Genomic DNA, 65,586 nt, shown 5'->3' with positions numbered 1-65,586 from the left:
ATTGTGACTTCATAGAATAACATCAAAAACACCATTCATATGTATGACAAATGCATAAATCCGTCAAATCTTCCTCCAACCATCCTACTGCTAATGGTTGATGGCAATGCTGCTTTTGGACTGGCCTCTAACCTGAAACCCGCCGGGCTTGGTTGTACCTACCGGGGGCATAACCCCCACCGGTATAGTCCTCAGGGTCACAGAGGCACACAAGCCTCACCACCACGACAAGGTAGCAACAACAGGGGAGGTTCCCCTGCTAACGTGGCCCAGGAAAGAGAAGTCTGGAACTCTCTGCAACCCGACTTCGGATGAGCGGATGAAGATGAATGGATGGATGAATTTGCAAAACATTAAAGGGATTGTGTCATTGTGACATTAAAAATAAATGAATTAATGTCACATGTGAAACCTTTAAGGAGTAGGAAACACACAACATAATTGTAGCGACAGAGCTGTGTGATGGAGTCTACCTGGAGGTGACAGAGCTGTGTGATGGAGTCTACCTGGAGGAGACAGAGCTGTGTGATGGAGTCTACCTGGAGGAGACAGAGCTGTGTGAGACAGAGCTGTGTGATGGAGTCTACCTGGAGGTGACAGAGCTGTGTGATGGAGTCTACCTGGAGGTGGGAGAGCTGTGTGATGGAGTCTACCTGGAGGTGACAGAGCTGTGTGATGGAGTCTACCTGGAGGAGACAGAGCTGTGTGATGGAGTCTACCTGGAGGTGACAGAGCTGTGTGATGGAGTCTACCTGGAGGAGACAGAGCTGTGTGATGGAGTCTACCTGGAGGTGACAGAGCTGTGTGATGGAGTCTACCTGGAGGAGACAGAGCTGTGTGATGGAGTCTACCTGGAGGTGACAGAGCTGTGTGATGGAGTCTACCTGGAGGAGACAGAGCTGTGTGATGGAGTCTACCTGGAGGAGACAGAGCTGTGTGATGGAGTCTACCTGGAGGTGACAGAGCTGTGTGATGGAGTCTACCTGGAGGAGACAGAGCTGTGTGATGGAGTCTACCTGGAGGTGGGAGATGTGTGATTGAGTCTACCTGGAGGAGACAGCTGTGTGATGGAGTCTACCTGGAGGTGGGAGATGTGTGATGGAGTCTACCTGGAGGAGACAGAGCTGTGTGATGGAGTCTACCTGGAGGAGACAGAGCTGTGTGATGGAGTCTACCTGGAGGTGGGAGATGTGTGATGGAGTCTACCTGGAGGAGACAGAGCTGTGTGATGGAGTCTACCTGGAGGTGACAGAGCTGTGTGATGGAGTCTACCTGGAGGTGACAGAGCTGTGTGATGGAGTCTACCTGGAGGAGACAGAGCTGTGTGATGGAGTCTACCTGGAGGAGACAGAGCTGTGTGATGGAGTCTACCTGGAGGAGACAGAGCTGTGTGATGGAGTCTACCTGGAGGTGGGAGATGTGTGATGGAGTCTACCTGGAGGAGACAGCTGTGTGATGGAGTCTACCTGGAGGTGGGAGATGTGTGATGGAGTCTACCTGGAGGAGACAGAGCTGTGTGATGGAGTCTACCTGGAGGAGACAGAGCTGTGTGATGGAGTCTACCTGGAGGTGGGAGATGTGTGATGGAGTCTACCTGGAGGAGACAGAGCTGTGTGATGGAGTCTACCTGGAGGAGACAGAGCTGTGTGATGGAGTCTACCTGGAGGTGGGAGATGTGTGATGGAGTCTACCTGGAGGAGACAGAGCTGTGTGATGGAGTCTACCTGGAGGAGACAGAGCTGTGTGATGGAGTCTACCTGGAGGAGACAGAGCTGTGTGATGGAGTCTACCTGGAGGTGGGAGAGCTGTGTGATGGAGAGCTGTGTGATGGGGTCTACCTGGAGGAGACAGAGCTGTGTGATGGAGTCTACCTGGAGGAGACAGAGCTGTGTGATGGAGTCTACCTGGAGGTGACAGAGCTGTGTGATGGAGTCTACCTGGAGGTGACAGAGCTGTGTGATGGAGTCTACCTGGAGGAGACAGAGCTGTGTGATGGAGTCTACCTGGAGGTGACAGAGCTGTGTGATGGAGTCTACCTGGAGGTGGGAGATGTGTGATGGAGTCTACCTGGAGGAGACAGCTGTGTGATGGAGTCTACCTGGATGTGGGAGATGTGTGATGGAGTCTACCTGGAGGTGGGAGATGGCCTGCAACAGCTTCAGGCGTGTCTGCAGAGTACAGGAACAAGAAGACTGGGATGGACTGAGACACTGCTGGTGGGGGTTATGCCCCCGGTAGGTACAACCAAGCCCGGCAGGTTTCAGGTTATAAGCCAGTCCAAAAGCAGCATTGCCATCAACCATTAGCAGTAGGATGGTTGGAGGAAGATTTGACGGATTTATGCATTTGTCATACATATGAATGGTGTTTTTTTTATTCTATGAAGTCACAATATTTCGATGAAATGGTTCATGAAAGTCTGATCAGTGTGTTTGATATCATTAACAAACAACAATGTAAATATTATACATTTTGGGGAAAAGTAATTTTCGTGATATGCAAATGTGGGCATAATCAATATATATTAAGCTAATTTGCATATTCAAATTAAGTTTCAGTGAAACTTGTAATACAAAAATGTTTAGTTTTCATGTTAAGATTCATTGTGGAAAGTTTCATTGTGATAGGACAAAAGAAAAAAAAATGCCCATTAGGGTGTTTTCTCGAGGTATTAGCACACATCTTGAATTGATGAGAATTAAACATATTTCCGCATCTAGGATTTCTTAGGACTTTTAGTATGTTATTCTAGACACCTCATAGAAATGATATCTGTTGAAAAATTAGTCTGTCTGGAAATGCTGTTTTGCCTGGACTATAAGGTTAGTGCCACACTCACTCATAGAAAGGAAATAATCCACGTCATCAGTGCCCATACCCCAAGCGGGGTTGGCAAAAGGGCCTTTCTGTGTGTAGTTTGCATGTTCTCTCCGTGTCCCCTAGGGTAGGTAGTGGTACCCTCACAAAAAACATGCAGAAATCCTGGTCTCTAAACTGCCTCCCCCTGGCCAGCCTGATGGAGGAGAAAGGAACTGGTTGGAATAACGTGTTCCTTCCACGCGCTACGTCCAACTGGGGAAACTCCCCCCTGTCAGGTGTTATGGAGCGACTTGGACCCTCATGCATGAAGGAAGCATGAGTTCAAGTCTGTTGCTCTCCCCAGGTTGGCGGAGGGTGTGTAGAGCCCAGGATCACATTAGATAATTGACACAGGGGTGAAAAATGGGTTACAAAATCGTGGGATAATTTATTTATTTTTTAAGAAAGGGCAATAATGTATAACTAAGGGCTGGGAGATATTAGCCTGAACACCAGACGAATCTGCCACAGGAAAGAAATCCCTGGGCAGGTATTGGTCTGGTATTCCTCGGTTTGAATTAGAATTCGCTCACCCCAGAGTTGTGGGTGACCAATCGGAGCCCACTATTCAAAGTGAGACTTTGTTGCGTTGACGTTGGGATCTGTTTGTCCCTTTAAAATAAATCTTCCAGACTAATTTCTAATAGGGCGATATGGGCAAAACCAATACTTTTGCTACATTTTGAAGTACATTTTGATACAATACGTTTGTACTTTTAGTAAATACATTTTGAATTCCAGACTTTTACTTGTAACAGAGTATTTCTAAATTGCAGTATTGATGATTTTAGCCTACTTAAGCAAAGAATATGTGAGTACTTTTTCCACTACTGCTACTGCAGACAACAAATACAGACATATTTTGTAAACAAGCGGTTCAAAAGGCCAACACCATTATGGAATACCTTGACCACACCATTACACTGTCATTTCCATCTGGGTGTTTATTATAGAACCAGAAATTCCTCCATCCCCAGCACCATTAATTTGCTGAACACGTATAAGGCCACAAGCAAACATATTTCTTTTGATTGTTATCTGATGATGTTCCGATGACTTTATCTCATGTTTGTTATGGCTGTCATCTTAAGTGTTTTCTGTGCATGTTTACATTTAATGAACATAAACAAATATATATCTACAAAGGGAATTGAAAAGATCAAAAGCACACAATCTCATATAGCACACAAATGCACACTCACACTCTCACACAACTGGCCTCAGAACAATACAATACAATACAATGATGTAAATAAAGAAACATAGCTAAAATGTCCGTCCATCCTGGAAGGGGGTGTCCTCTTTGGTGATCCTTGCTGAGGTTTCTTTTCTTTTCCGATCAAAGAAAGTTTTATCTTGTGTGTTTATAATTACTCAATTCAGGGCTACAAACACTAAACCTTCAATTGACTTAAAACACACAGGGGCACCATAAGTAGAGTTAAGAGAGAAACTGACTACCATGCATTGGGGCCCACAACACACTTATGTAACATTTTTTCTTTTACATAGGTGAAAGTAAGTAAGCCCTACACAACCTACTTTGCATAAGAGAAGAACACAAATAAAATATGATAGCATTGGTGAATCCCGGAAAAAAGTGGCCAATAATCAAATTAATCATGGATAATAACAGAAATAAGCGGAAATGTGTTCTTTCATTGTTCCTGTATGAGGCCCAACATGCGCAAGATATTCTCAAGGCTGAGTAATAGTGAGTATTGGCTATACACTGCTGAAAACATCACATGCAGGAGCTCAAGTGTACAAGCATGTACTGTAAGTTGAACTCGCAAAGCCTTATTGCAGACACAAAAGCATACATAATGGACCCATGAACAACATACACGCTCATATATAAAAGTCAGAGCTGACGCCATAATTGACCATAATATCATAAACTATCTCTGAGCAATGGATGCAGAATAATAACATTTTGAAGAGGGAGAGTGGGAGAATGAGGGGGGGGGGGGAACAGACATAGAGAAGGAGAGGTATTGACAGTGTACTGCAATGGTCTGACACACTGAGAGGCACAGGCAGGCCAGGCCATACACAGAACTGTCTCCTCCCATCTCTGACTGCGCCTATATCAACTCTCCATGGAGCTACACCTCACAACCAGAGGCACGTGGAGTAGGATAACACATCACCAAGGCTCTGAGAATACACACACACACACACACACTCTCAGTCTCACATAACACATACACATACTGTTCATAGGATACTATTCTGTACAAGAATACGGCTACCTCTCATACTGGACTGTACTGGTGAACCGCATTAACCCTCCTCTCTCCCCTGGTTGTGGGGTTAGCAGTGTTGGATGTATATTCATTCACTTTATGGACTAACAACTGCTGTACAATGTTGTTCTGCATGCATCTGGAGGATTCCAACCATGGTAAGAAATCCCAAGAAGCTATAACTTTGCTGGCCTTACATAACTACATAATATAACTGCATAGCTCTTGGGTGATTGCATGTGTACAGTAGTACAGTACAGTATACCAGGCTTTTAAGGAACATACTGTAGATATATGTCTCACTACATAAGACACTGATACACGAGTCATCTTATAGGTTTTCCAGGAAAAGCATTTTACTTTAGTTTAGTTATAGAGTTAAAAGAGTTATTTTGCTGCCTTAGAAAGTTCTCGCCTAAAGGAGACAGCAAAGTTGTTAACATGACATAATTATAACGTTTGAATCGGTAAGTGTAAAACTAGACTATTGAGTGAGTGTAATATTGACAAAGAAATATTCCACGTAAATAATAGAATATTTTACCCTGTTAGAGGAGCCAAGTGCTTAATTAAGTCTACTGAGACCAAATTACTAATATTTATAGTGAACGGGATATACTGTAGATATGACCTTTCATCTTTCTTCTCCAAATGTCACACTCAGAAGATACGATAGCCTAAATCAAGTATCATACTGTAAAGTAGACAACACTGGCATATCATTCTCTGACTGAAGCCACAACTACAACAGTGACATGCTGCACCTAGCCTGACACTTATTAGGTAACCATGACAGCCAGACAGAAGCTATTTTGTCAGCAGTGGGCCATTCTCACACACAGTACCTTTTCTCTGATAGGTAAAGATATATGGTTACCACATTTGACCCATATACTTCCATGCACATAAGCTATAGTACAAAGAGTTGTTGAGGTTAGGATGTCATCCAAACAAATGCAAATGTAACCCTTTTTTTAATAGGCCAAAAGTGTCAGCTGACACTTTGTAGATTATGTTCCACGAGTCACCCTTTGGATCTCAGCCAGCCAAATATAATAATCATAATAACCGATCAGGACATTTAACCCGTTTTTATCAATGGGGTGATATTAGGAAGAAAAGACAAACTCACATACGGTTTAATGAATGTAGGCTATCTGATTCACTGGCAATAGCAGCACACATATTTCTTTAGCTTAAAAGATTGGACCACTGAAGCAGCAGAATCAGAGTAGCAATGTCAATGTCACTCTACTTATATATTATATTTTTGTGTCCTGCCCTGTGAAGCACTTTGAGCTGCATTTATGTATGAAAGATGCTATACAAATAAAGTTTATTATTATTATTATTATTATTACTGAGTCGAGACAGTCGTGGAGGTGTAGCGTGCAGTGCAGTCCTCATCCTATCAGAGGACCCGGCCAGTACCAATCATGTACTACTGCATTCTCGGGCACATGGGCGCTCACATGGTCTGCGGATGCTGATCTAGAGACTAGGGCTACTGCGGCTGCTTCTGAAAACACCATTCATTCACAGCATCATCCATCCACTGGGAGGACGGTAAACAGAGCAAGGCAGAGCCTTTGATCGTGATAGATGATAAACGCTGTTTTTGCTGTTTTCCAGTCGTGCACCATTTTATGATAAATAAAATAAATGAAAGAGGAAAAACTGCGCATCTCGATTGGAATCCACAGATGATCTTTCCAAAATCCGCAAACGCACGAAGGACCTATCAGAGGTATTTTTTCCTCAAACGATAGGCTAGGCTACAACAAAACATGTCTGTGACACGTTAAACATCAAAAAATAGGGAGGAAGAAAAAGAAGAAAAAAAAATATCTATATATAGGCTATCGTATATCTATCCATCATGAAGGTAAGACCAATTTATATTAGCAACACCTGCAGAAGAATATATATTTTGTGCTCTTTGCATGTATGCCTTGCCTTCCAAATTCATAGAAATAGCTGTAGGCCTATTTCTAGTTGTTATATTCAGCCTAATTTCGTATCTATTTTTAATGCGTGCGGGGGGGGGGGACTTGGGTGTTGGGTCCACATTTATTTCCGGTGGGCCTACTGTAGTGTCGTTGTAGCTGCGTTGTTATATTATTAGAGTATTTTTCATAAGAGGGCGTATTTTGAATCTGTCGCCTCCCGCCTGTCTCCTTTTTGAATCGATTTGACCGTCTTCTTGCGTAAAGAAACTGCAGATCAACCGATCTGCAAGCTCACAACGCATCGCAGATGCGACGCGTTGTGAGCTTATAGATCTGGGGCTTCTTGGCGTTGACGCAAACACTGCAAGTGCCCCCTCCCCTCCTATCGCGTTCTGTCGCGAGAGTTGCTCAGATGCAGTGTTGCCATGTCCGCTTATTATAAGAGAAGTTGCTTCATGTCAAGGAGGATGTTTTTTGCCCCATACCAGGTAAATGATTACAAAACAAGGCGTTGAAATAATTCCACTCCCTACCAACAGCCGTTAGGAAATGTGAATCCCTCGACTCCTTCTCAAAAAGTGCAGTTATGGGCGGCTCAGCGGCTGCAATTCGAAACTGCCCCCTGTAAAAAAAAAGTACTGTATAGGCTACACAGTCTCGTTTTTTTCTAATTGTGCATATTATAATTATTGTCTCTTGCACAGAAATGTAGGCTATATTTGTATGTCTTGAAATGTTTTAATGAATTGAAAATGTTAGTGAAAAAAGTTAGTGCTTTTCCTGGTTTTATCCATGGTTTTTTTTTTACTTTCCTTGAACTGTAACCATTCTGCAAACTGTCAATAATCAATAATTATTATTTTAATATTATAACTTTTTCACAATATGGTTTATTTTTTTGTATTTGTATTTTATTTTTGTGCTGATTGCGAACGCAGTGAGCCACTTAGTATGACAGCAAGGGCTGAATGTCTGTGTGTCACGCTGTTACACCACCCGCCCGCCACCAGAGGGCGCAGCTAGACAGCAAGGGCTGACGCAGCTAGACAGCAAGGGCTGAATGTCTGTGTGTCCCGCTGTTACACCACCCGCCGCTGCTTAACAACGACACTGTCTGTAACTTGCTCGCTGTTACACCACCCGCCGCTGCTTAACAACGACACTGTCTGTAACTTGCTCGCTGTTACACCACCCGCCGCTGCTTAACAACGACACTGTCTGTAACTTGCTGAACGACACTGTCTGTAACTTGCTCGCTGTTACACCACCCGCCGCTGCTTAACAACGACACTGTCTGTAACTTGCTGTACTGCTGTACTAGGCCCATAAAAATAATACTGTCACAACGACACTGTCTGTAACTAGGCTATGTGTACTAACGTTAGCTAAGCAGTCAAATTCGTAATTTATTCTAATTGTTATTGCAATTTACGATCTGCTTTCGCTTCCCGCGTTCTCGCGTCTTACTTGTGAATATTGGATTTAAATTGTAGCGGCTTCATTGGAGCTTGTTTCCACCTAGTTGTTTGTTTCTCTCGCAAAACCTGGCAACGCTGTCTGAGACTCAGATGTGTAGACACTGAGAGCTCCCTGGACCCTGCCCCGAATGGCGACCGCACACATCTCCTGGGCAGACGGAGCGAGGCGCACTGTGAAAAAACCGCATTCTTTGGTTCGATGAAACCGTTTTGATGCGTAGGGCGAGAAGCGTGAGTTGTCCCTTTTGATTCGACAAGGTATTCATTGTGCCATGGCTGTATTATTTTTAATGTAATGTTTGGACTGGGTTTGGAAGAAGCGGTAGGCTTTCTGCTCGGCACGGCAGAACGACCACGTAGTCACCGCGCTGGTGCGTTTAGCACAACGGCTCCTTTGTTCCTGATCTCACGGGGTTTCCTTTATGCTCCTTCTCTGGATGTCCTTCTGATAATCTCTCTCTATATATGTACTAATATATACGCAGACGCTAGTTTATTGCTAGTTACATACATATTACATATTAATGTGTCCATATTTATATGGCTGGATGTTAAAGCTATTGGGGGTTGTAGACGGGTTGTGTGTGCCTCCATTTCAAGGCAAACGAGCCCTCTTCACCAAAAAGAGAGGGAGGATTGCAAATCCCATTTCATTAGGTTTGTAAACGTTGTTGTTGTTACTACTACTACTACATACAAACGGTATAAGGAGTTGATAATCATAGACAATACAATACAGTTGGAGGGATTCAAGGTAATCTACCAGCACTGTAGTGCGAGAAGCCTGGTTAGACGCCAAATGGCGTTTAGATACATCGTATGTTACAGAGCTTCACCGATAAATGTTTGCGGGAAAAGAATGATAAACACGTTTTCCCCTAATTTATTATGTGACCAGGGTGTACTGTAATATGCGACTATCAACGCGGGGGAGGCGAGTGGCGACACTTCCATTTCCGATAATGAAATTATTCACCTTTCATTACGTTGCAGCCAACTTTAGTTGTAACCAGTCCTTGAAGAGGGTAAAACTGAGTCAATATGCATTGCTCATCATGTGTGTGATGACTAGAGAGATTCTCAGTCTCTCAGAGAGACTTTTGGTTACACTTCACTACTCTAGCTCGATTGAAACCGTTTTTTCCCTTCTTTTGATTGATTGTTTTGCAACAGTTTGCAAACATGGTACAAAGGTACGATTTGATAATGATGCTAAAAGGAAAACACACAAAGCCTCGGGGCTTGTGTCCATTGTGGTTCTGTGTATTCGTTGAAAAGAGTATGAAATCGCGTCAGAAACCTAATGTCTAATGTCATTGTCTTTGTGTCTTCCAGGTTATGCCCAATTAAAATGGAGGATAGTTTTGATTGCGACTGTGGCGAGCTTGAGCCACCTGATCATTGAGGGAGAGGATACTAATTGATGACTCAAGGCCAGACTCATTTCAGATCTTAAGATAAGGTGGACAGAAAAATAAGATATAAAAAATAAGGAGGACCAATTGAAACAGGAATATGAAGTTACTCAGGACCAGTCATACACTGAATGTATCTGCACTGTGAGGATGCAACTAGATGCTTTTTATAGTAAGACAAATTCAGTGCATTTTAATTGGCCACAAAGTCCATTCCATTGCTGTCTATTTTAAACACTAATCACATAAGGACGTTAAATTATTATCCTTTTCAAGGATTTGAGAAGTAATTTAACTTAAAAAACTGTATTCCCTTAAAATGGCAAGGCACATTGACTCCAAATTACTTTACTGCATTTGACAGTGAGGGCTAGACAGGGGGAAATCAGTAGTCTTCAGTGTAGGGGTTGGTTAAGTTAGGCTTTCAAAAAAATAACGTGGGGGAATCACACCAGTGTTAAATATTGGATTTGACCACAGGCCCAAGCCAACATAAGAGAAAACAGCCAGGAGACATTTGGACCACAGGAGCTCAGTATAAAAGACAGGCACTCAACAGTCAACATGGCAGAAAAGTTTGAGTCATTGATGAACATCCATGGCTTTGACCTGGGCCCTCGCTACATGGACATGAAACCTCTGGGATACGGCGGGAATGGAATGGTGTTCTCGGCAGTTGACACGGACTGTGACAAGCAGGTTGCCGTGAAGAAGATTGTCCTAACGGACCCCCAGAGTGTCAAACATGCCCTCCGAGAAATCAAGATCATCAGGCGCCTCGACAACGACAACATTGTCAGGGTAAGATATACATCTCGCCGCCTGGTCTCGCGTTCAGTTATATCAAGGGGAAAAAAGTATATAATGTGTAACGCATGTAATGTTTTTGCATGTTATGTAGTACACTGCAACAGGTCTTTTGATGCCGTGGGCTATGTGTCTTGTCCTCCAGGTGTTTGAGACATTGGGCCCCAGCGGCCGCAGGCTAATGGAGGACATGGTGTCCCTGACAGAGGTCAACTCAGTCTACATTGTGCAGGAATACATGGACACAGATCTCTGCCGGCTGCTAGAGAGAGGCCTCGTGTCCGAGGGCCATGCAAGGCTCTTTATGTATCAGCTTCTCAGAGGCCTCAAGTACATCCACTCTGCAAACGTGCTGCACCGTGACCTCAAGCCTGCCAACCTGTTTGTCAACACCGAGGACCTGGTGCTGAAGATCGGGGACTTTGGGCTGGCTCGCATTATGGACCCACACTATTCTCACAAGGTAAGAACAATGTTCCGTCAACTACTCCAGCGCCACATGGTGCATTTATTTGCAATTATAACTTATATTTATTAGATGTTATTTGCTGTTGGTGATGTTTCCGTTATTGCCCAATGCCCAGTAACATGGTCCTCCCCTGAGTGATGCCATTTCATAGCAGGAAGTGAACAAGGGGGAAGTGGTTCCTCGAAGTCATGCCTCGGTTTCCTTTCCCAGCAGAAAAATAACTGTTAAGTCAACCACGTTTCCCTTTACAGGAGGATACCTTCATCCTGTTAAGTACTTGGGGCCCTTATGTCTAAACCTTCTAGGCATTGCTTTTCATTATTTAAAAAAACATTTTTAAATCGTGAAAATAGCTGATCTACAAGCCAACGTGTCGATGTAGAAGATTGGCTTTTTCACAATTTCTTTAATGTTTTTCAAAATGGTAAAGTTTAGGCATAAGGTGCTGTGCAAGTTAGGCCCTTACTTCATGCTTCAGAGAATGGAGTTTTTTATTTGAGAGGCTTTGGCTGTTTGTCTATCAAGTAGGCTTGGCCTGGTTAAACCCAGATGTCTGAGATCATGACATAATATCTACAATAAGTATAATTTGTACCCAATTCAGCCAATTGTACCCTGTGTATGGCCTTATATCTACCCCATATGGTGTGATGTCTATGTGAATCGTCAGTGGAAAGGCTTTTCCCCCCCTCCTTCAGCCTGCTTGTACTGAAGCGGGTGACTGCTTCAGATGCCTTCACGTGTCTCAGATTAGTCATCGCTAGTTCGGCTGTGAGCTCACGTGATGGAGTCATCCAGACTGGCACAGCCTCATGCATTGCAGCTAGAGTCTGTCACAAGTTCACAACAACCTATTCAGACACACTTGAGTTCACTGGGATTCTTATTTTATAGCAGCTCAGCCTACCACAACCACTGTTTCAAATCTGGTCACATTTCAAGTACTGACTTGATGTTCCAGTGACTCATAGCCTAGGCCTAGAAAAACATACTGACTTCTATATGAAGGGCAACAGTTGAGCTTTGTTGAGAAATAAATGGCTGTGCTGTACAGTAAAGTGTTTAACTCTGAAAGTGTAAAAATGTCAAGTTTAAAGGTCGATTTTACACTTTTAAACCTACCCACCCACTGTGCAACTCCTGTACCCTATTGTGAGTCTTGACATGTGTAGGTCTTGACTTTTGTCTGCTATATAAGCAGTTTTTGAGAAGCGCTAGCCCCTTGTGTGTGTGTGTGTCATGGTATGTGACACGGTATGTGATGATTTGATTGGCTGAGTATGGTATGTGATGTATCACATTAGAGCGCCTCTCACTTCACACAAGTGTGATTTTTGTAATGATAAGTGGGTAATGGGGGGGGGGGTCTGTTTCCCTGGATGTGCAGGGTGGAATGTGGTGCCAAATGGAGCTGCTGCTGAGTGACCTGTGCACATAATCACTTAAACACACATTCAGTCGAGTACAATGTCCACTCGATTCTTGTGCTGGCTCGGCATATGACAGAGTAACTGGGGACAGGCCACCTTTCACAAACCGTCTCCTCCAGTTCTTGAAGAGTGTGAGAGCAGCTGGGTGTGTGGTATTTGAAAAGCATAGTGTCTATATAAAGAAGGACCCTTTGCCAACTAACCTTGGCATTGGTTCAGTAACGTGTGCTGCACATTACTGAACCAATGCCACGGTTTATGTTGTCTGGGTCATTGTAAATATAGTTGCGGACAAGTCACCTTTTTAGGCTATACAGTAATATCCTGACTGTGTTAATTTAACTAGGGAGCATATACTCTCAGAGTTGCAAATGAATAAATGAGCAATGCTGAGGATATAACTGTACTTCTTCCTGTTTGGCTTCATCCTGTGTTTATGAAGGTCGATGTGATTCTGAGCTGTGTTCTGTGGGTTAACTCCCACGCCTCACGGCAGATTTTTTCTTTGTGGCACAGGGTCAAGAACGACAGGAATTCACGTGCAGTGGTCCAGCTTTTTTCTTCTGTCTTTTCCCAGACAGCTTTTTGTACTGCCGTGGGAGCCTTGCTTAGTGCTTGTTGGAGAATGATGGAAAGCCTTGAATTACTTACTGTAGGATTAGCTGAAACATATCAGGGTGAAACTGAAAAGTATGCTAGCTTAGCTATGTAGGCTAGAGCAGGGGTGGGCAACTTTGATGATTCAGAGGGCCACTATATTTCCACACACAGATGGCACGTGCACATTGCATATACTGTCAGGCAGAAACCTCTGATCTCTTTATTTTAACTTTCTTTCCCTGTAATTTATGCCCTACTTTGTCATTCTATGTCACGAAAGTAGCAGCCCATGCATGGGCTAGTAGCTTTGCATTTCTTCTGGTTTTAATGAGGCCTGACCAAATCTCTATTTTGAATGAAAAATGTATTGTAGTTTTCACTAAGTTTGTCTCTCGGCCATGGATTAATTTCCGCGTTGGAAGGAATCAAACTAATTAGATTAGAGCCTTCTTTGAAGTAACAGGTTGTATGTACACTAGTTGTACACGGTGGAATGCATTTGAGCACCATTCAGAGAATCGCCCCATTTGGAAGTTAGTGTGAATTTAAGCAGATTAAATGTAAACATGGCAAAGATGTTTGGTTTTGGGATATTGGTCCTGCTTTTTGCCAAGTATAATAAACAGTGGCTAGGGGATTCGGTAGAAATGGCAGCCTGTGGAAATGTAATGTTAAGAAGGTGGGGGTAGGGTTGGTGAACCCAGTCACCTCACACGTGCATTCTGCTCACACAATACCACCCTCCAAATGACATATGCGCGCAACCGCGCATGACACAATTATCCATACCACTGGCCTGGCTGTCGCTGACATTCAAGTTCAAAAGACCTTCAAGAAGAAAAAAGGATTAAAGCTTCATCAGTGTCAGACAGAAGCTTCCTTACTACTTTCCATTCCTGGCATCAGGTTCAGCATTCTCTGGAACTGGCATTAGTTTTATTTTTATCTCTCCCCTATATAGTGTCATGCCTGGTGCGTGTAGGTGGATTAAAGCTTTGTATAAATAAACCCACTGGGTTTCTGGTGGGGAAATTCAGCATCTAGTAGCTAGCTAGACCCAACTAGGGAGTATTTGACCAGTTTACTAGGTGATTTAGCCTGGATGATTAAAGTGACTGTTGCTGATGTTATCTTTATGTGGGGATCTTGTCTCAGCGTGGAGAGAATGGGATCCACTTGTAAGTGGAAGCCTTTTCACTTGATATAAATTAATCCCTCCGTGGTCTTAATCTGATTTAAAGTCTCATTCTCACAGCAAGAGTCAGAGGTTTGCAGACGTGGAATTCCGGGAAGTTGTTTAAAATAACCCAATTGCTACATTTCTGTTGCAATGCTGCACTTTGCTGCTTCCTTTTATTTCTTCATCGGCCATATAATGTAACTGCATTGAATGACTTATGTCTTACTATTTGCTGACTGTTACTTAGAAGGGTTGTGCAGAGCCTGTCTAAGTCAGCATGTTTAAACTGCTTACGTGTGTTTCTTAGAATACATTTTATGTCATTGCTCTGGGTTCTTTTTCTCTGCTTCTTGGTGTGGCCTACCAAACTGCGTCTACTGTATATGTCATATCCTCTAGTCTAGGGTTAAGGAACACAACGTCAAATGGCAAAGGACAACTGAATTTAAAATGGAATTATGGAACATACATATTATTATATTTATTACGGACAAAATACAAAGAACCTAATTTATGGAACATAGTCTCTCAAAGACAAAAAAATAAGTTTTGAATGTTGAAACGAGTTTGATACTTGAAAATGGATCAACCATTTACAGTGTTCGCACCAGGAAGTTCAACGTGGAGCAAACGATGACGCATTCAATTGATTTGAGAACGGGTATAGACTGACATCAAAGTATTGCTGACTAAATTAGGGCTGAAACTGGAGCTGTCTGTGACCAAAATGGTTGCCTTTACACTCTTAAAACTCTGGACGAGCAGCAGGAGAGTGAGGCCAAAGAGTGTCCCCCCCCCCCCCCACACACACACACACACACACACACACAGGTCATTCTTCTTTGTGTTGTGTGTCGCTGTAGTCCCTGAAAGTAGTCAGACAGGCTACGTATTGTTGCTGACTGTGGAGTGGCCTAGAAGTGCAGATTGGTGTCACTGATTCGTGTGTATGTGTGAGAGAGGGGGATTATCCTGCCCTCTCAGTCTGCTGACGGGGCCTGCACGTGTCTGATCTCCCTCTTTCATATCACTCACCCACTGTTTCGATCTCTCTCTGGGCCTTTGTCTCTTGGTTGGTCTGTGTACGCAGTGTTGTTTTTGGCAGGCATTTTTTAGATTTAGTCAGTCTTAGTCTTTTGGAAAAATGCTTAATTAGTCTTAGTCAGTCTTAGTCATTTGGAAAAATGCTTAATTAGTCTTAGTCAGTCTTAGTCATTTCTATCCTTGATAGTTTTAGTCGACGGAAACTCCTAAGGGTTTTAGTCAGTTTTAGTCATTTTAGTAAAAGGTTTTAGTCCAGTTTGTCAATTTTTTTTAAATGTCTTTAAATAAAATGTCTATAGCGTACAGGTATTAATTAGAGCTGGGACTCGATTAAAAAAATTAATCTAATTAATCAGAGGCTTTGTAGTTAATTAATCTCGATTAATCGCATTTTAATCGCATATCATTATTTGACCCAAGAACTGTGAGAGAGCCATTTTTTTAATGGATTTTGGTATACTAGTGAATCAATGAATAGTGAATACATAAGTTTAAGCAATAAAACATTGTTTTTGTAGTAATAATATCTAAAAATTAATAATGTATATAGAGCTTTTCTGAGTACCCAAAATGCTTTACAAGGGGGACATGAATCAAAAACAACTTTATTAAAGGAAAAACACTAAGTAAATAAAAAATAAATAGCTGGGGAAAGTAATATTGAAGGTTTGTATGGTGGGGGCATGTCTCTGAGAGTTTTGGGGAATGCATTCCACAGGGTTGGGGGGGGGGCTTCAATTGGTGCAGCAAATATGTGACATGACCATAAGAAAACACCTCTGTGTTTCTTCCGTGGACATACAGTAACAGTAACAGCTAGGGATGCACCGAAAGGGAAATTCTTGGCCGAAAACCGAATACCGAATACATATTTGTTGTAAAGCTACCTGATTATGGCAAAATACATGATTATGGCAAAACCTAACTTAAATAATTAACACTTATGGGTCCATTAAAAACATCTAATTAATTGGAGGCTTAATTTGTGATTGATTAATCTCAATTAATCAGATTTTAATCGCATATCATATCAATATGCCTATTTGACCAAAGCAGAGAGCTTTCTTTCTACATAAGCATAGGCAATAAAGTACTTAAAGATGCTTTTCAAGGGGAACATGAGAAAACAAATAAAAACAACTTTATTAGGGAAAAACTAAGACTATGGAATAAAATAAATGAAAGTGGAATGAGATAGCTGGGGAAAGTAATATTCTAGAGGTGGGTTTGAACTTAGCATGTCTCTGAGAAGTGCAGTTTCGACAGGTCTGCCTGCTGTGGACACTGGACACTGGACAGTTAAACTAAACACGGGCAGACGCAAGGATAGACGATCATTCATTTATAATGGAAACCAGCAACATGTTGATGCAAAGACGTGTGGCTGCTCCAATGATATTCATTTATAATGGAAACCAGCAACATGTTGATGCAAAGACGTGTAGCTGCTCCAAATTATATTCCCATTCGTCTTTGTGTCTGCCCGTGTAAACGCAGCATCGAGGGGTAACACAATAGTGTTGTTATTAAGGAGGACTCCTTCTAACGATATGGACCAGAACTAAACTAATGTTAGCTCCCATGCTAGCTAGTAGCTACCCTCGTCAGACAACACCACCACCATCCAGATCGGGTGGAAGGCAAGCTGCTGATATCACTTTGCTTGTGCCCGTGGATGGGAAATAAGATTTAAAAGGCTATGGAAGCGTGGATTAAAGCACAGACGTGTCCAATAAAGTTGTGTCGGATCTGTCTGTGCATTCCGTCTGCTGGTGTGTTGTGACTGTCGCAGCGTCGCTGATGCATATAGTTAAAGAGCGTCATAAGCATGCGCCCTTCCTGCGCTGGAAGTAGCAGATCTACAAGTTATCTACCCGTCGCAATGCACAGCGTGTTGGGCTTGTACATCTGTGTTTTCCCCGCAGTTTAGTTGAATTATATCGATTCACAACTTTAGGACCACTACTACTATTCGGTGATATTTTTCGTCTTGCCTCGTCTTGTCAGCGATAACACACACACGTCTCGTCATCGTCATGTTATCAAACAGAGCTAATTAGCTCGTCAGCGTCAGTCTTGTCCCGAATTATTTGAGTGTCGTTCGTTTTAGTCCGTCTTAGTCCTGGAAAAAGGGGCGTTGACGTCGTCATTTACGTTATCGTCAGTCCTGACGAAAACAACACTGTGTGTACGTGACCATGACCAACACAGACAAATCAATGCTGTCAAGAAGGAGATGGCATGGGGTTTTTGGAGTTGAACACTTGGCATGTGCCAAAACGGGAAGATCCATATAACAATGTGACTGAACTGAAACTGAGTAGCTTTTGAGATTTTACGGTTTAATATGGTTTTATGAAATCTCGATGGTCTCGTCGGCCAACCCGTGTCACGGGTGCGCTGGGTGCACGTGATTATTGTTTACGGAAGCAGTAGACAGAATGGCTAATGGCATAAATGGCTGGAGACTGGTCTAAAACCAAGTAATGCGACACCCCAAATATATGGGAGCACTTTGGATTTCTACTAAGGTTGGGTGATATGCCAAAATATTCCTATCAGCCACTGTCAACCGCAAACTCGGCGATCACGCTAGAAAATGAAATAATGTGAGAACAGCTTCGCTCCCCAACTGGACTTATACCTCGCAAGTACACGGAACGTGTGTAGAAAATAGCAGATCTACAAGCTTCCATGCTTCGTGCCCGTGATATATATATCATATATATATATATATTGTAAGCTTGTAGAGGTTGCCAGGTTGACTGACTGCCCCGGGGCTAGTCATAAAATGAACAGAGATGAGATGACTCGAGTTGTTCTGCTGCCTTGCTCTTGTCTCACGTGTCAGTGGGGGACATAAACCGTGGTCTAAAAATTTGGAAACTTCAAGCTTCTTTTCTCATTTAGAAAGTACGTCTACTGATAGAACCAGTCTCTATGAAGGATATGCACATACTGGCTTTTTAATAAAAGTATTATTTATATATGTAAACACTTTTAGTAAGTCCTATGTTTTTTTTTCTTTTGGAAGTAAAGATCTTCCTTGAATGTCTTGGGTCACATTGTGAACAACTCTGGTCTGTATTGTGTATTCACAGGGCCACCTCTCCGAGGGTTTGGTCACCAAATGGTACAGATCTCCTCGCTTGCTGCTGTCTCCCAACAACTACACCAAAGCCATCGACATGTGGGCGGCTGGATGTATTTTTGCTGAGATGCTCACAGGGAAGACCCTTTTTGCAGGTTGGTAGTTTGTACTAGCTCAACTCTGCCTCTCTCACTCACTCACTCACTCACTCACTTAGACACAACAAGAGAAAATAAAGTGCATCGGGTGACTTAACAACACAGTTGACTGAATATAGGGCTGTGGTGAGGGTGATTCCGTCCTAAGAACAACTTGTCAGCAAAGGCATAGGCGTTAACAAAAGCAGCCCAGCTGGTCTTGTTTTGAAACTGCCTAGAGGTGCACACAAGGCAAAGAGCAGACTCACTACTTTATCCTCCCATGATCTACACTCATGTTTATTCAAATGAAAGTATCAGTTAGAAATGTCTTTTGTTTTCTTGCAGGGGCACATGAGTTGGAGCAGATGGGAATGATATTGGAGTCCATCCCTGTGCTGCGAGAGGAGGACAGACAGGAGTTGCACAGCGTCATACCAGTGTTCATTCGCAACGACATGAGCCAGCCGCACACACCTCTGGCCAAGCTGCTACCTGACATTAGTCCCCAGGGTAGGTGGCTACATCACACACTCAAGTCTGAGTTATACGTATTTGCATGTGCATATATAAATATATTATAAGGGGAATTGCAGCCAAAAACAGCAAATGCATTACCAATTATAATTGCTGGAGTATTCCCACATGAAGTTGCATTTCCATGTCACATGGCGATGTCGCACGATTTTCGAGCTATGTGCCGCTCTGTTAACTTGTGACCAAGTATAAGTTAGGCTTCAGGCATACCCACAGTCATTGACATTCTTCATAATACAAAGTAATGAACTCATTGTTCCCTCTCTGCTTTTTCTTTCCAGCCCTGGATTTCTTGGAGAAGATCCTGACTTTTAACCCCATGGACCGTCTGACTGCAGAAGAGGCCCTTGCCCACCCCTACATGGCTGACTACTCGTTCCCCCTGGATGAGCCCATCTCTCTGCACCCTTTCCACATTGAGGATGAGGTGGATGACATCCTGCTCATGGACAACGTCCACAGCCCCAACTGTGACAGGTAAGCATGTGTGCACACTCGCTGACAGGAAAACACATGATATAATATATCAGAATCTACCTTTGCACTGGGAGTGAGCCAAACAACAGTAGAACCAGTTTTGAGTTTTATGGTTTGTTGGCATAGTTGAGAAGGGGGAAAGGTTTGTGGAGTAAATAGAAATGTCCTTCCGATTCAGGTATCATGACAGCCTGCTGTCAGAGGCTGACTGGAACCTGCACAGCTTTCACGATCCAGAGGAGGGCCAGGTCGACCCGCGGGCTCTCTCAGATGTTACAGATGAAGAGGAGGTCCAGGTATGTGTTTTAACCACCCAGAAGCTACGTTTTGGCACTAGCCTGTATATTGGCCTTTGCCGGAGAGGATTCTCTTGTCGTGTATACGATATCTCATTATTTTCAAAGGCTAAAGGTTGTTGCATCTCCCTACAGGTGGATCCCCGCAAGTATGCAGACGGCGAGCGGGAAAAGTTCTTGGACGAGCCATCCTTTGAGTATTCCCATCGCTTCCCGCTGGAGCAGTCCTGGCAGGAGGACCACCACGAGAACAAGTATTGTGATCTGGAGTGCAGCCACACGTGCAACTACAAGGCAGTGTCACCCTCCTACCTGGACAACCTCATCTGGGGAGACAGCGAGGTCAACCACTACTACGAACCCAAGCTCATCATCGACCTCTCCAACTGGAAAGAGCAACAGAGCAAAGAGAAGGCTGACCGCAAGGCGAAGAGCAAGTGTGAGAAGAACGGCCTGGTGAAGGCTCAGATCGCCTTGCAGGAAGCTGAGAAGAGTCAGGGGCTAATGGAGAAGGACATGGAACAGGAGAAACATCTGACGCAGCCCCAGAGCCAACAGACGCACGCTTTTGACTTTGATTCTTTCATCGCCGGCACCATCAAGCTCAGCCTGCAGCCTGAGCCCTGCCCGGAGGTGGGCCTCCTGGGTGAGGTGGGCCTCCTGGGTGAGGTGGGCCTCCTGGGTGAGGTGGGCCTCCTCAATGAGCTCAACTCCTCCGTGTCCCATCTGGAGGCCCCTCGCTCAAGCTCAAAGTCTATAAGTCAGGAGAAGGAGACGAAATGCCTGGTGAACCTGGCCCAGCTGGGCGGAGGAGTGTTAGTAGGAGGTGACGTGGTCCAACCCGCTCACCCGTGGGAGAGCTTCTGCGGCGGGGAGAGAGTCACGGAGAGTGTCGGCGAGAGCGACTGCTTGATAGATGAAGTGTGCTGGGACACCGGCAAAGAGGACCAGCTCCTGAAAGAGAGCAATTACACCAGCTACCTGGACCGTCTGTTCAGCCGCAAGGAGGAAGTCGTGTCTGAGACGGCGGCCACGCCAGAGGCGGAGCCCTCGGAAGGGTGGAGAGAGAGAGAGGTGGACGAGGGCTTCCTCAGCAGGGACGGAGAGATCATGTTCAACATGCAGCTGGACTCGCTGGCCCTGCCGGGCTTCGACAGTCCGGAGGATTTGCCCTTGAAATCCTTCCAGGCGTCCCTCAACCCCTCCGCTGTCAAATGTTCCCCGCAGATCCCCCACAAAACGTACAGCAGCATCTTCAAGCATCTGAATTAAAACAAAAACAACTCGCAGTGCAAGATACAGGCTGTTTCCGTTTTTACTTTTTTGTTTTTATAATGGTATATTGTTTTACTTGAATCATTTCATACCTTTTTATTTACATTACCTTTTTAATGATTTATTATTTGTATTGTTTTTGTATACCAACTTAAAGGGGGTGATGACAGTGTTGGTCATCATCACTTTGAGCCTTGTTCACCGGGCCGTTATGAGTTTGTTTCTGCACCCCACATCGCAAAACTGACATGTCATTCACACAAGTATGTACTGTAGACAAATGGAGAAGGAGGCAGTAGAAAGGTATAGCTATAAAGATGGTTTGATCGATGGACGGATGGACAGATAGGACAGGTGGCTTGGCTTTACTGGATAGGGTGAAGACACCGAGCTGTGATCTAGGAGTGATTTAGGAGGCATTGTCACTGATATCATTGCTGTAGGCTGTGTAATTGCTTTGAAACCGGCAGCCTTTCCTGGGATGGGACACACAGGCAAACCTTTTTTTTATTATATATATATATATATATTATATAAAAAGTCTGTCTTATTTATGTTAGTTCCATTCAAAGAAGGCTTCCTAAATTACCCTTTTCATACTGTAAATTTATTTGACACATGATGCCAGCAACCATTTATTGTAGACCTTTGTAAATGTGTTATCTACCTCAAGGTAACAGCCGCGAGAGACACTCAAAGCCGCACTAGTGCTTTACACGCACATGCACACACACATGCACACATGCACGCATGCACACAACCATCCTCATATCATGAAGTGACATGGTCACATAATTTAATCTGTCTGACTTTGGAATTTAACATAGTGAGGTGTTTCAATAATCATTATTTATTTCCAGAACATGAGATATTTATTTTAACAAGATGTGTTATTTCAATGTGATTATTGGAAATAGGGGTTGGACAGATTTCCATTTTCATGTTGGCACTATGTTGGGAGTGTCGGGAGTGTGTAAGTGTTAATTTGTTTATGGTAGGGTGCAAAATTAATTGTTTTAACGGTCTAGAAGAAGTTGAAGCTTTCTATTTTCCATAAATGTCCGAACGGTCATTCTTTTTTTTTATTCTTTTTTATTTATAGGTGCATTTTCTTTTCTTTAATTGGAAAAAGTGCTTTATGGTTATAAGAAGCACCTGAAAGTCTTAATTATTAAATCACATGCATGGAGGCAAGAGAAGGTATAGTTAAAACAAAGTTAATGGTGAAGTATATTTTATGTCATTAATTTTATTTTAATTGTATGTTTTTATTAAATTCATATACTTTTTTTTTTTTTTTTTCAAGCAAGCATGATACATTAGGTTAAGGTATAGCATGTAGAACATTTATGGACATTTGTTTTTGCCTTGAATTTGGCTCCATTTTTATTTTTTGGGTAATCATTTTCTTCCCCTGTTCTACAGAATATCTCAAATAAAATTACAGGCAAAGGGTTAAGTATGCTCGGCTCCTTTCTTGGATCATTGTGCACTTCATGGCCCAGACACATTCAGATGGCCTTTGGATAAACCTGCTGCCTCACCCCAGGAGATGCTCTGTTTGTCTAGTTTATTGCGTATGGGGAGGTCATTTTAGTATTACACAGTGACAGCCATAAGATCCCTCTCCTTAGGTGGAATGTGATGACTGCAGTCACTGCAACCTCCAGCCCAGTTTTAATGTCTAACTGGACAGGCTAAATTACATGTGCATGCTGAGGAATGGGGACACAATCCCTGAATCACCAGCTAAATGTAGCTCTCTTCATCTGGCCGCAGTATATCAGGCCTGTCTACTTGCAACACCCAAGTAGCTGCTGTGCAAGTGCTGTATACACTACAGACTACAGTATATGCACTGCTGCAATAGGATTGATTTTATGTCATGCTCCTAAGGAAGCCCAGCCCATATGTACTTAAAGGACATTTTACATAATGACAATAATCCATGACAGCAAACAATGATCAAATGAATGAATAACCAACTAAAAACACCCAAGCTTCCTACAGATTACATCATTATAATTATACAACATATATATATTTAAAAAAATATATATATATATATACTGTGTATATATAACTTGTAAAATACACCATTGGGCCTGTAACATGAGACCTGACATGGACCTACTTGAAGAGCTGAGATTGTCTTCTGTGTCCACCTGTCTTGACCACCTAATGGAGAAGATTTTGTAAAGATGACTGCATCTTCATTTTGACCGACTTCGTTGCCCAGAACCCCTCCAGCATTTCTCAATGTCCTCTAAATTTGTGTTGCAGATATTTGTATGTTTTTTTTAGGAAATCCTAAAATGCCATGTGTTGTTCATTTTATATAAATGACACATTTTCATCTCAAGATTAGGATTTTGTCCACAAATGTATTTGCAAAAACAGTACTTTAGAGAGCAGGTCAGCTCACATTATTGTTTGGTGTAAGAGGACATTGCTTTCACAGGATGCATTAATGGTCTAATAAATAATTGTATGGGGCCAATGGGCAAAGATGTTTGATCAAAGTTTTTTTATTAATGTTCACACGAAAATATTATACAACATTTTTCGAACATTTTTTTCCCCTTTTTTCCCTCCCTTCCCCCCAGAGTTCCCGCTCTGAAAGAACCACAACCCCGGTACCTTGCACCATATGAAATAAAAGGCACATACAAATATACATAGACATAATAGAAGACTAATAGAAGTATGCAAACAAATAATTATAATAATAATAATAAATATGTATAATTTTTTTTTAAAGACAATAATAATAATAATAATAATAATGCAAAGATGTTTGAAAACAAATTCATTGCCAGCCTGTTGGTGCATTGAATGGCTTATCCTGCTACTACATGGAGCTTTGAAACACTTCGAAGGCCATTTGTAATGCATTTATTTTGGGATCAAAAGTTAATACAAACACCCGCATGTACACCCTACTCTCCATGTGCAACATCGCACAGGTGACAACATTGCAAGGGAGCCAATGACACGTGGAACTACAGTAGAATTGAGACTGGCCGAAGGCCGAAGTCTATTCAATGCGTCTCATCCTCACAGCTTAGGGGAAGTGTCAGGTTGTAGAACAGAGGTCAGACTTGATTAGCTATGTCACATAATAAACAATAGTTTTTGGTTCCCACTGCTCAGAGAAATAAGGTCAGCTATTATGTGCTGTTGTCTGTTGATAAGTTCCTGATTAAACCCTGCATGCTGGCATGTTCAGCTGGTAGCAACAAAAGCTGTGTACTGTAAACATTTACAAGTGCTATGATAGGCTGAGAGAACTGGCTCGACTAAATATAGGCCAAACTGTCACTTTATCAGGGTCTTTATATCATGCACACCTTTCACTGGGTCATGTCTACACTATGAGTGGCTTGTCGCCTTACCACTATCTAATCCCATTCTGCGTACCTCTTCATCTGCTCTTCCTGGACTACCTCACATGCTTACTTGCCTTCACTTTCCTCTGTTCTTTCTGTGGCAGGGACAGGGGGGGCTTTAGCCCCCTCTGGTGGAGGCTTAGCCTCCCCCCTCTCCCCACAAAACCAATTGACTGACTTCTATGTAAACCAAACTAAATAGCCCATATACCCCCCCAGTCACAAGCCCATAGTCCCCCCAATCACTGCTTCTCAGCTAAGCAGTTTAACAGTAAATACAAACAGTGAGTGACTAACTAATCTGTCATTTAGGTTTTAAAATGTTAAAGCCACATACAGTACACAGTTCTTCAGCATTCCGCTCCCCAAAACACACGCATGCCATGCACACATAACACCTCTCTGTCCCAGTTCTGCTTCCACTTTCCCATAGCTCAAAATCACAGTGATATGATATGATATAGTACTTGATTGTCAGTTCACACTGAAAATTTAACATGAAAAACACTCCTTGGACTAAATTTGGCCATAGCCACTACCCAAATGTCCCCAAAATGTGCTGACCTCATCACATTTGCTATTGACGTTTTTAGCCCAAGGAGTGTTTTTTGTGCAAAACGAATTCTTGGAATGGATTCAGAATCATAAAAAACCCTAGTTTGACATGTCACATGATACTTAAAGTATAATGAAATTTAGAAAATATTGCCTTATAATAGGTTATCAATAGGGCAATCTAGGATTAAGGCAAATTTAGGGTTTTTAGCAATGAGCAGATTAGGGTAGTTTTTTTATCAGGTGAGAAACAAAATAATCAAAATTTGTACAACCTCTGCCATTTAATTATTGGACTAAACATGAATGTAGTGTTTTATTGTGTAAAACAAAATGTCACAAGATGTAATTTATATTGTTTGACCTTGGCTGCCACTTGTTTTTTAAAGGTGTTCTAAACAAACATTAAAAGTCCATAGACTTGGCTGCCTTGTGACATAATTTGAAAAGCCATATGTTGGAGACCTGTCAGACAACAGTGTTGGCTGACATGAAAGCACTCTGCATCGACCATGAGGTGGCCATGCACCGTTCCCGGGGGAAGAAAGCCATATCAAGAATTCAGTCCAAACCAGCGGTGCCTGGAAAGCAGACTTTAAACCCCTCAGAAATTGATTTCACATTTTAAAATAGATAAAATCAACAAAACAACATAAATGATGAATTTCTCTACCGAAAACAAGTCCCATAACATAGCCTACTGAGCAGCACGGTAGACCAAACCATTGAAAAGATCATTACCAACATAACTGACAGTAGCCGTATTGGATTCAGATCTCTCACAGATTTAGCCCACATTTTCACAAGGGACATGGTGGCTAAATGTGTTGTTTAACCTTCATAGAAGACAAATTCACTGAGAAACGAACCTCCGTGCTGGAGATGACTGAAGTAGTATATGCTAATATGGCTATATAAGGTCCTAGTTCTTCCATTATCACTGCAGTGCAGATAGTGAAATAAACTCTGCAGATGTGATAATCTAAATCTGGTGCATACAGTCAGTGGGATTCTTTAATTTGGAAATAAAGCACAAACTTTCCATTCATATATGGATGCGGTACCCTGAGGATACTCATTACAGCCACTTAGTGCCAGCTAGAGTGCGTCATATATTCGGCTCAAGCCAGTGCTTTGGAGAATAGAAGGTCCAATGAAGAATAAGTGGTGAAGCTATATGGCACAAAGTTGCAACAACTAGTGCCTTAACATACAGTGTCCTGGGTGATAACATTAGACCAGTGTGGCATATGTCTACTATTTTGATTAATGAACAATGTCGTTTTTACTGTGATTGTTTGTTGCTCACTGACTGAGCTATAATGCATGTCTTGTCAACAGGTGCATGTAATGCACACACATCTTCTTATCTCATATCATAGAAAAAATGTTAATGTCAGTTTACAGCCTTTTATGCCTACTGCAGTGCATTTCCAGTAAAGTCAGACTTTTGTCTATAGTCTGTAATATCTTTATTACCGTTGCCAAGAATGTCATGTTTTCGTCTGTTATCACCAATTTGAACAAAACTCTTAGTGGAAGGTATAAAAGGATAACGGTTGGTCATGGGCCAAAGGAGAAACTGGTTAACTTTACAAGCGGATTGGACAACAAAGAACTGATTAACTGGCGGTCACATGCATCATTCAATTATATTGACATAGTCCCCAAGAAGATAAACGTGGTCACCTGCGACATAAAGTTATATTGGCAAAAAGGGGGATGTAGTGGCAGAAGCGCAACAACACCTTATAGATAAACCGCCATCCATGTGGCCTACTTACAGATGTAGAAACAAAATGGTGAACCACAGTGTTCCTGTTTGGAAATTCCTTCTAAATGCATAGCATAATGGAAGCTATACTGGCACTGTGCTGTGTGCTGTTCTGAAACAGTTTTTATATATTTGTATACGTTTATTTCTAGTGTTTCAAAGCACTGTGCCTTTGATAAGGGTGTTAGTAAGTAGATCTGTGACTGACCTAACAGCATTCCCAACCTATTCAAAAGCCACCCTGGTATCAATCTAAACCCTGATTTTAAAATGTGGCATGAACATTTACATGACAATGTCATTTTTGATGTTCTAGATGTCTTTTCTGTTGGTACTAGCGGACACATGGACCTCGTGCAGTTCCAGGTGAGCTGGAGCTCTTACCCCCTATACACAGCCTACTACTTGTAGTTTATCCAACAGATCAGATCATTGCAGATGGATGATAATCCATTAACATTGTTGTGTAGTCTAATCTAATGTGCAGGCTCGGCTAAACCACACTTGAGATAGAGGGGGGGGGGGGGGTCGAAAAGATTAAATCTAGTAGCCTAGTTATTTTCCGCATTTTGGGTTGGGTTTCCGAGCACCGATAACATTAAGCCTGAATACTCTTACACTGTAATAACAATTACTGTGTATTGCAAACTCTTTTTCAGGCTGTGACATTTCCATTGTGCAGGTGGGTCCACACAAAGCTTGCAACAATGTCTAAAAATGAGTTTTATTATAGTTTTTTATTTTTTTCAGTGACAGACAAATATGGCTTCTGAAAATGCACACCTGTATTGGAGTTGCTAACTACAAACTGCAAATGCAAACTATATAAAAATAATATAGTGCCATTAGCAGGCAACAGTGCAGCACTATCTCTCTCTCTCTGGCACAACAGCGCCCCTACTGGGACTCATAGTAACAGTCACATACATACCGGTAGTCACATATATATACTCTAAGAGTCACATACATAGGTTAACACGGACATTGCTGTTCTTTGGAGTGGTTGCACCACTCAAAAATAACACTTACCTAAGTGGTTAAAAGAGTGGAGAGGAATAACAGCAATGGGAGGGAACTACAGCAAGAGACAGAGAGAAAAGTATGTCAAATGTATGTAACTGATACAAACATTTGCATGGACAAGAAACAATTCTTGGCTTTCATTTGCAAAGGTCATTGTGCAGTGGATTACAAAAGTCAGAAAGGATCAAGATGGTGCTGGAAGCTTCTAAGAGATTCATGGATGTATAGTCACTGCTGGGGAAGATTTTGACAGTACTTACATGGCATTCTCAGTAGCCTGGCTAATAAGCCAGACTAATATCACACATCGGTCTGGTTTATTAGCCAGGCTACATTCTCCGGCCTCAGGGTCTGGGATAGAATGGAAGGGAATAGAATACTTCATACAGTAGGTGGCGGTATGCACTTGTATTGTTATCAACCCGCCATTTAAGCCGAGAGAAGAAGAAGGCAGGGTGATGACATCATTGTCCCATCCTTGTCTTTTTTGTTCCAGGAAGTCTTGGAAGAATCAGGAGTCAGCTGTCCAAAAAAAAGTAGGTAAACAAGTGTAAGGATGTAATCCGTTTAATTCAGGTTAACTAGCGAAACAGCTAGTCAATCTTGATTGGTATAAACTATTTGCTTTGCATGTGTTATTTGACATTGTGACAGAAGCTACATATGATGTAACAACAACAACAAAAGCTAATTTAGCTTATAGCAGGATAGCAAAAGCATGGAGCCTAACTGACCGTAACCAACTAAACGCACCTATTTGGTTGCTCATGCTGGCTAACGTTAAACTGATGACTGGGTTGACGACAACGTGTGCATTGATCGTTATTGTGAGTCGACATTGCACCATAGTAGTAGCTACCGAGATTCTGACAACAATGTTGACATAATCTCGGTAGCCTTCCTACTACTAGCCAGTGTTAGCAAAACGCGTTAGCATGCTAACGGCAATGAAATCCAGTTATTTACAATAACGAGAGGCGACAAGTTATGATTTCAAGTCAGTGTTCGAGTTGTCTAGGATAATATAGTCCGAAATCCAAATTAGATTTCTACGGAAACAAACGTCGCACGTTAGCTGTCTGCGTTTGTCGAGTTCGGGTTTTATTATTGTAGCCCTGAAACATGACTGTCATCATGACAGTCATGGCGCAAATGCAGCCTGTTTTACGCAATCGCTACATTTACTGTCCAAACGTGTACATAAACATTCCGATTTCAAATAAAGTCCTCGCCACATGTGCCACGGGTGTTAGAAATTCGCTCGTACAGCGATTAGCATTGCTGCATCCCGCGTTGTTTAATAAAAAGCATTTTTATCCGAGCGCCCCGGCTACTTTTCTCAAACGGGGTTCGTTTGGGAAATCACAGTTGCACACCGGGAGCGCACTCGCCTATTAGTCTGTATTGGCAGGGCGGTCAGCGTGCCTATATCGAACACACCGAGTGCCAACTGCTCGGATAAAAATGCTTTTTATTAAACAACGCGGGATGCAGCAATGCTAATCGCTGTACCAGCGAATTTCTAACCCCCGTGGCACATGTGGCGAGTACTTGATATTTGGAATCTGAATGTTTATGTACACGTTTACAATGTAAATGTATCGATCGCGTGTAAAACAGGCGGAAGTTAAGCCATGACGCTCGTGTGAACCATACGGCTATGTCTGAGTGAATATAAACAAGATATGACATGCATGTTTTCAACAGGTTGCAACTCAGGTTTGTTTATGTTTTGTTTTGATTGATTTGATTGATTGAAGTATTTATTAACAGTTTGCAGAATCACAGTACATTTCAAGCACAACTCGATACAAAAAACTGTTAACTGAGTGGACGACCAATAAAGCTCAAAAGTTCAATTCATCATAACATTTTTAGAGACATACAAATATACAGTTCTATATAGCGGAAAAAAAACTGGAAATCATCATCATAAAGGAGGTAAAAAAGGAAAACCTATACAGTGAGGGGGAAAAGGGGTAGGGGGATTCAGATTTTGAGAGGTTTTGAAGGAGTCAAGGGATTTCAGAGATTAACATAATTATATAACAACATTTTGCATCACAAAATGCAGTTTATAGTTGAGGGACACAATAAAACAACGACCTCTGCATCCACGGGGTGCACTACTAAACTGTTTTTTATTCTAGTTTATTTTGCTAGCTTTTAATATGGTTATAACCACAATTACATTATAACCATATAAAATGAAATGGGAGTTAAATGCTGCAATTTGTAAAAATGGCAAAATATGACTCCTTAACGTCGTTGAAGTGGGACTCATCTAAATGACCATCCCTGCATCCCAGGACTCATTACATTGAAAACCTATTTACATCCCTGGGATTTGCATGTCGTAATGGTTACTGTGGTTTTCAGAGATGGTAAGAGCATGTGAACAGCATCAGAGTACCTCCTGCCTGTGAGCTTTGCCTGAACGCGACTTGTGAAGATGCCTGCAGTATCGACTGGGGCCAAAGAGCTGTACCTGTCTAGTTCTCTGGGAGAACTCAACAAAAAGGCTGAAGTCAAGCCAGACAAGATCAATACCAGAAGGTATGTTTATTCTTATGCAGGCTCTTTGCTTTACATACACAAAACTTGGAGTGGAAAAATAATATGCCACCAAAATTAAATAATGTGTGATAATGGCCTCTTATTGTTTGCTATGTCACAGCTATGTCCAGAGTGCCTGCAAAATCTTTAAGGCGGCGGAGGAGTGTCGATTGGACAGAGACGAGGAGAGGGCGTATGTTCTGTACATGAAATATCTAACTGTATATGATCTCATCCATAAGAGACCAGATTTCAAGCAACAACAGGTATTGTGGTCATTCATAAACATGAAAATGTATCCCTTACTTAACAACATTATCAATTTAAATAGAACCTTTAAGTAACTTATTCGCCATATTTATTTGTATTGTGTTTTATCTAAACGTGACGGAGCCTGTAGGAGTGTGTTTGGTATGCCATGTTTTAGTGATTCATATATTTCTGATTTATCTGTTTTTCAATGGAAAAGGAGTATTTCATGTCTATGCTGGGTCCAACCAGCTTTAAGAAAGCCATTGAGGAGGCTGAGAAACTCTCAGAAAGCCTTAAACTCAGGTTAGAAGCTCTGGTTTTACAACTATGAATATTATACACATTACAAATCCAGAACATAGGTCTGGTATACTGCATCCATAATTAATTGTTATATAGTCTGATAGTTTTAGGATTGACAACTGATCTGTCCTTTTCTACCCGATTGGGAAAAGGTATGAGGAGGTGGAGGTTAGAAAAAAGCTGGAGGAGAGGGAGAGACAAGAGGAAAGGAAGAAAAAGGAAGAAATGACAGAGAAAGATCACGGGCGAGCATCTCCCAAAGCCTCACCAAACAAAAAGGTACAGAGGCGCAATAATAAATCTCTTGATCGTGATTGTATCCGAGTATGAAGACAGATAGAATGCACTGGACGTTCTGCTGTGTATGTCTATGGAACAGAATGTATGTAGGGCATTTGTGCATAGCTGAATATTAACATGAAGTCTTACCGATAAGTAAGATTAGACATTTTTATCAAACTCAGCAAAATGTAATTGATGCTTCAGTTTTGCTTTCTTATGATTGGTGAATTGAAGGCTTGGAATTAATCATATGTAAAATGTTGTGCAATGGTGGTTTAGGAAACTTGGAAAGTAAAGATCTTAAATTCTTTATGAAGAAGCAATGGTAATATTACGGTTTATTGCGCGTCTAATGGCGTGAAGAGGAGCCATCATTAAAGCTACCTCTGTGTTTGCTTTTTCATAGCATGCTGGCATTGCGGAATCAGGTGTGCACAACCGTGTCAGCGGCTAGTGTTACACTTGCACTATGCTATTTGATACTGTTTGACAGCTGTTGATGGTAGATTTTGTACCTGTAATGATAGCCTATGCAAAATACAGATATAATATGGACTGACGACTTAGCAGACCTCGGTCACAGAAGCCACGTGACATAAAGGCTGTTTTTCCATATAGAGCATGCTGTTTGAGTTGTATGAAGTTAACCACTCAGTTGCAGCACTCGCTTTAAAACGTTATTTCACTGTCCTTTTCTTTCGTTCTCCCTTTCTCATGTTTGGTCGCTCTATTACATATACAGCCTATACATTTATTTAACAAAATTTATTTTAACTAGGCCTATTAATTTAGGCTAATTCATTTATATCTACTCTTTTTACCACTGTAAGGCCAGAGCGCACCAATACAACTACTGTACTTGCAACCATAATTTGCGAGTTGCGACTCAAATAATTGCTTTGGTGCGGTCTGCTGGCCTTACTTCACATATACCTTGCTGGCTTTTGAACACTAACAGACATTTCCGACTGAAAGGTGGCATCATGAAAATGAATAGTGTGAAACTTCAATGTGAATGACATCACAGATTTACAGTTGTAAAAAGTTGGTGAAATATTGTTTTTGTACAAGCTCCCATCATTTGCAGTATTGTACAAAAGGGAAAAAAGCATGATTTTAATTGAAAACGAATGCATTTTATATTAAATGTTTGTATGTGTAGGTAAAAGGAGAGCTGAAGGAGATGAAGAAGATTGCACCTTCAAAAGGTAACGATTGCCATAGTAAAAAATCACACACGTGTGAACTGAGTGGTGCAATTCCCCCCCCCCCCCCTCTCTCTCTCTCTCTCTCTCTCTCTCTCTCTCTCTCTCTCTCTCTCTCTCTCTCTCACTCTCTCTCATTAGAGTCACTACCCCTCTCACTGTTTCTGGCGCCCCCTACTGCTATTATTAAGTCACATACTCATGCTTTTTTGATTGATTGAAATATTTATTAACAGTTTGTAGAATTTACAGTACATTTTAAGCACAAACTCAATACAAAGACTGTCAACTGTGAGTGGACGACCCAATTAAGCATTACACTTGTTTACAACAGGGTCCACATTGTTCAATTCATCAAAACATTTAAAGACATACAACCATTTAGAGACATACAAATAGACATTTCTATGTAGCTAAAGAACAGGAATTCATCATATGGGAAGCAAAAAAGGGAAAATATACAAGCACTGGGAAAATATACAATATACAATATACAGTGAGGGAAATGGGGTGGGGGGGTGGGGGGGATTCAGATTTTACAGAGGCCAGTTTCGAATTGCAGCCATCCGTAGGTGCCCTTTGAGAGCGGTTTTGAAGGAGTCAAGGGATTCACATGTCTTAATGACTGTTGGTAGGGCGTTCCACATTTTGGTGGCATAGGAGCGAAAAGAATTTAGTCCCTTGTTTGTGCCGAATCTGGGTTGTACATGGTTTGTTGTACTCCCTCTGGTGTTGTGGGTGTGGACTTCGTTTACATTAAGGAAGTATTTAGACAGGTACATGGGTATCTTGGTGGTGTATCGAATCTTGTGGACCAGACCCATTGCAAGATGGGTCACACAGACAGACACACACACAAACAAGTACGAGGAGACAGACACACACACACACAAACAAGTACGATGCACCACTCAAAAAATACAAAGCCAATTGTTCTTAAGCATCCATTTTCAGCACATTAATGGTTACATACGAACCATACATACAGTATCTGATATTATATATTGATGTGATCATTCCAATCCTCTATTGCCAGTGCCTGCAGGAGGGATTACAGCTGAAAACCTCTTCCACATGATGAAGGACCAGACCATTACAGTTATTGTCATGGATGCCCGTAGCATAAATGACTTTGAGGAATCCCACATTCAGATCCCAGCCCAGACCTGCATCAGCGTACCTGAAGAGGCCATCAGCCCAGGGTAAGAGTAGACTACTTTCCATAGAACAGTTCTTTGATTTGATTTTTGTAGCGTGACATGTTGGGCCTCCTGTAGATGACGCCACTTAGATTTTGTTATTTTGAACCCATTTTGACCTGAGATCAGATTCTAAAAATGTCTTCTACATCCTGACAGTTTTCTGAAAAAGCTATGTTTCTATGTCAGTCGTTCTTCGATTTTTCAAAAATAGCAGAACTACAAGCTCGTAGCTCCTATGAGCTTGTAGATCTGCTATTTTTCAATAGCTAAAGCATAACGTAATGCTAACACCAAACGGGGTTCCCGCCCAAAATGGGTTAAATGAACTCTAAACTCGATGCGATAACAATGTAAATATGTTGGAACACATTTTGGATTACTTAACATTTGCCACTATAGACATGAACTCCTCTGGTTTAAGTGTATGTTAAAATTGTATGGTAATTCATTTGTTTGTCAGAATTACTGTGAACCAGATTGAGGCCAAGCTTCCAGAAGTATCCAAAGAGACGTGGAGGAGACGAGGCTTTGTGGACTACATTGTCCTACTGGACTGGTTCAGCTCCGTCTCTGATCTGAGACTTGGAACCACCTTACAGAGCCTCAAAGATGCCCTCTATAAGGTAACTTGTCAGGGAGAAACATAATAACTTTTGTTATTGTGTTATAAGTGTTTGTGTCACTGTGACTGCCTAGCCTTTTGCCTGCATGTGAATGTGTTAGTGCTGTGTGTTAGTGTTAGATCTAGATTAAAAAAAAAGGCAACAGGATCTTTGAAGAAAATCAAGAAACCCCCTCTTGAATAGTTTTTCCTCTGAGCTAACTTGTTTGCCTGCTCGCCTCCTCAGTGGGACAGCATCACCATCATTCGCAGTGAGCCCATGGTACTTGAGGGAGGATATGAGAACTGGCTGCTGTTCTACCCTATGTACTCCACCAACTCTAAAGTCCGCCCTCCTAGACAGAGCGTGGTCAGCACACTCCCTCAGTGTGAGTACCACAGCCATCATTGCAGCACGCAGCAGTAGCTTGTATTTACAGGTCTTTCTGACTTCTGCCTTAACCCTTAACGGCTGACTATAGATTTAGCAGCGGTAGCGGTTTTGATGTTCGAGAAAGTTTCTGGTGTTCAGAAACTGACATGGCTTCGCTGTTCTTTTTAATACACTTGAATTAAGTGGGTTTATTTGTTGTTACACTGAATTAAACTATGACAAGAATTGCAAAAGATAGAAATTGTCTTTCTGTGATGCAAATGATTAGACTGAGTGTTAACCACTATTTCCTCTTTTTATGGAGCAGTAAACTTCAGTTACCCATCCCTTGAGGAGCCGAAGCCTCAGATTGTACTACAGCCAGAGCCTGAACCTGAGCCCCAGGCCCCTCCAGCTCCGCTGCAGGTGAATGGAGTTGCTGCAACAGAACAGCCGTTCCTTGAAACAGCCAAGGGAACAGACAGTCTGCCAGACACCATTGATTCTCCCACAGCAATTGCTGCAAACTCCCGACCAGACCCGTCTGTCAAAGTTTCTGCAAATGGTACACCCAGCTTGTCAGTCATCACAACCAAGGCCATCCCACAGGTAACTATGCCTGATGATCTGGTACACCTTGACACACACTTTTAGTAGGAAGTTCTTGTAAGTCCGTTGCGGGATTGAATCTGCCGTTTCCTGCCCATGTCATCTTATCGGTATCCTCTTCTCAGATTGACCGTACAAAGAAGCCCTCGGTGCGGGTGTTGGATGACACTAAACCAAGCCAAAATGGATCGGTCAAGGACCAGAATGTCCCAGTCATACCTGACCGTTCGGTCAAACCAACGTTTAGCTCCTCCCTGACCGAGGAGCAGCAGAGTCAGATCCATGCTGAGGCCGCTGGTGTGATGGAGAAGGCCAGGCAGGAGCAGGAGAAACGGACACAGGAGCACCGTGCTGAAGAGGAGAGGAGAGAGAGGGACGCAAAGGAACGGCTCCAGAAGGAGGAGTCGAAAAGCAACAAGGCAAAGAACGAAGAGGAAGACCAGAAGCACCTCGAGAGGAAGAGGCTAGAGCGGCAGAAGGCTGAGGAGGAAGAGGAGAAGGAGAACGCGTTCGAAGAGAAGGAAAGAAGAGTGAAAGAGCAGAAATCGGATACACCTATCAAAAGTGCATCACTGGACTCGCCTACTCCCAACAACATTGTCAGTGAAATTAAGGTCAGCTACTTACCACCGTTTCAATACAGGTTTCACTTCACCATTGCTTTCATTGACCATATTCAGTTGCTCACCCAGCGCATGAGGCGTTCTTCCGGGTTGTAACAGAGTGCATTCTGGGATTGGTATTGGGCCGTTCATAGCATACCGCACGTTCAAGTATGGAACATAGCGTTCACATATGGAGCATAGCGCATGTTCACGCTATGCTCACGGCCATAGTGCAATACCACTTTCGGCCACCATGTCCATTTCGCTTCAATGTTTTCTCTCGGTGGTCGAGTCTTGATTTTTCTCTTGTTATGTTATACTCGTCGTAATGTAAAAGTAAAATGGCCACGTCAATATGCAAAATTTGCATTTTTTTTTTTTTTAATGACCACGTCAATATGCAAAATCTTCTGAGAGATGTGGTGAACCCACATCTGGGATCAGATATCTTCCTGTGTGAAATTGATATCGAAGTGGCTTATGGAAAGTGAAATATGTAGTTCTAGATGTGGGGCATTGTGAAAATGTTCAACATTAATACAATTACAAGCCAAACCATGTCACACTGCGTTTTTCATCCATTCCATGTCCGTGACGATTCATTTGACAAATCCTTTTAAAAATCAAAATGGTTTTAAGCTGTGTTTTGTCCCTGACCTCAGGCTCCCATGAAGCCTGATAGTGAAGTAAAGAGCGGAACCCAAAAGGCAAGGATTTTTAAAGATAGAGCACCAGATGACTATGAGAGACCCAAGGTATATCAACACTCAACCGATAGTGTTGATGAAGGCATGCCCCCCAATGCTTTATATTAGCCAATTTCTCCTTGAGATAAAGCATGCTGATGAAGTGGAAATAATTGAGCATCGACTAAGTTTAGCAAGGAACAAAGAAACAAGCATTATTGCCTTTTGCAGTGTTTGACTGAATGTCGGATGAGTGATGTGGTGCAATGCATATGAACCTAAAGTGCATGTATCTTGTATCATGTAATCGTAGACGCCCTTAAAATGTATTAGTAACTTTGCAGATAGCTTTCATGCAATATAAATACCACATAAGTATTGAGCTTGTATAAGTTTTATAAAGCTTGCCACATATTATAGTTGACAATGTAACTTAAGTGTGTCCATGTGTGTTCTACAGAGAGAACCCTTAACCAGAGCCCGGAGTGAAGAAATGGGAAGAAGTGTTCCAGGTCTGCCTGATGGTTGGATGAAGGTATGAGATAAACCTGAAAAACATTTGATCATGTGTTCAACTCATGATCTCAAAACTTTTCAAGTCACTGACTGTTTTTTAATGGCAGATGTACAAGCTTGTAGATCTGCCAACATATAAATGGATAAAGTGGTTAAAATGATTGGACCACCCCAAGGACCCCTGGGGGTCCCCGGACCTCACTTTGAGAACCAATGACATAATGTAATGTCATATTATATGGTTTTAAAGGATTAAAAATGATACAAAAATGGAGACATTGAGAAACATTTAAGCATCTGATCGTTCTTAACCAACACTTTCCTTCCATCCGCTGTCCTCCTCCAACCTGCCGATGCCAGTTCTTGGACACGGTGACGGGGACATACCGCTACTACCACTCCCCGACCAACCGCGTCCATCTCTACCCTCCTGAGGTCAGTGTTCCCCAGACACCCCCCTCCACGCCACCCACAGCCAAGCAAAAGCAGCCACGGCCGACTGAGTTGGACACCAACCACGAGCAGTCCAAACTGAAACGGTCCTACTCGTCCCCCGATATCAGCCAAGATCTGAGGGACGAGGCACTGAAGAAGACAACCATCCCCACCACAGCTACCATACCTACCATCAACCGAGAAACCAAGTAAGGCAGTAAATGCCTTGTTAACATGTTAGGGTTGGGCAATTAAACGAAAATCCATCCAAACAGAAAATTTGGACCGATAAATTACTTAATTTGACTCATGTTAATTGATGAATCAAAAAGCAGTTTATTTTGTAATTGTTTTATATCTCTTATATATCAACGAATCAACACGAAACAATTCAAAATGAGCGTTTAGAATTGATTAGTTCTGTCCTGGGGACATCAGTCTTGGGATTATTTGGGGCTTTAAGCCATGTTAACCACTTAAGTCCTGTATTATACAGTACTTTGTTGTACAATGGTGGTGTGCAAAACATGAGCTTGTAAGATCACGTTAAAGGCAAAATCTTGAAACAATGTGATTAAAGTCATATCGCCCAGCCCTATTATTTTGATTGTCGTTCAATTCCAGTACCTTGTATTGTATTTATTAATCGGTTATTTTTATATTATTCCTCATATTTTATTACCAGACCTGCCATCGTTAAAGTACCCGCTAAATTGGAGATTGCCCGGCCATCGGCAGCCAAAATCCGAAACCTAAACCCTATATTTGGAGGTATGGGTGCATCAATGACAGGGCTACGGAATCTGGGCAACACATGCTACATGAACTCCATTCTGCAGTGTCTGTGCAGCACTGGTGCCATGGCCGACTACTTCAACCAGAACTTCTACCAGGAGGACATCAACAGGTCAGTGAGACGCATCACCACCAGTAGGACAAATGAATAGACGGTCGCACACTAAGGGCTCCAATGCGGCGGATGCTTTATTTCACCACAAAGAAGCTGTTGAAGTTTCAAGCTCAAAGCTCTTCCTCAGACTGATCATCACCAGTAGATCTGTAACAATTATATTTCCACTATCCTTTAAACATTTTGGAACTATAAAGTTATTACAAAGTCCTGTAATTTCTTTGTATATTAAACTTTAAAGTTATTTGTCATATCTGCCCTGTGAACATTTTGTTTACGAACCCTAAAAGCCGAACAGAAATTCATTCCAAATGATGTTGAATGCCAAAAACACAATTCAATCGTTAATCGCAATAATTTGTGTGACAGTTAATCGTCAAGTAGACTTTTCTGACATTGACAGCTGTAATCAACAGTGGCCTTGATGGTCATATTTCAGGGCAGGGTGATGAGGCCACTGAATAACCAGTCACAACTCTTTCCCTCCGTTTGCCAGGGCCAATATCTTGGGCCATAAGGGCGAGGTGGCAGAAGAGTTTGGCGTGCTCATGAAGGCCCTGTGGTCGGGTCTATATAAGTGCATCAGCCCTCGGGACTTCAAGATCACCATAGGCAAGATAAACGACCAGTTCTCAGGCTACGAGCAGCAGGACTCGCAGGAGCTGCTGCTCTTCCTGATGGATGGCCTCCATGAAGACCTCAACAAGGTGAGGTGCCCACTAGGCTTCTTTTCACACTGCACACAAATCTGATCTTTAGGACTAACTGACTGTCCACACTGTTGTGTATTCAGTCAGCCTATTTGCTTAGGTTGCTGTGTGTATTTTTAAGTGGTGCAAACCACTTCTACATCCAGCTTGCAATGTCCGTGTGCCTGTTTGTGTACCTGTGTCTGTGAGCATGAGAGGTGTGCGCATGCGTGAAATTGGAACGAGAGAAGTATGTGACATGGCTGCCACCTGCTGGACGCAAACGATACATGAAGAAATTGAAACGATACAGAGAAGAATTTGGAATGATACAAATTGGAACGATACAGAGAACCAATAGATGGGAGTTGCACCACTTGGTTCACACTGGTGTGATTTTTTAAGTATAAATCATGCTTCAGTGTTAAGTGTCTTTCTTTAGAAATCACATTTCAAGCAAACTACAAATTGGTTAAAATCTGATTAGCAAAAATGTTTTTGCGTTTACACAAATTTACATCCCTGAGCAGGAAGATGTTAAAGAAAGAAATGTTGATAATAAAAAAGCAATACATAAAGTTAATAGGTGAACCAACACATAGGTGAACACGGACATTGCTCTTCCTTGGAGTGGTTGCACCACTCAAAAACAATTAGTTGATTTACAATTTGTCTTGAGCCATGATTCAAGTGTTTTAAAATATTGAAACTTGTGCAAATTATTTTTTTGCTGCTCTGACTGACAATGCATGTCCAATAATCTGATCACAGATTATAGGGTATAGAGCGTCGCAGTCCCTCCCCCTTTCAGAACAACGAGTGGCCCAGTAAATTAATCCCAATGCATTTTTCAAGGCATTTCAAAACGTATTTATTTAAAGACCTTTTAAGCGTCGTACGAAGCCAACTCTTGTCGTGACAAAAACACACAAAATATTTTGGACCAAACAAATAATTACAAAGAAGAAAAACAACAAAAAAACTGTTGTAACCTGCCGTTTTTTTTCTTCTTTCTAATTATTTGTTTGGCCCGAAAAATGTGTTTGTTGTCATGATTTGTCACGACAAGAGTTGGCTTCGTACGACGCTTAAAAGGTCTTTAAATAAATACGTTTTGAAATGCCTATGGGAAAAATGCATTGGGATTCATTTCCTGGGCCACTCGTTGTTCTGAAAGGGGGACGGACTGCGTCGCTCTATAGTACAGGCTACTTTAGAAAGAACTGGGAGGATACTGATGTGCGTTTTGAAGGACGTTGCTTAACTGTTCAGTACAGTATAGTACTGAACAGTACACTTCAGTACAGTATAGTACAGGCGTGTTTTATTTTGCATCTGTCCAGCCTGATGCTCTGTCTAAACCATTGTGCATGTTGACGCAAAATATGTCTTTACTGATTTCTCTTCTCCTGTACTGGCTTTATGCTAATTTGGAAGTGGTTGATTAAAATGGAACCAAATGTGGATGTCAAACTTATTCATATTTTTATCTTTCTTTGTTGTTAATTACCAGCTATTACATGCCCTCCTTGGCAGCAAAATATCTGGTATTGCCTGATAAGTGACCGTTTTCATTCGTTATATTTTGTCATAACGGTATTACTTTATACTCGCGTGAGAGGTGACTGTACACGAGACTAACTTTAATCCACCGAAAGAACCGAGGATAACGGAACGTTTTCTCATTATTCTTTTGTCTCTCTCTCTCAATCATTCATTATCACACAGACACAGGGATGCAGGGGTTAACTGGTGGAGCTGTCAGATCTGTTTCTGGCCTAAAATCTTAATCATACATTTTTAAAATGGCCTCTTATTGCCTGGCCTAGATCTGTTTTTTCCAAGTCCGGACTAATTGATAAGAAAGTGAAATGGATGTGATTGAATTGCATGTGAACAAAGCTAAAAATAATAAATAAATAAAAAGACTAAAGAAAAGCTGTCATATTAAGCACTGAACAAAGGAACATTTCTACTGCTCATAACAGCCCTGGCAGTTTCACCACCCAGACCGGAAATAATTAAACATAGATAACCTTTTCTATAGACATTGACTGAGTGGTTTTATGAATTTAGCCTTGCAAACGAGGCAGGCCTTGAGGCTTGTGAGTGCGCGAGCAAAGCAGGTGATGGCCAACTCTGACAGGCCTGCTGTCAGCAGGGTAGTGAACTGTCTGGGCTATAGATTTTCCTTTGCAGATGCCCCCTTCTCAACCAAATGTCTTTTTCCAAGAGATTTGCTAAGCTGCGGTCATTCGCGGTGCGGTTTGTGTGTACCAATACTGATGATGTCCCTATCTGGTGTCAGGCTGACAACAGGAAACGGTACAAGGAGGAGGAGAATGACCATCTGGATGACCAAAAGGCTGCGGACCTGGCCTGGAGCAAACACAAGCTGCTTAATGAGTCAATCATTGTAGCACTGTTCCAGGGTCAGTTTAAGTCCACTGTGCAGTGTCTGACCTGCCACCGCAAGTCACGCACCTTTGAGACCTTCATGTACCTGTCACTGCCCCTGGCCTCCACCAGCAAGTGCTCACTGCAGGTCCGTTTGATATGGTAGCCATATTATTTATTTTACAAAGTGGCAGAAGTTAAAGACCCACGATGACAGAAATAATACATATATTTTACTACAGGAGCATCTGGGTATAGGTCCAAGTGATGTTTGAAGCTCATACTGCATGCATGCTGCTGCTGTCATTTTGCAGGACTGTCTGAAACTTTTCTCCAAGGAAGAGAAGCTGACCGACAACAACAAAGTGTTCTGCAGACACTGCAAGGCCCACCGAGACTCCACCAAGAAACTGGAGATCTGGAAGGTCCCTCCTATTGTCCTGGTGCACCTGAAACGGTCCGTATTAGCCTCAATGTGCTTAAATGGGCAGCAATGCCACACGACTTTTGTCAGTGGATAAGTAGGAATGTTGACAAGTCTCTTAAATAGGCAGCAATGCCACACGACTTTTGTCAGTGGATAAGTAGGAATGTTGACTAAGTCTCTTAAAGTTGTGTATGTGAGACTCAAAACGGGGACCCTCATAGGGTCCATTATTACTCTCTCAGAGAGTAAAGTAACAGTGAGAATTTGTTTTGCTTGTTGTGCAGCTTCTCCTACGAAGGCCGGTGGAAGCAGAAGCTGCAGACCACAGTTGACTTCCCTCTGGACAGTCTGGACCTGTCTCAGTACGTCATTGGACCCAAGCAGGTCGTCAAACGATACAGTCTATATGGAGTGTCTGTAAGTAAACCACGTTTGTTGCCATTAGTCGAGGAAAAACAAATCTCTACACTGTACAATATTTTTTAAATTTTGTAGCATTAAATACTACTAAGAAATTTGATTAAATCAGTTAAAATCATTTCAACTGGAATAGGTGTGTATATGATAGAAAACTAGGCATGTAACGATATATCATATATCTATATTATTAATCCCGACGATATGAATCGATTCATTGAAGTAAAAAAATCGATAAAAAGAAAATGATGTGAAATGTGAGCTTTAGTCATATTCCATCATATTCGAGTGCTTTTGGAGAGAAATGATAGTCACTTTCAGTAGTAGTGCACTAGTGTAGAGCAGAGCTGTGGGAGCTGTGCCCAGGTGATGATGGTCGTTGATGCTCATCAAGGAAGGCAATTATGTTTCGGCACTGTCAAAAGTAATGCTACTTCTTTTGCAATGTAGTTAAATAAAAAATCTCAGGGGGAAGATAAATTATATAAAATAAAATAAACGGTAATTTGTCTTTAAAATATATATATTTTTAAAATATCGTATCGTGAACCTCATATCGTGATACGAATCGTATCGTGAGTTGAGTGAATCGTTACATGCCTATAGAAAACGTATGCATGAGTGTTCCATATTACTGTGTCGTGCGAGCATGACATCATACCTCATACCATCCTCTCCACCACCAGAACCATTACGGGGGATTGGACGGCGGCCACTACACTGCATACTGTAAGAACGGTAACACAAAGCGCTGGTTCAAGTTTGACGACCACGAGGTTTCAGACATTTCCACCTCCACCGTCAAGTCTTCGGCTGCCTACATTTTGTTCTACAGCGCTCTCTGATGGATGGAGGACACACCAGCTACACCAGTGCAGCCGTGCTGAAGGCTATAGGCTGTTTTTAAGCAGAGTTCTGGCTAACTGTTACAAATGAGTACAGGGGCAGACAAAGTTTGTATGCGTGCACAGGCGTGTGTGCGAGTGGCTGTGAGAGCCAGTGCGTGTCGCGGGAGAATGGTGCAGGCACTGTGCAGAGCTTCAGCTACTAGAGGACTCCATAACTGTTAAACATGCCATCTATTCCTATTACTGCCCATGTAGAAACCTGCTACTGAGACTAACAGATCCTCCTATTTCTCTTAGATACCTTGATGGTTGTGTTGTAGGACTGAACAATGTGACCAGATGCTCTTTACTATGTTTGTTTCACTCTGTGTGGATGGCCTTCTTTTGCAGAATCTGCCCTGAACTGTGACTACACCAGGGTTTAAAGGTTGAATGGCATGTATGTACGTACATACATACCAATAGCTGATATTGCACATTCAAAAATGTACATATTGGAGGGCAAGGTGTTTTATTTGTAAAGTGACCAAATTCTTATTTCTTTTTTCTTCTTAATTTGTTTGTGTAGCATTCATCATGGATTTATGATGGTGAAGCATCTGATTTATGAGTAATCCTTTTCGACGCCTTCTCACATTGTTTTAACGTGCTCTTACAGAGAGATGAGGCTACTTGGGGTTTGAGCAGGTTTGTACGTTCTCACTAGTGGAGGGTAACATTTTAGCTCTTACACACAAATATCCAACAGAATGGTTGGCGTTCACATTGATATTGTTAGCGAGAACTTTTAAATTCTGCTTAATCTACGCTGCAATTGAACTTGCTTGTGCTAAGTTTTGACAACACTACCACCCTGCTCCTTAAATATCGGTAGTTCAGTTTTATCTGTGCTAAATACAGTGCATTATATACAGTATATCCAATGATGATGTCAGAAAGGAGAAATTTAACAAACATTAGCCAAATTCAGATTGAAAAGGGATTGTTCCTGTTATCAATGTTGCTGCAGGATTTTCCATGCCACTAGTTTGACACTTTCTACAGTATATAATATTGATTTTTAATCTGCTGTTAAACGACACTTAACCATCAGTATTGACCTGAGAGAAAGGGATGCCACCAGAAATAGACTGTATTCACTAATGTGACTTGTTACAACTATACCTTTTGAGACTGTACTGACTGGTTGTTCCTGATAGATGAGAGCAAGCACAAAACTTACAAATATCATACCCTGATGAACATGAGGATATAAACCCTCTTGAATGTTGAGGGATGAGATATGACTGTGTTGAGTACAATATTTCTTTATCTAGCATGGATCATAATGCATTTATTTTCTTGCATATGTTGATTTTATTCCTTAAAGCTCTAAATATTTTTGTTTCATATATATAACAACTATATTAATCTGAAACAACTCTGACTACACCTATTTATTAAAACTGCTTAAAATTAAACCCATGTCTATTTTGCACATTGTTTGCACAAACATTGAGACATTCTCTGAAAAATTTATGATGAGGTTGATGTAATTTCCAAACCTTGCATTTGCTAAGACAAAGTATGAATCAGGCTTAATACTACATCTGCTGCTAGTACACATCAAGTTTATTTACAGAGGACGGAAATACCATTACATCATGTCCCTGTTTTTGCGACTGAAGCTGTACTGAACTAAAATTAAAGTACCAGACATGCAGCATGAAGATATTTATGCTGAAACCATGGCATCGCAGTAGAGCAAAAATTGATAACGTAATAAACTCTTCATAATCAATCTCTATTTTGAGCATGAGATGAGATATACTTTATTATTCCTGCAAGGAAATTGATAAGTTACAGCAGCATAATGTAAAATTAAACAAACCGTAATCAGACGAAACACATCGGACACAAATGGATATAATCAAAACAAGACCAAGGACCACAGGACCATAAGCATTGGCAGAGAAAGTTCTTGTGTTGTATAGTCTGATGGTGGTTGGCAGGAAGGAGAGTCTATACTGTTCTGTGTACATTTTTGGAAGGGAAAGCCTACTCTGTCCTACAAGTCATCATAGAGTGGATGGGAGGCGTTAGCCAGCATGGAGATCTGACTGCAGCCCCTCCATTCTGAGGCCCACAACAGAACTGGCCTTCTTTGTGATCTTGTTCAGCTCCCAGGCCTTAAATGCCCCCACCCCAGCATATCACTGCATAAAACAGAACGCTGGCTACAACAGGCTGATAAAATATTTTCAGTCATTTGGTGGTCTTGATGCTCAGAAATAGGTGATTTTGTTCAGCCCAACTGATGCAGTTCTCCACCACACCTCTGTACTCCGCATCATTGTCCTCAGTGATGCAGCCCACAATGGAAGAGTTGTCTGAGAACTTCTGGAGATGGCATGTTCCAGTCTTGAAGTTGAAGTCAGAAGTGTAGATGGTGAACAGGAGGTGAACAGGATGAGGCAGTTCATACTTCATAATCCAGGCCACAAGGTTGTGGTCAGATTCACCCAGCTTGGGCAGTGCTGTGCGTTTATATGCATTCTTGACATTTGCATAGAATAGATCCAGCGTTCTGTCCTCTTTCGTAGTACAGCTCACAAACTGATGGAAAGTGGGCAGGGTCTTTTAGAGTGACGCGTGGTTGAAGTCACCTGACATATATGCACTTGGATGTCTCGATTGCAGAGTGAATGACGTTATATGCTCTCCGGCAACAAAATCCCCCAAAATGTTAACTTTAAAAAAGATTGAAAATAAACGGGCATCGCAAATAAAGCTCAGAATGCACTGCAACACATGACAGTAGTGCGACCAAGTATAACATAGAACTGGTTAAACTGTTAAAGGATTTATTGATAATAAAATAATCGATAGTTGCAGCCCTACATCAGTGTTGGAGAGATGTTTACATTCACATTTACGTGGGTATGGCACTAGGCAGAAGTCAACACATATTCCTTCCCTTGCTTGAGGTATGGCTACTGAGTTCAGAGTCCACAGATCTTGGGCTTTTTGAAGGGTTTGCGACTATAGAGACACATGTAGGCATTCTGAGACTGAACAGGGTTGTCCTGGACCTCTGTTACTGTGGAGTCATCAAAGCAATGCCAGCTGTGTGTTAGAGGATTGTGACACAGAGCTGTGTAGTGGCCCATGTCCAGCTGTCCTGTGTGGTTCTGGGGACAGAAGATTTGAATTAGGACAATAGCCGGAACGCTTTAGGCTTGACAAAGATGATGCCTATTACTGTATGCAACACCTGAGTGCAACCGAACATAAAATTACTCATCTTTTAGTTCTACTGGATCTCTTCTCCACTAGTCCCTCCTTTAATATTTTAGTCTAGTTTTTATTTGTTGACACAATACTGTATATTTAGTCTTAGTTTTAGTCATAACTTCGTTTTTATTATTTTATTTATTTCGTTTTTGTAGTTTTAGTTTTAGTCGGTCAAATCAACACTGGTTGGCAGTTGTAATAAGTTACACTAGTTACTGGGGACAGTGGGTAAAGTAAAAAATATTACAGTAATTAGTTACTTAGTAACTAATTATTTCCCAACACTGGTGTCGGTCTCAAATCTTTACAGTAGACCGTTCCTTTTTTTTTACTTAATATTTTTTATCCCACAATTTTGTCTGTGTGTGTGTGTGTGTGTGTGTGTGTGTGTGTGTGTGTGTGTGTGTGTGTGTGTGTGTGTGTGTGTGTGTGTGTGTGTGTGTGTGTGTGTGTGTGTGTGTGTGTGTGGTGTGTGTGTGTGTGTGTGTCCTTACCACTACAGCATAGAGAGAGTAGGTGGTGTGCTGTTCTGAGGGGCTGGACAGGAATTGGCTCAGGTCAAGTGTCTCCACTGAGAACAAAACATTTCTCACCTTCACCTTCTTCTTCCCCCGGTAAGAAGAACTGCTTGAGACATTGAGTTGATTAGTTGAATCAATTGTTTAGTAATCCTTTTAAAAGCGGCATGTGATATTCTGCTAATACCAAGGCCAGTGAATAATGTGCTCTGAACTGAGCTATTAACTGAGCTATTAACACACCATGTCAGCTTGTGGGTCAGTTATTTTAGGCAAGGTTTGAGCACCACTAGAACTAAAAAACATTGCATGGATACACTTGGGACTTCTCCTCAGTGATGTATCCCAAGGTCATCTGGGTTTCGGGTCTGTCGAACATCATACCCCTCACTCAAGTGACCCAGCCAGGGTTGATCAAGTCCCGACTTGCGTCCCAGTAGCTACCCTCGATCAGTCCCATTACGGCAAGACCAGGGCCACAAAATCTGTTGGAACTACTCCGGAACTACTCCGCCGGGACTGGGAGGTACATTTCTGGTGTGTGGAAGGACTAAGCTCTGTGGTTTTACTCCTATCTGGGCCCCTCCTACATCTCACCTGATATAGCAACATGTTTTTGAAATTGTAATCTTGCAAGGGAATTTTGATTTACAGCCTGAATTTAGAGCATAATAATATATAGGTAGTACAACATAGACCAGATGATATTGACTCATGTGACAAATAAGACACACTCAAACAAGCCCAAACAATAAGCCCATTTTATGTCAGTAGGAATTGTAGTGCCACAAAGGCATTATAGTGGTGCCAAAGGCTTCATAATACCTCAGGTATTCATTCTTCAGCTTAATTTCTTATTGGGATAAATTAGTCCCCTGTTGTCTTGGCTGTGAATTGTGGCACATTGGATTGATGCTGGTTCAAAGTTCCTAGGGGTGTGTGCAGGGCAATTGTGAATTGCATGGGTATGAATCCATCCATCCATACCCATGCTAATTGATAAGTTGTAGTTAGGTTTAGGAGAACTTCATTGTATGATAGATTCCTGCGTATCGCACAATGGGGCTTTTCAAGAGATTTTACAGACTCTACCACTGTAGATTATCAGACACAACAATTATCAGTTGAATTGCTACCCACCGTTTGAGGTGCAGTATGAGGATTTCTGGAGGTTTGTCCAAAGATGCGAGCACAGATGTGTCTCTCTTGACGCCACACTCCGAACACAACTTCTGGTCTGCCCTGGTTAGGGTACTCTGCTGAAAGAAGAGAGACAGGCAGTCCTGCACAAAGACAGATGCTAAGAGGGGTCCATAGACACATGTTTGGATCGCTGTATCTAAAATAGGTGTATGCACACGTACATGGACACACACACACACACACACACACACACGCACACACACACACACACACACACGCACACGCACACGCACACACACACACATACACATACACAGGCTTCCTTCGATGTCATGTCAAGTACCTGAAGGGAGCACTTGGTGATGTCTGTTGGAATGGGCAGGGATAGCATATTGAAGACCTGCTTGCTGTGTGCCTGATGACCACATCGCATACATAGCGTCACATAGCTCAGCTGGCCCTCAAAGAGATGAGAGATTATAGTGGACCCACCCACTGCACTGGAAGGACTTCTATTTTCATTCTCTCTTGTTGAGAAGTTCATCTGACCTCTTTCACCCTTCTACACGCACACACACGCGCACACAGTCAAAGGTCAAAGTCACACATAACGTGGCCCCTCCATTCACATGCATGTCTATAATAAGCACACACGTGAGCTACTGTATTGGACCATGCAGACACAGTACCTTTTTGAGGTCGTCGTGTATTGTGTTGAAGAGGAAGAGCAGGAGTTCCTGGGCGTCCTGCTGTGAGCAGTTGTTGAACTGCTGGTGAAGGGAGGCCACCGTGGATCTCACCAACACCGGGGCGCAAAGGGACCTGCTGCCGAGCCACATCTCCTCCAGCAGATGAACCAAAACCTCAGCCATCCTGCACCCATACCTGGGGAAAGGAATATGGAAGCGAAGATGATGCTAACTTTAAAATACAGTGGGATCTTTTGAATAATTTCTTCTGGCTTGTTTGTGTGCTTGTATTCCCAAAATGAGTACAACATAGATTAAGACCTTAAACCTAATTTATATTTTGTTGCACGACTGTGTCGATTAAGTTAAAAATCACACCTGTGTGAAGTGAGTGGTGCAACTCTGTGTGGGGGTCCCCGGAAGTTTCAGACCTACAGGACCACGGCCAGGGTGCCGGCCCGGTTCCGGCGAGCCGCCCCACGTCCGAAACGGTAGAGAAATGAGTTGGGTCCCTCTACTGTACCCTCTACTGTACTGTCACTGTACTGTACTGGCACACCCGAAATCATCATATACTGTATACAGTTAACATGTGCGTGCGTGTGTGTGTGTGTGTGTGTGTGTGTGTGTGTGTGTGTGTGTGTGTGTGTGTGTGTGTGTGTGTGTGTGTGTGTGTGTGTGTGTGTGTGTGTGTGTGTGTGTGTGTGTGTGTTGGGTTGCGCACAGGTGGTGAAAAACAGCCATGCTGTTTTCGTGTTCATACCCACCCAGCCACACACATAGCTTCGTAAGTAAGGGAGTGGTTGCACCACTCAAAAAATAAGTGTTCATTTGAAATCAGCTTTTTGTCGAGCAACAAAGTACAAGTCAGCCTGAATTAGTGTGGTTGCCCGAATGGGCAACCAGACTCTTGTAACTGTGACACTTTATTATTTCACTGGAGTAGTCTTTATTTTGACGCTTTATACCTCCCACACTGTACGCTGTACGCACTTGAGCCATATGTCAAATTGACCGGAAAAATCGGGAATCGTGTGCTTGTATTTTGTTAAGAGAAATGTTGTATAGTTTAATTGATATGAATTTATTAGTGAATTAAATTTCCCCATTGACATGAATGGGAAAAGGCAAAAATCCACATTCAAGTATTTGTTCCTCGGAGACTGTAATCACTATAGTTACAAAACTTTTAGGGATAATTCAACATTATCCCTAAAATTATTTAACCTTAAAATGTTATCGGTCGGCCTCATGGTGGCGCTATAACAGCCCACTTTACCTTTTGGCTTATAACTCTTGAACCATAGGTCGTAAAATAAAAAAATATTTCCCTGGATTCCTTGGGTCATGACGCATCTCCCCATATAGGCCACGCCCATTTCCGCCATGATAGATTTTCCGCCATTTTGAATTTGGTCCAAAACACACTTTTTGCTTTTCCTCCTACATATTTTGTCCAAATCTCACAGAAATCGGCACACGTGATCTCTGGACCCATCCAATTAAAACTGAACTGCAGAATTTTGAAAGTGCGTATCGTTCGGCCGTAATCGTCTTCCGAAGTTAGTAGGAGGGGCCTATATCACAAAAAATGCCATAAATCACGAACGGAATGTCCAATCCATCCCACATTTCAATCACATGTCCGGGGTGGTTCAATCAACCAAGTTCTAAAAGCAATTCCATTTTCATCCATAGGGGGCGCCGCAAATGCGAGAAATGTAACCGTTTGTCGCAAAAACATGAATTTCGGGGGTTAAATCCCCTCCGAATTACTTACGCATGATCTAAGGCGTGACTTGAAATTGTAACTGGCTGGCAATACTAGTGGGAGGGGCATATGTAAGCCACTGCGGCAACCACACTCTGCAATTTTTTAAAAATTGTGATGCCTTTGACAGATGTTTGTAGAAGTCGTTCAGTTATTGTTACATAATTTTGTAATTAACCTCTTAAGTCCTACATAATATATACACTTAGTCGCACAACAATGTTCAATTGTAAAAATGGCTGATCTACAAACTCACAACACAGCATTGTGAGGCTGTTTTTGAACATTTGTAAAGGATAATTTCACATGTTTCAAGTGATTAAAGGATGGATGGCTTTGCCGGCATTTAATGTGAATCACCACCAGCCCAGGTGAAATGTATGCATAGTTCTTGTGAGGCTGGAATCTATTTTACAGTATGGCTCTAGATGCGGAACATAGAATGTTATGTCAGATTTTCACATTCAGAACCGTGTTAATCAGACCAGTGTGTGTCCATGTGGAAACCTCGTATGAATCTGATCTCAGGTCAGAATGGGTTAATCAGACCAGTGTGTGTCCATGTGGAAACCTCGTATGAATCTGATCTCAGGTCAGAATGGGTTAAATACTACTGAAGTTTCACTTGTAAGTTTGGGTAAGAAACTGTTTTTTTTTTTTTTTTTTTTATCAGCTTGCAGAGACTTTTTGTCTAATCACGTGGTCTGGTTCTTTATTTTCTTTACTTTATACGATAAAGCGTCCAGTACAGGAGTTATGTACAATTTGTCAATTTGCAGGTATTTAGAACAAAATTATAGACTCAAAATCTATACATGCTGCAAGTGCTCCGTCTTCCAATAAATAAGGTTTATCAAGTAGAAATACATGTTTGGTTATGGTGACATACATTTTGTGCGTTGTACATTTACATGACATTGGCAGTTATAAATAAAATTGATATAAATTAACATGTTTTGAGTACTGAGTTATTTCACCGAGCTGGTCAGTTCAGGTGAAGAAGTTTAAATGGTTTAATGTTTGAAATTATGTTAATTAATTTATTATTAGCCAAATTTGTTTGATACATATCAAGTAGTGTCTAATGGGGGTCTAATGGGGGCTCAACAAATGTGGATTTGGGAACAACTGCAGACTGCAGTACAGTATTAAGTTATTAACAGATCCCTGATTGATCTAAAACGAATCCACAAATCACCAACAACACAGCAATAAGGCATTAAAACGTTTCCTTTGGAAAGTCAGAAAGTGACGTGCAAAATAAAAAATAAAATCTGCCAATTTATACACACTATGTTACACGTATACCGACGGTAGGATACCGTGTCTTTTAGGGGCGTTTCTGTGGTCAAGATAGGGCTTTTTTTTGGTACTGTAGCCTACCTGTCAGTTCTGCTGCTGGAGTCGGGTCTTCATGTAGGCTATAGCCTATGTGGTCTTCAATGTATAGCCTATGTGGCGTGAACACTAAATCCAGGCTAAAATCGCGAGATAGTCAGCAAGTCATTAATTACAGAAGTATTTCACACACCTTTGATTCGCTGTAATAAAGGAACTAAAAGGTGATCATGAAGCAGAGGGAAACACAAAAGTCAGTTGGCAGCGCCACAGCCCAGCGACACCCACGTTGTGGCCAGAAATGTCACTCCGTTTGTAAGCTAAAGGATCCCACATAATGTAGGTTTGTAATAATGTTGTTTTTTGATGAATTGAACAATGTGGACTTTTGATGAATTGAACAATGTGGACCCTCTAAAACAAGTGTAATGCTTAATTGGGTCGTCCACTCACAGTTAACAGTCTTTGTATTGAGTTTGTGCTTGAAATGTACTGTAATTCTACAAACTATTAATAAAATATTTAAATCAATCAATCAAACCAGAGCTAGACTACACCATGATATATTATTAGGAGTACAATAACTTGGCATTGTGAATAAAAAGGTATTAGCCACAGTGGGGTTGCAGTGTAATGTAATGCTGAAGGTTTAATCACAGGGCTGTCTGCTTTATGTATTATGATTAAACGTGCATTCTGGTATATTGTGAATCAATGATTGAGAAAAACATCAAAGGGGTTTGAACCCGTGAAGTTCTATAAAGTTGTATTAAGAAGTCGGGCGTCTAGACCGCTAGACCACTGAGGACGCTGCCAGGAAAGGGACTCATGTCTGTATTGACTATTTAAGCCGTGACGTGACGCTAATTGGAGATAAAGGCGTTTGAAAGAAACGGATCCGAAATTCAAGATGGTGCACTCCATTGTTGTTGACATCATCAGCTAGCAACCCAATGCTAATGTGAGTAGCATCTCGATCAAAAGCACTAAAAAAGACCATTGCGCCGTGAATCTACGCCAATGGCGTTGGGCCAGACTAACGCCAATGACGCAAATTCACGCTAATGGCGGGCCTGAGTTAAAATACTGACTAGATATTAGATACAGTAATAGTGATCAAATCAGACTATATCATTCATTTCACTTCATATTTTATACAAAACCGTAATTCAAAACACACTTTAAGTACCGTGCTGAGGATAGTTTGTTAATGTAATCCAACACATTAATTATTACTTGATGCAAGTAGATCATAATTGTGAAAGCAACTTTTCTAACCGTATTCACTCTCAACAGCAAAGATATATTTTGAGGTAGACTTACCTTTCTCAGGTAACAGTTGACATATACCGTATTACTCTATTGTTATGTACATTGAAACACTGAATACACTTGGAATAATTCTATACAGTGTTACAGCAGGAATATTGATCTTAAAGTGTATACTGTATATGTGTACTTTTCATGCTAATTTTAAGAATGTCGAAATATATTTTCCACAATTTTGCACATTCCATTTGTAGCTCATTCTTTACTAGCTAATGTTAAACACGTTTTACGTCCTGCAATATCCTCTGAGAGATAACAATAATTTGGAATGAGACAACAAAGTATAAAGGTATAATAATTACTAGAAATGTTTACTGCTGTATTTAAATTATGAGTGTATTGTTTTCAGGACAATAACACCTTTTACTTATTCAGAATTTACCATGTCAATCTTGAGCTGTCAAAACAAATGGAATATGGTACAATAATGGTACATTTAGTTAAATATATTATACTGTGCGGTTTTATTATACAGTATGTAACAATGCAATCATTTTATAAGCTATCTTGATACTTCAAAGTGTTGTGTGACTGAGTGAACAATTAATTTCACTTTAAAACAGGACCGATGTGACCAAATACTTCTGGGTTAAAAAAAGAAGAAAAGCTGTATATGCATATGAACATTTTGACTGTAACCGCCACTGTAGCCATTTATAGAAAGGTTGTTGTTAATTTGATCAACTGATAAGATTTTATTTTAAATAAATATATATTTTTAATCGTGGTTAGTGGTTACCACCACAGTCTTTTGATGAGGACAGGAGAAAAATTGGTGGCCGTGACCCATAATGTAATCTGAATTTAAAAGTAGACCAAAATGATTCTTTCAATGTATTTTTAAAATTTTAAAAATACATAAAAATAGGTTGACTTGGGGTCTCAAGGGCTCTAATTCTCCTTTTTTTTAATCAGCTTGCAGAGCTGATAAAAATCTCTAGTAGCCATGTAGTAGCGAGATTTTCATGATTGGCTAGCCTATAAGCCAATGGGAGACTAGCCCTATACGACCAATGGGATAGATGGCTAATTTCACCCTTCTGCTAGGCTCTCCTCTTCCCCACTCCCCCCCCACCGTACCATAACTAGAGACTGTCTCCTCTTCCCCACTCCCCCCCCACCGTACCATAACTAGAGACTGTCTCCTCTTCCCCACTCCCCCCCCCACCGTACCATAACTAGAGACTGTCTCCTCTTCCCCACTCCCCCCCCACCGTACCATAACTAGAGACTGTCTCCTCTTCCCCACTCCCCCCCACCGTACCATAACTAGAGACTGTCTCCTCTTCCCCACTCCCCCCCACCGTACCATAACTAGAGACTGTCTCCTCTTCCCCACTCCCCCCCCCCCACCGTACCATAACTAGAGACTGTCTCCTCTTCCCCACTCCCCCCCACCGTACCATAACTAGAGACTGTCTCCTCTTCCCCACTCCCCCCCACCGTACCATAACTAGAGACTGTCTCCTCTTCCCCACTCCCCCCCCCCCACCGTACCATAACTAGAGACTGTCTCCTCTTCCCCACTCCCCCCCCCCCACCGTACCATAACTAGAGACTGTCTCCTCTTCCCCACTCCCCCCCACCGTACCATAACTAGAGACTGTCTCCTCTTCCCCACTCCCCCCCCCACCGTACCATAACTAGAGACTGTCTCCTCTTCCCCACTCCCCCCCCCACCGTACCATAACTAGAGACTGTCTCCTCTTCCCCACTCCCCCCCCCACCGTACCATAACTAGAGACTGTCTCCTCTTCCCCACTCCCCCCCACCGTACCATAACTAGAGACTGTCTCCTCTTCCCCACTCCCCCCCACCGTACCATAACTAGAGACTGTCTCCTCTTCCCCACTCCCCCCCCCACCGTACCATAACTAGAGACTGTCTCCTCTTCCCCACTCCCCCCCACCGTACCATAACTAGAGACTGTCTCCTCTTCCCCACTCCCCCCCACCGTACCATAACTAGAGACTGCAAACGCAACTACAGAAAGCCCCACTACGGTACAATATGCAAGAAATCTACCCCAAATCTCTTCACCGAAAATAGCACAATGTTTATCCCAGAATATTATACCAGATTTCATACGGTTAAACTGACATATTTTAGTATGAATTTTGACATAATGATCTTTTCCTATAAAGAGAACAGCTCTCATCATAGCCAAGAATGAACTTGTCTCTGAAGGCCCCATCTGGTTTGTAGCCCCTTGAAAGTCCTCCCACTAGCAGTAACCCTGCTAGCTGATCAATAATTCTGTCTGTTATTAATAACTACTGAATCTGATTGTACATTTACTTTGGTAGAATGTTTGTGATGGCTGCACTTTCACAACGGCACTAATCAATGTAAAATGAATCTGTTACCAGCCTAGCTGAATCTGCTAGAAGAAATGTTACAAACTGAGAAAGGAGTTCATGCTGTACACTTTATACCTGATGTATGTATCTCTTTTGAGAGTGCATCAATCTTTTTTGTATTTTGTATCTGGAAACCTGGAAGCTGATATGGAAAATAAAGTATGTTACTTTGTGTCTTTGTTTTATTGTATTGACAAATGTCAGATTCAGTGTATAGCATATTTTCTGTGCTGGCCTTCAAAACCACAAGTCAAAATTCAAATATAAAAATGTGTATATCCCATTGCATTTAGAAAGGCGATAAAAGCAAAAAATACCATACATACATACCATATACTATATGGTATGTTGTCTTTCATGGTTTAAAAAAGTGTGCCCTGGGACAAAAAAGTTGGGAAACACTGCCATATAGTATGTTGTTTTTCATGGCTTTCGACCATAAAAATAAATGATGAAAAACAACATTGTTTTTCATAGTTTTAGAGTAGACGATAAACTACGAGATAAATGGTTTTCGATAACATACTATGTTGTTTGTATGTCGTTTTTCATGGTTGTCATTTCTATTATCCTTTTTGAGTGATGCAACCACTATATCTTACAGAGGTATTTGTGTAGGGTGACCAGATCAAAAACTGTCCATTTGAGGGACAGAAGTATCACTTGTGTGGGACAAGTGGGATGGGACGGTGTTAGCAACATATTACTTCAATGCTTTGATGTCATATTCTACCATAGGCCTATTATCTATAATTTTGTTATTAAACCCCCCTAGTGTCATTTTGTTTAAAAATGATCATTTCGGTCATGGGTGGTATGGCGGACTTGGTACTGTAGCCTAGATAAACAATGACGTTTGCCTGAAAAGGAATCTTTGAAATGTTTCATAGTTTCAGAAATATAAGGCTTTCAAATTTGAGACATTTATAAATATAAGCCTTATATTTCTAAAACTATGAAACATTTCAAAGATTCCTTATCAGGCAAACATGTATATAGGTTGGAATGGGGTTTCTAGGTGTAAGTATGTAAACCTACCAACCCCATTCTAGCCTACTTAGGTTCATCACGGTGGACATGTTTGCCTGAAAAGGAATCTTTGAAATGTTTCATAGTTTTAGAAATATAGTGTGAATATAGTGCATTTTTGATTTTTTTTCAAATCCTCAAAAATGATGAAAAACGGCGTGCTATAGTATGCCGTACGATATGTTTATTACCTCTCTGTCAGCAGTATGAGAATGAAACAACAAGCCCGCGCTCTGTCTTCCACCCTGAGCATGCAGTAAGTACCTACCAGAGTATAATATGGTACAACATGCAGTAAGTATCTACCAGTGCTTTTTTTGCCTCTGCAACACCATGCCTTTACTTGCATGTGAATTATTTTGTTTTGACGGTAGGCCTACTTCTACATTTTTTTATAAAATATTAATTTAATCAATCAATCAAACCCATTCATTATAACACAGATATGCTAAGCTATTCATGTCAACATGCTCTCTGAGTCTCAATAATAAGTATAACTGCTGTTTATTGTAGCAGAAGAGGCAATTAATTGAACACAGTTTGGCACAATTTTAACATCCCAGATCGATTGAAATATGAATCTACTGTGCTGACTGCTACAGCAGGTCCATATATAGTTCTAATGCCCATTAGAGCTATGGACCACCGCCCCCCCCCCCCCCTTTCCCCTCACTATATATGTATCTTTTCCCTTTTTGCTTCCTATATGATGAATTCCTGTTCTGTTCTTTAAACTACATAGAAGTGTCTATTTGTATGTCTCTAAATGTTTTGATGAATTGAACAATGTGGACCCTGTTGTAAACAAGTGTAATGCTTAATTGGGTCGTCCACTCACAGTTAAGTCTTTGTATTGAGTTTGTGCTTGAAATGTACTGTAATTCTACAAACTGTTAATAAATATTTCAATCAATCAATCAAACCAGAGCTAGACTACACCATGATATATTATTAGGAGTACAATAACTTTGCATTGTGAATAAAAAGGTATAGCCACAGTGGGGTTGCAGTGTAATGCTGAAGGTTTAATCACAGGGCTGTCTGCTTTATGTACTATGATTAAACGTGCATTCTGGTATTGTGAATCAATGATTGAGAAAAACATCAGAGGGGTTTGAACCCGTGAAGTTATATAAAGTTTAATTCAAAAGTCGGGTGTCTAAACCGCTAGACCACTGAGGACGCTGCCAGGAAGGGGACTCATGTCTGTATTGACTATTTATAAGCCGTGACGTAACCCGCTTCCGGGTCTTACTCAAGAAAGCTCCACGTCCTCGCGGGCGTGGCCTCACGTCATACCCGGAAGGAAGTGCCGCCCCCCTCAAATCAAGAAAGCTCCACGTCCTCGCGGGCGTGGCCTCACGTCATACCCGGAAGGAAGTGCCGCCCCCCCTCAAATCAAGAAAGCTCCACGTCCTCGCGGGCGTGGCCTCACGTCATACCCGGAAGGAAGTGCCGCCCCCCCTCAAATACGGAAGAGACGCGTGGAGGGGGTTTTGCTCAGTGTTGTTTTGCCACGTCACCATGTCGGTCGTCGTCGTGTCCGCCGCAGCAGCAGGTACGTTCAATGTTATTTAATACTTAACGTTGTTGTTGTTCAAACATCTGTGATCACTTTATATGTTAACTTGTTGTGATGTTTATATATTATGTTCGTGCCACTCTGTAAAACCGTGTTCCAGTAGCCCAATGGTTACTCTCGGCGCCTAGTAGACAACAGGGCCCGGGTTCGAGTCCCCATCGAGGACTGAGAGTTAGCTTCATTCTTACCAAACTAGCACAATTGTTTTAGCTTTTCTCGTCGAGGTCCATTATTCATTCAGTATTTGAGCCTAAAAATGGTGGTCCCGTGGCTCAGATACGGAATGAATAAAGGACCTCGACTTGATGCAAACAAACAGTGTTGTGTTTGTTAAGAAGAAAATAAACTCGGTCATCGACTGGGAAGTGAACCCGGGCCCGGATGTTCACATACCATCGGCTTAACCATTCGGCTACTGGATCATGGTTTTATAAAGTAGTAGTAGTAACATATATGAACACAACACAGTAGGAACAGAGCATTCTGGGATGCACGCTAGTTCGTTAGCTAGCTAGCGTGCTGCCGTCGTGAACGTGCACAATGATAGTCAACGGACCAGCGCGTTCATGTGTTTGGGGCCAGGCTGCAATACCTTCATTCGGCCACTATGTCCATTTCGCCTCAGGGTTTCCTCTGGGTGCCTTCTCTATTCATAATATACTCTATGCTCACAATGGTGGTCCGTGGCTGAATAAATAATCGACTAGAGGTGAACAGAGTAGTGTTTAGATGGTTCTGTTATGACTGCATGCTGTAGTGTTTAGATGGTTCTGTTATGACTGAATGTTGTAGTATTTAGATGGTTCTGTTATGACTTCCCCTCTGCATGTTGTAGTGTTTAGATGGTTCTGTTATGACTTCTCCTCTGCATGCTGTAGTGTTTAGATGGTTCTGTTATGACTGCATGTCGTAGTATTACTATTTAGATGGTTCTGTTATGACTTCCCCTCTGCATGTTGTAGTATTTAGATGGTTCTGTTATGACTGCATGTCGTAGTATTTAGATGGTTCTGTTATGACTTCCCCTCTGCATGTTGTAGTGTTTAGATGGTTCTGTTATGACTTCTCCTCTGCATGCTGTAGTATTTAGATGGTTCTGTTATGACTTCTCCTCTGCATGCTGTAGTATTTAGATGGTTCTGTTATGACTTCCCCTCTGCATGCTGTAGTGTTTAGATGGTTCTGTTATGACTTCTCCTCTGCATGCTGTAGTATTTAGATGGTTCTGTTATGACTTCTCTGCATGTTGTAGTATTTAGATGGTTCTGTTATGACTTCTCCTCTGCATGCTGTAGTGTTTAGATGGTTCTGTTATGACTTCTCCTCTGCATGCTGTAGTGTTTAGATGGTTCTGCTATGACTTCTCCTCTGCATGCTGTAGTGTTTAGATGGTTCTGTTATGACTTCTCCTCTGCATGCTGTAGTGTTTAGATGGTTCTGTTATGACTTCTCCTCTGCATGTTGTAGTGTTTAGATGGTTCTGTTATGACTTCTCCTCTGCATGTTGTAGTGTTTAGATGGTTCTGTTATGACTTCTCCTCTGCATGCTGTAGTGTTTAGATGGTTCTGTTATGACTTCTCCTCTGCATGTTGTAGTGTTTAGATGGTTCTGTTATGACTTCTCCTCTGCATGTTGTATTGTTTAGATGGTTCTGTTATGACTTCTCCTCTGCATGTTGTAGTGTTTAGAATGGGGGTGGGCAACTTTGACGATAGAGACTATATTTCCACAGTCCACTATATTTCCACTCTCACTCCAGAGGGCCAGGTTGCATATTACTGTTGTAGCAAAAATAGCCGATGTACAAGCTCAAAACGCGTCGCAGTGCAACGCGTTTGGGGCTTATTGATCAGCTATTTTTTCCCCAAGACGGTGGATTGTGGCCCATGCCTTCCTGCTGTTATTTGTCATGTTGGTGTTCTCTATATCTTTTCGTCCTGGGCATGACGTTAAACTGTTCCGTTCGAGAGGACCGGCGACCCTCGAATGTAAACAGCCACGAAAGGAAACTATGTGTGTGTGAGGTGTTCTCTATCATTTCATTCCAGTACTACTACTTTGGGTAGTAGCTGGACGTTTGTGTAGATATTGAAAAGGAGGGGGCGAGCAGGCTACCTTGTGGTAGGCCGTTCTTTTGGGCTTTCCATTTACTCCTCTGGTCATTTAACTGGACATAGAAGCGCCTGTTGTTGAGGAGGCTTTTCCTGACCATTGTGCGGTGTTGGACAGTGTCGTAGGCAGCAGAGAGATCTCTGAATGCTGCTCCAGTTATTTGTTTTCCCTCAAACCCATCCTCAATGTGTTGGTTGAGGTTGAGCTCTGTCCAGCACAGGAGCGGCCAGGACGGAAACCACCTTGGTCTTTAGTCAGCTTGGTGTCTATGAGTGGCATGAGGCGTTGGAGTAGCAGCCTCTCTTCTAGGTGATGCAGAGGAGGGAAATGGGTCGGTAGCTCTTTGTGGATAATGGGTCTTTGCCAGGTTTAAGGATTGCAACCACTTTGGCCTTTTCCCAGACAGAAGGGATGGTTTTCTGTGCTATGCATGTGTTCAGCATCCCCACGAGCCAGGTCTTTGTGTTGGGTCCCAGGTGCTGTAACATTTCTGCCAGTAGGTCATCAATCCCTGCTGCTTTTCCGGGTTTCAACTTTCCCATTGCAGTTTCAAGTTCTTCTAGGTCGAAGGGTTTGGTTTGAGGGCTGGCTGATTGTGCTTGGTCTGATACCACTGCGCAATGGTATTCTCCTGTGGGTCGGTGGCGGTCTTGGTCACAACTGGTGGCCAACAGTTGTAACCAACACCGCCACCGACTCACATAGAATACCATCGCACAGTGGTATCAGACCAACCACAATCAGCCAGCCCTCAAACCAAACCCTTCGACTTAGAAGAACGTGAAACTGCAATGGGAAAGTTGAAACCCGGAAAAGCAGCAGGGATTGATGGCATACTGGCAGAAATGATACAGCACCTGGGACCTATGCAAGGACCTGGCTTGTGGGGATGCTGAACACATGCATAGCACAGAAAACCATCCCTTCTGTTTGGAAAAAGGCCGAAGTGGTTGCAATCCCTAAACCTGGCAAAGACCCATTATCCCCGAAGAGCTACCGACCCATTTCCCTCCTGCATCACCTACAAGCTCTATGAGAGGCACTAACATTTCTGAACAGACTATATTTACATCAATATGTCTGGGTCCCCACCTACTCACTCAGGGTTGACGTGTCACACCTGCAGTGATGGGAGGGGCACCAAAATGTGGTGTTTTGATTGGTTGATGGGGGCACTCCCTTAGTATAAAAGTGTATGTTTTGTGTACACATGACCTGATGAAGATCAAATAGATCGAAACGTTGTCAGTATTTCAATACAGAACGTTTTTTTTATACCTGTGAAGTGCGGGCTCCATCCAATACCTACACCAGTTGTGATGCAACAGAGTTTGCTGTGACCGTTGTGAATTATGGGTGGTGTGGTTTTTGCCAAGACGGTGGATTGTGGCTCATGCCTTCCTGCTGTTATTTGTCATGTTGGTGTTCTCTATATCTTTTCGTCCTGGGCATGACGTTAAACTGTTCCGTTCGAGAGTACCAGCGACCCTCGAATGTAAACAGCCACGAAAGGAAATTATGTGTGTGTGAGGTGTTCTCTATGGGTTGGGTTTCAGGTGGTTGTATTGTAGTAGCTTGACATTTCTTGGAGGGCACTTTCAAGGACAGACTCAATCTTCTGGAAGTCTGCTTGTTGGGTCGTAATGCAGAGGTTGTCGGCGTAGATGAAATGCTGGCATTAGGCATTGGGTAGTGGCTGGTCGTTTGTGTAGATATTGAAAAGGAGGGGGGCGAGCACGCTACCTTGTGGGAGGCCGTTCTTTTGGGCTTTCCATTTACTCCTCTGGTCATTTAACTGGACATAGAAGCGCCTGTTGTTGAGGAGGCTTTTCCTGACCATTGTGCGGTGTTGGACAGTGTCGTAGGCAGCAGAGAGATCTCTGAATGCTGCTCCAGTTATTTGTTTCCCCTCAAACCCATCCTCAATGTGTTGGGTGAGGTTGAGCTCTGTCCAGCACAGGAGCGGCTGGGACGGAAACCAGCTTGGTCTTTAGTCAGCTTGGTATCTATGAGTGGCAACGAGGCGTTGGAGTAGCAGCTTCTCATATAGCCTTGTAGGTGATGCAGAGGGAAATGGGTCGGTAGCTCTTTGTGGATAATGGGTCTTTGCCAGGTTTAAGGATTGCAACCACTTTGGCCTTTTCCCAGACAGAAGGGATGGTTTTCTGTGCTATGCATGTGTTCAGCATCCCCACAAGCCAGGTCTTTGTGTTGGGTCCCAGGTGCTGTAACATTTCTGCCAGTAGGTCATCAATCTCTGCTGCTTTTCCGGGTTTCAACTTTCCCATTGCAGTTTCAAGTTCTTCTAGGTCGAAGGGTTTGGTTTGAGGGCTGGCTGATTGTGCTTGGTCTGATACCACTGTGCAATGGTATTCTCCTGTGGGTCGGTGGCGGTCTTGGTCACAACTGGTGGCCAACAGTTGTAACCAACACCGCCACCGACTCACATAGAATACCATCGCACAGTGGTATCAGACCAACCACAATCAGCCAGCCCTCAAACCAAACCCTTCGACTTAGAAGAACGTGAAACTGCAATGGGAAAGTTGAAACCCGGAAAAGCAGCAGGGATTGATGGCATACTGGCAGAAATGATACAGCACCTGGGACCTAACGCAAGGACCTGGCTTGTGGGGATGCTGAACACATGCATAGCACAGAAAACCATCCCTTCTGTTTGGAAAAAGGCCGAAGTGGTTGCAATCCCTAAACCTGGCAAAGACCCATTATCCCCGAAGAGCTACCGACCCATTTCCCTCCTGCATCACCTACAAGCTCTATGAGAGGCACTAACATTTCTGAACAGACTATATTTACATCAATATGTCTGGGTCCCCACCTACTCACTCAGGGTTGACGTGTCACACCTGCAGTGATGGGAGGGGCACCAAAATGTGGTGTTTTGATTGGTTGATGGGGGCACTCCCTTAGTATAAAAGTGTATGTTTTGTGTACACATGACCTGATGAAGATCAAATAGATCGAAACGTTGTCAGTATTTCAATACAGAACGTTTTTTTTATACCTGTGATGTGCGGGCTCCATCCAATACCTACACCAGTTGTGATGCAACAGAGTTTGCTGTGACCGTTGTGAATTATGGGTGGTGTGGTTTTTGCCAAGACGGTGGATTGTGGCTCATGCCTTCCTGCTGTTATTTGTCATGTTGGTGTTCTCTATATCTTTTCGTCCTGGGCATGACGTTAAACTGTTCCGTTCGAGAGTACCAGCGACCCTCGAATGTAAACAGCCACGAAAGGAAATTATGTGTGTGTGAGGTGTTCTCTATGGGTTGGGTTTCAGGTGGTTGTATTGTAGTAGCTTGACATTTCTTGGAGGACACTTTCAAGGACAGACTCAATCTTCTGGAAGTCTGCTTGTTGGGTCGTAATGCAGAGGTTGTCGGCGTAGATGAAATGCTGGCATTAGGCATTGGGTAGTGGCTGGTCGTTTGTGTAGATATTGAAAAGGAGGGGGGCGAGCACGCTACCTTGTGGGAGGCCGTTCTTTTGGGCTTTCCATTTACTCCTCTGGTCATTTAACTGGACATAGAAGCGCCTGTTGTTGAGGAGGCTTTTCCTGACCATTGTGCGGTGTTGGACAGTGTCGTAGGCAGCAGAGAGATCTCTGAATGCTGCTCCAGTTATTTGTTTCCCCTCAAACCCATCCTCAATGTGTTGGGTGAGGTTGAGCTCTGTCCAGCACAGGAGCGGCTGGGACGGAAACCAGCTTGGTCTTTAGTCAGCTTGGTATCTATGAGTGGCAACGAGGCGTTGGAGTAGCAGCTTCTCATATAGCCTTGTAGGTGATGCAGAGGGAAATGGGTCGGTAGCTCTTTGTGGATAATGGGTCTTTGCCAGGTTTAAGGATTGCAACCACTTTGGCCTTTTCCCAGACAGAAGGGATGGTTTTCTGTGCTATGCATGTGTTCAGCATCCCCACAAGCCAGGTCTTTGTGTTGGGTCCCAGGTACTGTAACATTTCTGCCAGTAGGTCATCAATCTCTGCTGCTTTTCCGGGTTTCAACTTTCCCATTGCAGTTTCAAGTTCTTCTAGGTCGAAGGGTTTGGTTTGAGGGCTGGCTGATTGTGCTTGGTCTGATACCACTGTGCAATGGTATTCTCCTGTGGGTCGGTGGCGGTCTTGGTCACAACTGGTGGCCAACAGTTGTAACCAACACCGCCACCGACTCACATAGAATACCATCGCACAGTGGTATCAGACCAACCACAATCAGCCAGCCCTCAAACCAAACCCTTCGACTTAGAAGAACGTGAAACTGCAATGGGAAAGTTGAAACCCGGAAAAGCAGCAGGGATTGATGGCATACTGGCAGAAATGATACAGCACCTGGGACCTAACGCAAGGACCTGGCTTGTGGGGATGCTGAACACATGCATAGCACAGAAAACCATCCCTTCTGTTTGGAAAAAGGCCGAAGTGGTTGCAATCCCTAAACCTGGCAAAGACCCATTATCCCCGAAGAGCTACCGACCCATTTCCCTCCTGCATCACCTACAAGCTCTATGAGAGGCACTAACATTTCTGAACAGACTATATTTACATCAATATGTCTGGGTCCCCACCTACTCACTCAGGGTTGACGTGTCACACCTGCAGTGATGGGAGGGGCACCAAAATGTGGTGTTTTGATTGGTTGATGGGGGCACTCCCTTAGTATAAAAGTGTATGTTTTGTGTACACATGACCTGATGAAGATCAAATAGATCGAAACGTTGTCAGTATTTCAATACAGAACGTTTTTTTTATACCTGTGATGTGCGGGCTCCATCCAATACCTACACCAGTTGTGATGCAACAGAGTTTGCTGTGACCGTTGTGAATTATGGGTGGTGTGGTTTTTGCCAAGACGGTGGATTGTGGCTCATGCCTTCCTGCTGTTATTTGTCATGTTGGTGTTCTCTATATCTTTTCGTCCTGGGCATGACGTTAAACTGTTCCGTTCGAGAGTACCAGCGACCCTCGAATGTAAACAGCCACGAAAGGAAATTATGTGTGTGTGAGGTGTTCTCTATGGGTTGGGTTTCAGGTGGTTGTATTGTAGTAGCTTGACATTTCTTGGAGGACACTTTC

The 65,586-nt window shown here is 42.3% G+C and overlaps 2 protein-coding genes across 5 annotated transcripts; both read left to right on the top strand.

Annotated features, from left to right (window-relative positions):
- Nucleotides 1–5,027: 5,027 nt before the first annotated feature.
- Nucleotides 5,028–22,755, top strand: mapk6 (mitogen-activated protein kinase 6). Of its 4 annotated transcripts, none has more exons than XM_083760060.1 (8): nucleotides 5,028–5,266; nucleotides 9,871–10,751; nucleotides 10,903–11,220; nucleotides 18,582–18,726; nucleotides 19,057–19,221; nucleotides 19,527–19,722; nucleotides 19,901–20,018; nucleotides 20,154–22,755. In XM_083760060.1, exons 2-8 carry the CDS (start codon nucleotides 10,515–10,517, stop codon nucleotides 21,288–21,290), a joined length of 2,316 nt encoding a protein of 771 aa, XP_083616186.1. In that variant the 5' UTR covers nucleotides 5,028–5,266; nucleotides 9,871–10,514; the 3' UTR covers nucleotides 21,291–22,755. The 4 variants fall into 4 exon arrangements, with proteins under 4 accessions (XP_083616186.1, XP_083616185.1, XP_083616184.1 ...); XM_083760059.1 differs by lacking the exon at nucleotides 5,028–5,266 and adding an exon at nucleotides 6,677–6,993; XM_083760058.1 differs by lacking the exon at nucleotides 5,028–5,266 and adding an exon at nucleotides 8,654–8,766.
- Nucleotides 22,756–28,516: 5,761 nt separating this feature from the next.
- Nucleotides 28,517–44,826, top strand: usp8 (ubiquitin specific peptidase 8). Its single transcript, XM_083759147.1, has 20 exons — nucleotides 28,517–28,571; nucleotides 30,416–30,590; nucleotides 30,712–30,856; nucleotides 31,060–31,145; nucleotides 31,298–31,424; nucleotides 32,590–32,635; nucleotides 33,669–33,834; nucleotides 34,295–34,457; nucleotides 34,683–34,824; nucleotides 35,137–35,417; nucleotides 35,543–36,031; nucleotides 36,685–36,777; nucleotides 37,169–37,243; nucleotides 37,585–37,868; nucleotides 38,345–38,566; nucleotides 39,066–39,276; nucleotides 41,567–41,803; nucleotides 41,970–42,112; nucleotides 42,367–42,499; nucleotides 43,186–44,826. The coding sequence occupies exons 2-20, from the start codon at nucleotides 30,487–30,489 to the stop codon at nucleotides 43,342–43,344; spliced, it is 3,306 nt and encodes a 1,101-aa protein (XP_083615273.1). The 5' UTR covers nucleotides 28,517–28,571; nucleotides 30,416–30,486; the 3' UTR covers nucleotides 43,345–44,826.
- The last annotated feature ends 20,760 nt before the right edge of the window (nucleotides 44,827–65,586 follow it).

The sequence above is a fragment of the Protomyctophum parallelum genome, assembly GCF_964188405.1.
Source record: "Protomyctophum parallelum genome assembly, chromosome: 2".
In the NCBI taxonomy this organism is placed as follows: domain Eukaryota; kingdom Metazoa; phylum Chordata; class Actinopteri; order Myctophiformes; family Myctophidae; genus Protomyctophum; species Protomyctophum parallelum.
This window is presented reverse-complemented; position numbering and strand designations above follow the sequence as displayed.

Excerpts from the sequence above, each read along its gene's own strand:
- mapk6 (XM_083760060.1), top strand. The coding sequence starts at position 10,515 with ATGGCAGAAAAGTTTGAGTCATTGATGAACATCCATGGCTTTGACCTG. Across the intron at positions 11,221-18,581 it reads ACCCACACTATTCTCACAAG|GGCCACCTCTCCGAGGGTTT; the intron begins GTAAGAACAATG and ends GTGTATTCACAG. Across the intron at positions 20,019-20,153 it reads CAGATGAAGAGGAGGTCCAG|GTGGATCCCCGCAAGTATGC; the intron begins GTATGTGTTTTA and ends ATCTCCCTACAG.
- usp8 (XM_083759147.1), top strand. The coding sequence starts at position 30,487 with ATGCCTGCAGTATCGACTGGGGCCAAAGAGCTGTACCTGTCTAGTTCT. Across the intron at positions 31,425-32,589 it reads AAGCCTCACCAAACAAAAAG|GTAAAAGGAGAGCTGAAGGA; the intron begins GTACAGAGGCGC and ends TTGTATGTGTAG. Across the intron at positions 38,567-39,065 it reads TACCAGGAGGACATCAACAG|GGCCAATATCTTGGGCCATA; the intron begins GTCAGTGAGACG and ends TCCGTTTGCCAG.